Source organism: Pecten maximus, chromosome 3 (assembly GCF_902652985.1).
Source record: "Pecten maximus chromosome 3, xPecMax1.1, whole genome shotgun sequence".
NCBI lineage: Eukaryota > Metazoa > Mollusca > Bivalvia > Pectinida > Pectinidae > Pecten > Pecten maximus.
In genome coordinates, this window is record NC_047017.1 from 22,566,739 (window position 1) to 22,638,827 (window position 72,089).

The 72,089-nt window shown below is 34.2% G+C and overlaps 3 protein-coding genes across 3 annotated transcripts in view; all 3 read right to left on the minus strand.

Moving 5' to 3' along the window:
- Window positions 1-6,441: 6,441 nt before the first annotated feature.
- On the minus strand, window positions 6,442-28,684 carry LOC117323582 (early endosome antigen 1-like). The gene is made up of 8 exons (XM_033878889.1): window positions 28,288-28,684; window positions 22,774-22,912; window positions 21,448-21,612; window positions 19,995-20,216; window positions 11,287-11,613; window positions 10,915-10,989; window positions 10,302-10,526; window positions 6,442-9,801 (listed from the first exon to the last, which is right to left on the minus strand). Exons 3-8 carry the CDS (start codon window positions 21,593-21,595, stop codon window positions 9,590-9,592), a joined length of 1,209 nt encoding a protein of 402 aa, XP_033734780.1. The 5' UTR covers window positions 21,596-21,612; window positions 22,774-22,912; window positions 28,288-28,684; the 3' UTR covers window positions 6,442-9,589.
- A 6,681-nt stretch (window positions 28,685-35,365) lies between these two features.
- Window positions 35,366-47,945, minus strand: LOC117323584. The gene is made up of 6 exons (XM_033878891.1): window positions 47,613-47,945; window positions 41,976-42,170; window positions 40,066-40,245; window positions 39,650-39,724; window positions 37,648-37,875; window positions 35,366-37,475 (listed from the first exon to the last, which is right to left on the minus strand). Exons 1-6 carry the CDS (start codon window positions 47,932-47,934, stop codon window positions 37,255-37,257), a joined length of 1,221 nt encoding a protein of 406 aa, XP_033734782.1. The 5' UTR covers window positions 47,935-47,945; the 3' UTR covers window positions 35,366-37,254.
- Window positions 47,946-55,763: 7,818 nt separating this feature from the next.
- Window positions 55,764-72,089, minus strand: part of LOC117323583 (myosin-2 heavy chain, non muscle-like) — a 19,249-nt gene continuing 2,923 nt past the window's right edge. Inside the window, exons 2-15 of the mRNA XM_033878890.1 lie at window positions 72,052-72,089; window positions 71,464-71,827; window positions 69,971-70,120; window positions 69,187-69,309; window positions 68,564-68,725; window positions 66,453-66,527; window positions 65,083-65,271; window positions 64,351-64,539; window positions 62,976-63,143; window positions 61,817-61,996; window positions 60,306-60,485; window positions 59,825-59,899; window positions 58,094-58,321; window positions 55,764-57,921 (exon numbers count right to left, since the gene is read on the minus strand). The exon at window positions 72,052-72,089 is cut by the window's right edge and continues 12 nt beyond it. Coding sequence (XP_033734781.1) covers window positions 57,701-57,921; window positions 58,094-58,321; window positions 59,825-59,899; window positions 60,306-60,485; window positions 61,817-61,996; window positions 62,976-63,143; window positions 64,351-64,539; window positions 65,083-65,271; window positions 66,453-66,527; window positions 68,564-68,725; window positions 69,187-69,309; window positions 69,971-70,120; window positions 71,464-71,827; window positions 72,052-72,089 — 2,342 coding nt within the window. The 3' untranslated portion in view covers window positions 55,764-57,700. The remainder of the gene's footprint in view (window positions 57,922-58,093; window positions 58,322-59,824; window positions 59,900-60,305; window positions 60,486-61,816; window positions 61,997-62,975; window positions 63,144-64,350; window positions 64,540-65,082; window positions 65,272-66,452; window positions 66,528-68,563; window positions 68,726-69,186; window positions 69,310-69,970; window positions 70,121-71,463; window positions 71,828-72,051) is intronic.

A 72,089-nucleotide genomic window follows, 5' to 3' on the forward strand; every position in this document is an offset into this window, starting at 1 on the left:
AATTTACATCAACCTCATCGTTCAGTTCAATGTTAAATTCGGTCGCTGCGATATCGAAACTGGAAACAGTTGGATTTCTTGTTTCCTACTTTCGTTTCGTTAGTTCGTGTATACACATACACACACTTACCTACACAAATACCGTGTATACATTCTATGTATGGTATATACATACATGTATATGCCAAAATTGAAACAAACCACACATTAATGTTTGAATAAGTCGACATTTAAGCAAAGAGACAATAACGACAACATGACTTACTACATTGTATGCACTTCATGTGCGGTCTTAGTCGAGGGGAGGTAACTCGTGTAATCTCTGATGATAACAATGACGCGCTTATTTTTTTCTCCTAGCTGTGACATCGAGTTTGAAAGATTTATTTACTTTACAAACCAATTACATATAACACGCTTCAAATTGATAAGACATTTGACCGAAAAAAGCAATTTGTTTTTGCGACAAGGAGTTGAATTTAAACAGTTGAAACAACGTGACACATTTACTTGCAAGATTTTTTTTCACGGAGTTAATTAGAAACAGTGTGACACATGTAGTTAACTATATATTTGTGTCAGACTGCTATTTATCTGTATGACGCTTCTTGGTGTGGTAAAGTGGTGGTAAGGTAGAGTTGTTATATTCGTTAACATTCAACATTTAAGTTATGGCGTGGTATTGTTATATTTATAATAGTGTTTCGAATCAAACTAATAGACACAATATGTGTTGACATGTGCGATAAAACTGTTCCTCGGTATGACGGTACATGTACCTTTGTAATTGATATTATATCAGCGCCACGTACGTGCGACAATGTATGTACGTGTATGACTACGTTTTGACGAACAGATGACTTCAGCACAATCAGGAACCTTGTAAACGACATTGAAAAATGAGACATATAAGCACCTATATCATCTCTCATTAAAATAACAAGTAATCAAGTCCATTTTGAGACGGGCGTGGTCTTTTTTTAAGTATAACTGGTGCATACCCCTCTAAATATTTTACGAGATGTATATGCATGTTATCCTGAACAATTCGTTTAAGTATATTATATATGTATCTTCACTAAGGACATCACCACTATACAAATACAATACAAAGTAGGCATGATGTTTTCAGATTCGACTGATAAAGTTAAACGCATCGATAACGACTGCATACCGTGTTCACATATATTCTGAAGCGTTTTCTGACCGATTTCCATAAAATTAGCATGCATATGGCGAGCCAAGTTGTCATTTATTCACTCAGCAATGTTGTTCCAGTGTTTAACCTAATTTTATAAGATATATCTTATCAACCATAAAAGATATCTGACAAAGTGTATTAGATACCTTATCTTATATGATTTACAAGATATCCTATAAAAGATATACATCTTTTTAACATTTTTCATAAAATATATTGTTTTTTGTATAAGGTATCTTACGAGGGCTGATTGATAAGTTGTGAGCCTCATATTGAAGGATTTGAATTTTGCCGGTCATACTGTAATATTTTTCAACATAGCCCCCTTCAGTATCAATGCCACTTCTAGAGAACTCCATTTCTTGGCTGTTCAGAAAAACATCCACTGCATGTATGACATCATCATCGGACTGAAAGTGCCTGAAATAGCTATTTTCAGTTTTGAAAATAGATGAAAGTCTGATGGAGCGAGATCATGTGAATAAAGCGGATTAAAGCCAAAATCGTGAATGGTGGAGATAATCTATCAGCAGAATACCATCTGCGTCCCAGAAAATCGAGTCCATAACCTTCCCAGCTGATGGAACAGTCTTTGCCTTCTTTGGCGGGGGAGAACCATTGTTTCGGTTGTTGTTGTTGCTGAGGGAAAGATGCCTCTTCATATGGTACAGTGAGAAGGTGGATGGCAGAATTTAAGCGCGGCCGTCAGGGATATAAGGGATATGAGGTCGCGGCCGTAAGGGATATAAGGGATATGAGGTCGCGGCCGTAAGGGATATAAGGGATATGAGGTCGCGGCCGTCAGGGATATAAGGGATATGAGGTTGAGGACAAGCTATAACACGTAAAAACAAGTAATTAAAGATGTACCTTTTCGTAAACAAGCATGGATTGTGTTAGTTAAATGAGCATATACCTCTTCACAGAAAGCTTCTGATGTGTATCTTCTGCGTGCGCATGATATATTAACTCGTGCGCACGACATCATTAACTCGTGGGAACGAGATAATAACTCTTGTCACGAGATAGCTAACCCGTGCCAGCGAAATCATTCACTCGTGGACAGGAGATATTAACTCGTGCGCGTGTGATGAAAAATATCAGCATATACTCCTGTAAGATCCTTTGTTTTATCTTATACTTTGAAATTTACATGTAAATACATGTAATACATTACTTCAGTCACACTTTACCTTCATGATCAATATTGAATAGGTGATACAGGCCCATGAAACCAGAGGGTGACTACATATTCTACAATCAATGGTAATAAAGGAGATAAAGGAGAGGTTTTTGCCAGCTGTGGGTGTTACAGTGCAGAAAAGAATGGCACAGTGGATCTAGAGAACAAACCTGCCTCATCTGGCATACATGTATATACAGGTAGGCATGATGTTATTGTAGGAATGAATGTATATTGATAGGACTCAAAATTACATCTTCCTAATAACCAAGAAATCCAGGGAGTTGATATTTAGTCAGTAGCATGGCGAGGTAAAGGCCACATTTGTTTAAATGAATAATCATGGCCTACATTTAAGGTCAGAAAGGTCCAATATGCTAAAATCGTTCAATGATTCAGTAAAAAAAAAGGCCTTCTGATGGTATTAGGACTGTAGCATGTTGGGATGAAGTGCAACTTAGAATACTCAAATGAATGATCATGACTAACATTTAAGGCCGCATGGGCCAAATGTGCTATTATTTAATCCATTGCTTGTCAATTACCAAGATGCCAAGGGAGCTGATATAGTGCATGTAACATGCTGGAAAGAAGGGCTACCAATTGTGTTCAAATAAATGGCCTTAACTTATATTCAAGGTTACAGGGGTCAAATAGGGTAACATGTTTAAACAACGTATTTTCAATAAATGACCTTGATCAACTTCAAAGTCAAGAAGTGGGTGAGCGATACAGGCCCATTGTCATGTATATGTGTTTGCACAATTGCAACATGATCTTTCCTTCTCCTATTCTTTTCTGCGTTGTACATATATGGATTGAATAGATTTTTTTTTAATTTTCATTGCGGCTATGAATACCAGTAGCTAGCTACATATCCCGTGGCGCGCGGTAGCGCGCCTCGGAGGATATTGGTATTCATAGCCGCAATGAAATTTAAAAAAAATCTATTCAATTCATATATTTACATAACCTTGATTTAAAAAATTTATATCGAGAAAACGAGAAATTTTATTAAAAAGAAAAATTTGTCATGTACATATATGTATACGACGAAACGCCAAATTATTAGAACAGCCGGGAGATCCCGCCTATGCACCACGCAATTGTTTTAATGTCGTTCCGCATTTTCCGGTCTTTTTTGTTTAATTTTGTATAAAACAAAAAGAAAGAAGTATTAAAGTAAAAATAATATTAAATACAATCATTCAATTCAAATCATATTTATTTTCGTACCAACGTTATCGATCCAAGGGAAGCTACTCTTCCTGTCTTACTGTCGATGGCGTATTAATATGACCCGATTAATCAGGTGATTTGCACGAGAGACAATGTTTTCATACGGTTTTCTTAGTGTATTCATGGTCATATGTTTGTTGTTTTCACTTGGTATGTTCATATCAGGAAACCACATTAGGAATGTAAATATACATACATACATATATACAAAGGGGAGGCATACATTTCCGCAACACTTTCATGCGATTGGTTTATGTGTCTTTACATGTGCAGACGGTATGGGGTTTATTTGGAGCATATCTGCCACTTCAGGTCAGAAGTTTGGACTACGACTGTTGCAATCTGATGTCACCAAACCTCAGAGATCATGACTGCCTGCAATGGTCACCTCTCGCAGATATACTTTATTAAAAAAAACACCAAACGTTGCTGACGTGCTAAGCCGTTGGTAAAACAAGTCAGCAGAATATTTGTGATGTAAGGAAGACTTCGAGGGAAACTGTTTCTATCTAATGGTATCTAAAAGTAGTTTACAGTAAAGTTCAAAATGCAAGAATATTTCCATATATATAATATCATACATGTAGCTCAATATACAAGAATATGTCCGACCCTACACCATCAGTACATTATTGCCTCCCATAATCATAAATGTGTGAAGTGTAGCAGGTTTGGTGAGAGGAAGAGAGAGTTGTATGAAATAGAAAGCAGTTTTATGCATATTATTGTAAGCCCACCATCGGATAGTTTGCTATCTAAATCACCCCGCTTCCGAGGTCCGATTGTCCGTAAACAATGCTTGTTGTCGCTACTTCTTGCAGAGATATTCCTTTAACTCGAGATGTAGGTCCCCCTTGGCCCCTAGTTGTGCCAAATTAAATTAAGCTATCTTTCGGTCAACGTATAGCATTTTGTACCACCATAAGTGTCATTTCTACGACAGCTTGTTGGGATGATTTCAGTGGAGGAAAATGATAGTTTGTTTGCCTTGTAACGGAAAACTAACGCGTTATCATTCGAAACTATATATCACAAAACTAACGCGTTATCACTCAAAACGATATATAACAAAACTCACACGTTATTTTGCGAAATTATAGCGTTGTATCGCGAAAATAACTAATTATAACGCGAAACTGACACGCTATATCGCGACACTAATGTATTTAATCATTTAAGTTTCTATATGTGTAGGTAATATTTCAAGATGAGTAATACAAAATTGTTGAATATGTTGTTCAAGGAGAACCGTAAATGTCTATATGTGGATTGCAGCTTTAAATAAATTTATCTTAAATGCAATTAGACCCAGGCAGAACCAATACCTGGCTTGTCATGGAGAGTCATAAGTACATCTAACAAGTCAATAACACTAAAAAAATCAAATTTTCTTTCGTTTATTGGCGGAACATTAGAGTAGCCGCGCTGATTTATTTAGATTTATGAAAATTTCCACCATTTTGGGTTTCGATCTAAAGTCACATAGACACACTCGTTGTACTTTTTACGACACAAGCTTTACATAGTATCTAATAACCTAGACAGTATATGGAAATCGTGGCATAATATAAGATGTCACTGAGCCAATTCTTAACAATGATTACGTAATACATCATAGAGATAATAGTTGCCCGTGATGGTAAGTTCACCTTGTACAACGTGTATGTGGCATGTTGCAGCGTTCATCTATTAAACAAGTGTGAATGACAAAATAAAACATGTAATACCCAGGTAAGTGAATTGGTAGTATTATTGTTATTGTTTCTCTTATAAATGACTTAATTAGTCGTACATACATTGAAGGTCACACGGGTAAAGTATGTTATAAAAACTTTTACATCATATAACGAGCAATGACGTCTAGATAATAATTGGGTATTTCCATGTCTTGGAGATTTTAGCGAATCACAATAAGTCATTTTTTATACGATATAAGTAATACGATAAGTTGTTGCACACTCAGATAATATTGAATTAAGTTTATCAAATTATTTAAATTGACATTCTGTATCTTGATATTTTAGTTTGATGACTACTTTTATCACAAGTTGTGCTATCACATACACAACATAAATGATGTTATAATGGCTACGAGCTAGTTTAGTTAGATGTTTTCAATAATGACATAGACTATGTCATCTAACTGATATATATCACAACAAGTAGAGGTCCATTTACGTAAACTGAAAGTCATCACAAGTTGAGGTATAATGATGTATCCGTAATATAGTTACAATCTGAAAACCGGAAACAGTTTCATTGTCTTATGTACATTTAACTAGTTACGCGATTCAACACGTTAGTTTTGCATAAAAATGCGTTTAAATTTTCACGAAAACATCTCTTCTACGAAAATGATCCCAATCGGCTTTTGTACATTTCGTATAGCTTTATTTTTTGTGCCATGCTCTCGGTCGACATAGAAGAAAAGTTCGAAATAAATCTCTTGCATCAACTGAAAGAAAAAATATCTATTTCTTTTTCTTAAAAGCTTTCCTCCTTTCCTGTCGGAACTATATGATACACTTAAATAAAACACATGTTTTTTTTTTATCTTGTCGCCATGTTCATTCACTACTGTATTGTGTTTCTAGTTTCAAAATTACAATATGTGACATTTCCATATTTAGTTACCCTACGTATGGTCTATTGAGATATTGAACTTGATAACAGACATCAAGGATTGTACAAAAGACACACATGGTATCATCAGTTGTCGATTGAACTTTTACCTCCTTGGTCGAATGTTCAAGATTTATCGAATTGTTTGCATCCAATCTAGAATTGATTGTGCGATAGTAAAAACAAAGTGAGTCCATTTTCTTTCCGTAAATTGTATATTTCAGCAAACTCATCTACAGAACATATAATGTACAACAAATATGCAATCAAGTAGAGAGCAGCAGTAGGAACCATGGTAAAAAAACCACAAGAGAAATCAATTTTCAGCTCTTTTTTTGTATGTGGTTATACAAGAAAAACGTCTATTTGTGAATATATCAGTTCAGTTTTGATATAATGTGGTGGATTTATGTATCGGAACGTGATTAGTCACATAACACAAACTGTAGTGTGATTGTAATTGTTTGAAATTGAAATTGAAATTTTTTTTCAATATATTATGTATTCTCCTCTGGTTCAGACAATCATATATGATTCACTCTCGAAACGGTTGAAAAGCAGGAGGTATTGCTTTATTGGGGAGAATCTTTTAAAACGTAAGGAATGACAATAAAGATGGGAAAAATGTTAAATAACAAATTTAAAAACTGATTATAAATCTAAAAATTTTAAAATTAAAAACAGAAAAAAACTATGAAATAAAAACATAAACAAAACAACAACAAAGAAATATAAGTGTTCTGAGAAAATTATTTTGTGAATAAAAAACTAATGTTCCTACTGAACGTTATTTAAGTTGATAAAGCGTAGCCAAAACTCAACAATACACTGTACATATTAACCTGGTGTCATTCAGTAGAAGGAGAATAAGACCTGGTGTTCCAGAAGGGAAGTGTGTCATCTGCTTCATTGATGACAAAACATATACAGTGTATACGCACAATCCGAGGAAGTCATTTTATTAATCAATTTATTTATAAGTCGCGTCTGCAAAAATCGTATTGTATTTACAAGCGAGGCCACTCTTCTATACTTCTATATTGAAGTATCACTTGATTAACTGGAATTGTTGTCATTGCAACCATCGCTTATTAGATGGATGTGGTTTGCCTTTTGGTCACAGGTCGTATTGCATTGGGCATATCACTGATAAAATTATGAAATAAAATAAAACAGGTACAAAAATGTAAAGATATAATGATATCTTAAATAATGAAATTTAAACAATTGTGAATGATAATGAAAGTTCAGCAGGGAAAACACTAACAGAGAAAACTGTTAAAAATTCAACACCACAAACAAACTAGCACAAATTGTAATGTGCAAGCAAAATCACCAAAAACTAGAGAGCTAAAATCACAAATGCACTGGAAAGAAGCAGCAACAATCACAAATAACCTGTATATTGGAGCTATCCAAATAAAATTACAATTACAGCAAAAACACACGTAATCACAAAGCAGTAGTGTAGTGAATAATAAGTAAAAAAAAATGATATAACTGAATACTTCATACTGTACATAAATACAATCACATTCGAATAACTAAAGCACAATATCAAAATGTGCGTTCAACGGTGTTTTATTGCGTTTACGGTGGTATGAAGGCAATGGGATGCTGACATATTCTATATAGCGCGTTAGCGCTACGCGTATTTATTGAATATATGTCTCTATCCCATTGTGTAAATGACATCAATATTGCTCACAAAGGAGCAGATGGATTAAAGGCCATTTTTCCCCACATTAGATCTTTTCAATTTCTATACTGTTCATACATGGGTATATAAGATTTATACAAATTGCAATTTTAAAGAATTTCCCCATCACGTTGCCTAGCAACAGACCTGGAAACCCACCTTGTATATACAGTATATACAGTCTATTCACACATTTAAGTGATGTTGAATTTTGTAATATAACATTTTATATTAGCTTTTTGTTCGAAATGCTTTATACATTCTAATGAATACTGTTTAGTTTAAAAAAAATATCTTTGAACATATGTGTACTTTCATGTGATCAAACAAGTTTTTGATTTTTCCTATCAACGCGTTTACAGCGAAAGTTTCTCCATATAAAAATGGACACATAAAGTGATTCAAGATGCTTCAAGATTAATGATAAAAGCAGAGTAAATATAAAGATAGCAGAGACACGATATTTCGGTGAAATCATTCCTTGTCTTAGCAACCAAATAAAGATACAAACACCAATATCAAACAAAGGATGGAAGAAAATATTGATTCTTTTGGATAGGATAAAGAACAATTAAGATTCAGTTTCAATGTTACAATTTAAACAATATTCCCGTAATCAATAACCCTTATGATCCAGGTAAATCGTAAAGGATATAAACAAAACATCAAAATGTTCATGTGATAAAAACAGTATTTAAGAAACAACGAATAACAGAAGGAATCGTCACCTGAGATATAATGCATCCTTCTTTACTTCTTCTGTTAGACTGTGTTACCAGCTACCGTTACGCATTCTTGGTAGTTATTGTAAGTGAACGGGATAACTAGTGCATCGAGAAGTGATTCAAAACTTTGCAAAAAGAACTGAACTTTTTCACATTCCCAAAAAATATCAATTATTCTTTCAGGGTGCAATTTACAAAAAGTACACAAAAAGCGTACACTTTATATGATTAAGGCGTAACGTTATTGAACCCAAAGTTGTCACTTGGAACTTAATACCTAATTACTTATATACTGTGTTTGTCATTTATGAGATAATATGCAAATACAAAATTACAGGACAAAGCAAAATGTCAACCACATCAATATATGTCTCTTAAACATACACAACAATAATATAACAACTAAATATATCTAAACACTAACATAGTATAAAATGGACCTACGAAATCAAATTTTATTATAGTTTCTATCCGATAATTGAACTTTGAATGGAAGCAGTATCACTTATTTTCAAAGCGAATATAAACTATGCTAAATACAAACATGTAAATCAATCCACTTAAAATCCCCGGATCTAAACAAAATGTAGTTTGGTTTTTCATATTTCCCTTATAAAGATTTCCATCGAAATGTTATTATATGTTTTGTATGAAACGAGCAGCATAAAATTGCATTAATCTTGTATTGGCTGGGAGCGTATTTGCCTGTACTGATTTAATAGAATGTTTTTTTTTATGAAATACAAAAATGCATCACCAGTAATGTTGTAAATCAATATGATATAATATATACAACCAATTTATCGACTTGACTTGAGTAACAACATGTCTAATACTAGTCGGACCTTGCTTGTTCACTTAATACTTGAAGGCAAAAGTTACCTCATTTATCGCATTTTTCTCCCCCCGAGAAACGCGTTTCAAAATTTCGTGAGGACTGCTGCCATCTTGGCTATGGCTGCGGTGTTTAGATCACATTCATACAATCCGCTCTCACTACTGAACGCCATGTCGACGATAGCACCAAGCTTTCTAAATTCCTTGCCAGTGACACGAAGACTCGTGGGTGTCAATGATGAGAGATTTTCCTTATTGGTATGGTGGAGCACCAGCACTGTTACATCACTGCCGACTGAGGAATAGAACCGATCGTAATAGTAAAAAACAAATGAAATACAAATACAGTAATATTGACTTAACCAACAAGTAAGTACTTTAAATGAATGCCATAGTTCGTATCGACTACGCTAGATGGGAAGAACTTCAACTTGGATTGAGTGTTGGTTTAGGGGTCCTGCGTTCGTTTTCTGTTGAAGGCATGAACGCTAATAACGACTTCTATTATATGAACTTAAGACGAAAATAGATTTTTAGATGTTATGATATTCGTACGATTGCTTAGGGTGAATATAAGACTATGAACAATTTATGAATTTTGAAAAAGTCCGTACTCGTCGTACTACAATGGTTCTTCAACTTCAATGTCTCTGTGATTCCAATGCCACGAAACCAGTTTTAAAAGTATTTAAACAATATTTTTTCTTAATAATTATTTTGAGAATGCCATTTTTATTGCTGTTACATCATTATGATTAACTTATTTTACATGTTCGTAATTACGTATTCATTTACCTTCGATTCCCACTAATGTGTCTTGTATGTTTGTCCCAACACTTGATATGCCTAAACATACCAGGACCAAAGGACCTTGCGGAGTGTCGGATCCCTTATGAAATAGATTGACAGCCAGGCTGAACTTTGTCATGTCAATCATCAGCTCTAAACGTTTGGACAGTTCCTTTGTCACCATTTCAATCATCGTCTTTCCAATAGAATTGCCGTACCGTACTCCTAAAACTGTGACATAATGTTTATATTGGACAGGTACACTTGTGTGTAAGACGAAAGAAGACTTTAACATAAAGTTATGTCCGAATATAAAACATTGTAAATAGGAATATGTAACTATGATACTCAGAAGTATTAAATATTTAAGAAACAATTCATATTCAATAGTTAACCAAAGAAGGAAATTAATGTTATATATAAAACATGTAATTCTATCAAAGCGCAGACAAATTTGTGATAGTTTGAAGGCTTTATCGTTAATTAAACATTTTGTAAGAGATTAAATGTACTATTTTTGCAAAGATGTCGTCCACTCGTATAAAACATCGGAGACAAGGACAATGCATAGGAGTTGTCCATGTATTAAAATATTATAGGTTATATGTCATTACCATACCTATATCTGTTTTTGCTGGTTTCCGTAATTCATTGATCTCTTCATTCATATGTTGGATTTCCTCTACTTTTTCACCTAAGGAAAACAGACACGGGTACATACAGCGATAATCAGATACTGTTTCATGGACTTATTTCAAAATAGAATCAAACTACAGAGGTGCAATTGTTCATGTAAGGGAGTGTTCCTTCACGGGCGTAAAATGCTTTATGGACTCTTCTGTTATCATATAAATTATATTACAGTATTGTTATCAATAAATTGATATCGCCGAGCAAAACATTATGTAAATAGTTCTTTAAAATTCATAAATCTGTTACATCAAAGAAAAAACAGCGTTGAGCATGACTCATCAATAACATTTTAGCTTACAAATCTTGTGCTTCAACTCTTCAATGTTGCATGACAGAGAATTGAGTTCTCTTCTGGATTCAGTTTGCAGTCGTTCTAAATCATCTTGCAATGTTTCATTCTCTCCTTCAATTGCTTTAACCCTCATCGTCAAACGTTCCTTTTCTGTCTCATGTTTCTTCAGATCTGACATCAGATTTGTTTTTTCTCTATGAAGAGTCTCAAAATTTCTTGTCAAGCCTTTATTTTCTTCATCGTGTTTGTCCAGGTCGGATGTCAGGTTATTTTTCTCTTTTTTCAATGTTTTTGTTTCCTTCTCCAGGGTTTCTATTTGTCTATTTTTCATATCTGCAAAGCAAACATTATGCCCATCTAGAAAACATATACGTAACAGGAATCATACATAGTACACAAGCCCACCTTAATGATCAGATGTCTTTCTACAACACCCTCCTTTTATTGATTAAGGTGAAAATCCCAAGAACGTTGTATTGTTAAGAAATAAGCTCTGCTTCTGTGCTGATACTAGGGGTATTTACAATAAGAGGTTACGTATACGGATACGTATATGCATTTGGAGGGGAGCAATCATCATTCATAAAATATAATGATTTTTTTTTAAAACGTATAAAAATAGTACGTTACTACCGTGATTTCTATGATAGACTGTGAAAAAAATTAAGTGACTGAATCAATTCAATATCTCGACGCCTATCTGCATGGGTGACTTAAAACGCACAGTCATTACGCGGCTAAAAGTGTACCTGGGTAAACGAGGGGGGTCATTTGTGTTTCACGAGCCGAACCCGATCTCAATTGTGGAGCCCGGTTTTTGGTTCTTTTCTTTTTTTCCTGAATGATTGAATTAATTGATGTACTTTTTCGATCACAATTCAAGTTGTTTTTCGTCTTACCATGCCGAAAAAATTGTCTGTTTTTTTTGTTTTGTTTTGTTTTTTGCTTTAAAAATCGACAATATTCAGTTTTTAAGAGATAAGCTTCAGCAGCTCGTTTTCGTACTCACACTTTTGTTTTGGAAAATGACTCCTGATACATGTATTACATGTCAGACTTTGATATATAAGCTTTTACAGGTACATATAATAGCCGCGTGATGATCGTGCGATTTACATCAAGATGGTGTAGGCATCGAGACACTTTAATATACTGTAGTGACACTAAAATCTTCAAAATCAACAATACAAATCACAGTAGTATTTCGAAAATTAATACTTTTTTATCAATAATTATTGTTCCCGTCCTAATACGTATGCGTATACGTAAAACCTCTACTTGAAAATACCTCTTATATAATTTTTTTCACCAGTTCGGTTGACTTATTGGGCCGATTGATTAGGCTTTGAGCCAAGTCATTTTGTAATCAGCTTAATAATCGAGAAATCAACTTAATAAAAATGTTTTATAGACTGACATCGGATTTTTACAAAAAAACAAACCTTTATTGAGACGCAATGTATTATCAATTTTTGGTAAAGAAATTATATCATCATGCATCGCAAAAATCTTTTTAATTTTCCGTTTCCGATTTTTAACAGTCTGATCAATCTTCCTGAGATATACACCTTAGTACATTAGAGTTATAGTAACGATCGCTGCTATCATGTGGTAGAGAATATAAAAATGTGTATAATATAAAATGAATTCACAATTTGGAATGTTCTTCTCCTTACACAGAATTTTATCATAATTTCTTTTTAAAATTAATATCTAAAATAAATAACAATACATTGTGTAAAATATCACATATCTTACCAAGAGTCCAAATTTAATGAGTTTCAATCCACCATCGGATGTGACATTTTATGCCAAGAATGCAAAGATGATGAACTTCTCACTGAATGATTTAATAGCTGCAGATGTGGGCGTAAATTTGAACAAAGGAGTAGGTGCATTTAGGGTCATTTTTGGCCCCATCTTTGATTTAATTGAATTACATACCAGACTAACAATGACATATGAAATTTATAAAATATGGAGTTTCAAACAATTCTGACATAAGGTTGCCTAGCAACAGGCCTGGTAACGCACCTATTACATTTGCTCATTTTAAAGGTGAAATTTTAGTTTTTCTTTAATTTTATATCTTAAAGTTTGTCAATCAATGATTAAACTTGAAAATATGGTTATATTTTATTCTATTGTAAACTTTAATGTAATAATGTCTAGGTTACCTACATGTAGATCTAGTTTTTACCCTTGTAATACATAGCAACCAATTTTTCTCCATAGCAACAGCAAGACAATTTCAATGAAATGGGGAGATAAATGATTGAATGTTACAAGAATCTTAATTTGACTAATATCTCTTTGTTAATACCGTTGATATCCTTATCCATAATTACATCTTAATTAAAAGTATTGCCCCTACCAGAGAAACCTGGGAGACTAGTTTTTCCGTCTGCCCATCTTGTACAGACATGCATATATGTATTCAACTGTGTTACTGTATATCATAATGCCAAAGTCAGTCAGCACTCAAGTGACTTCACTCCTTTAGGGATTTTGATCAAACTCAACTCAGTGATATTGGACCATAATATATCACCCAGTTTTCAATTTCAGAGCTTTTGTATCAAGGTCACTGTTACTGTTTTTAGAAGAGCCTATAGGGGACATATGTTGCTTAAGCAATACGCAGTGTGCTTATTTTAGGATAACTGTGGATTTATCATTATTTTAGAACTGACTGGCAGATATTTTACCGCCAAATACAGAAATCAGGTTCAATTTATGACCCATGTTTGGAATATCAATTGTTGAAATTAACTCTCTTTTCTTTAATTCTGCTACTAGTTTATCTGTGACTGCAGAAATACATGTACTGTTTCAATACATAACCAGATCAGTTCCATGTTAATTAAAATGCAAAGTTTGTTCAACCTGCTGAACACCAACAATGTTGGATGAATAATATATTTATGTATACATTTAATTTTACTGTATTTTACCATTACCAGTTGCATGCACAACTGAGCTTGAATGAACCTTGCATTATGAAAGAGAAACGAAATATTACAAACAAGTTATACAACATTACACAAACATTTTAATTTGAGACCATAACTGTCTATTTCATTCTATCCAATACCACAGAAACATCACTTTAATAAATTGGGATCACATTCACTCATACTATAACAATAGAGTCCTTCACATTCACCCATACTATAACAATAGAGTAATTCACATTCACCCATACTATAATAATAGAGTCCTTCACATTCATCCATACTATAATAATAGTCATTCACATTCACTCATACTATAATATTTCGATTTCTACTCAAGTTGGACTCGATGAAACTACCACACTTAATCTGTTTCATTTGCTCATGAATTTGACCAGATTAACACTGATCAGTGCGTATGAATACATGGTTAAAATCCTTCCGCGGAACTATTTCACTTTTTCTACATTGTTGTTATAAACATGGATTAATTATTAAAATTATCAAATTGATAATGTATTCTTGTATTTTATGAAATACCAGATATGCTAGATACTTTTTTTTGACAAAATAATGCTGTTTTTAATCCTAAAATTGCGGACTATTTTACTCGACCGACAAGACATACACAATCCGGAACTCCTCGGGCTTTTCCGCATTTAGACTTGCACAAGCTACAAGATATTTAAAATATCTAGACCGACTTTTTTATTCGAAAAAAAAAAAGCAATTGAAATATAAGGATTGAATCTAGATTTGGTCGATTTCATGGGGTCATGAATTGAGTTGCTCTTGAGACAAATTCAACATGAACTGCTTCGCAGTTCATTAAATTTGTCTCAAGAGCAACTCAATTCATGACCCCATGAAATCGACCAAATCAAGATTCAATCCTTAAATAATAGAGTCGTTCACATTCTCTCATACTATAATAATAGAGTCATTCATATTCACCCATACTATAATAATAGACTCCTTCACAAATACTTTGATATGTAGTGACAGTATCAAGCTTTAGTGTTATGATAAAAAGATATCAGAATTCCTGTCATCTTTACGGTACTCATTCTCAATTGTTAGACTCTCAAATTACTACTTACACATCTGGCTTGTATACAAAGTTAAAACCAGTTTTACATAGTGTTTGTAGTCTTAATTAAACAAATACACTGTATCGAATTGATTTACTCTTGTGCACCAAGCACTAACATATATGAACACACACACACTGCTCCATAATCTTGTGTTTAAACCATATTTAAACTATCTGGTACATGCATTTTAAGCTAACATTAGCAATATCATGACAAGGAAACCTGTGGAAATTACATTATTTAATACATAATGTCTAATTTAACTATTTCTCATATCACTTGCACATAGTGTACATCATTATCTGTATACAGCTGTACTTCCTATTTGAAGAAACAGGTTGCCGATCCCCAAGCTTGGTCCTTTTATTGCACAAAATGCAAGGGTAACTCTTGGGACCAGCCCCAGGCATTTCTGAAATAAACAAGTTTGTAATTTAGTTTACTCAACTTCATCAAATATTTGTACAATTATATGTAAATGATATAGATACTGTTATACATATATACATAAGTCTGTCTTTTCTTTTCAGTCCAACACCAGATGATAAGATACATGTATCTGTATCTTAATTAAAGATATGTTTATTTGAAATAACATATCAATATGATTTGAAGAGGTATCAGTATTTAGAAGAAAACAGAGAAATCTTTATCTTCATTAGAATAGAGATTTCAGTAGTTTGATTAGTTATCAGCATTTGAATACAAAATGAATTGCAGATATCTGTGTTTGCAAACAAAGATATTTATAGTTGTTGGGGAAATAAAGATATCTATATATGAAATGCAGAAACATCTACTTAAATAGATAATTTTGATACATTTATTTGGATAGAGATATCTCTGGTATTTTCCATTCACATATTTAATGCATATTTTATTATATTTAATATCTGAATACAAATCTACGCATCAATTAAGTAGAAATTACAACAAAATTCTTGTCATTAACATACTTGATGAGTATTTTGACATACAAGTGATTACCTGTTTTTTTGTTTTTTTTTACATCATGTCTGCTTGTCAAAATGTCTAATATCTGGTGTTGGGGGTCAAAGAAAACATAGACCATGTTATGACAATTGCTCACATGATTAATACAGTGATGAAAAAGTAATCAAACTATAAGAGACTAAAATTGAACGTGTTATCTTGTTTCATGGATATTCTAATAAGGTCAAATGACAAATTGTAGGAAATGATCCCTCTAATTACATGTATACCAGGTTGTATGAAACATTTACCTAAATAATGCAATAGAAACCTGTACCTTAATTATTGTCTGAATTTCAGTAATAAAGGTAAAGGTTTTATCACAATGTGAATGATACACTGTTTTATCAGAATGTGTACTGTACTGTAGTGCACTTTATTTGATGTTTGTTCAACAAATGTGTTTTTCTTGTGTATGTAAACTTGATTATCTACGTTTTTTTTTAATTTTGCATGAGAGAATAATTGAAAATTTTAATCAAAAAATTGAAAAGATAAAAAAAAAAAAAAAAATACATCCAACCGGCATCGAACTTCAGACCTTTGCTATAGCGAGCCGACTGTGCTACACACTAACTAACTTGTACGAAACGTTTTATTTTGGACGGTTTCCTTTTTCACAAATGGTAAGATTCTACCTAGTAAATAATTAGAAAATATGCTGTGTGTTATTTCATAGTAAAGGGTATGGGAATAAATATATTTCAGTAACTTGGAGATGTTTTACAAAGTCGGGATCGAGGGATAAGTTTGCCGTTCGGTAGTGATTGAAATTATCTGACCGCGGGCAGACGACATTTTCGTTAACTTATCAAACATGTTGGCCTGAGAAAATAACGCAATTTACAGTCAAATGTATTTATAAGTATTATTTCTTTACGGCATATTGTTCGTTTGTATATGTGATAATAGGATATATAAGCTACTACGATCATAAAAAATCTGAACAGGCCGGCCCCTGGGTGAGCCTTCCCCGTTCAGTCGTACAGAACGTGACTTCGTACAAAATCTGTAACTGGTTAATTACATACAAACACAACATAAAACATACCTGAACCCTGCTTCACATCTGCTAAATCAGCTCATTTTTCATTGTTGGTATATATACAAAAAACGTGGAGAATATCGTAGACAGACAGGTGAAAGCACACGTCAAAACTTCTTCGTCAATTCATGTAAACAAACGACAAGTTCTGTCTAATAATTTGAAGCTGGAATGATTTCAGAATATCCGGACTGGCAACGGAATTTATACAATTCATTTAATTAACTACATGCGTTATATAGTTTATTTGTGCGTGCAAATTGGTAGGTATGATTGTGAAAACAACATTTTAAATATTTTTTATGTCTGATATGTAGCCAAATAATTATATATTATTTTCTGTTTTACAGTCCGGATTTCTAGTAAACCGATCATGGTATTATAATTACCCCGAGTACCGATCGCATCGTATTTTTGACACAAAAAGTGAAAAAAAAAATGTGGCCGCAGGCGTGCCCTTCTACCAAACTGATACCATAAATTAATTACAGCATGATAATTTTTTTCTCAAAGTTTGATAAAAGGGCACACCTGCGGCCAACAACAAAACAGCAGTTAAAGGTCTGCAAAACAGCAGATTTTCAGAAAAACGCTGGTTCCTATAGGAAACTAAGGACGCGAAAATTCCTCTTTCGGCGAATAATAATCACAAAAGAATTAATTACGAAAAATATTACGTACTTTAGAAGGTAAAATCAACAACACATGGTTAAGATACTAGATTTTATTTTTTATCAGATCTGGGGCCGATTTAACCCCAAAACGGACTTAATTTATCCTTTAGGAATAGACTTCTATCACTGATTTTAATGGGTGATATCAGAGGGTCAATCGATGTGAACCCACACACAAAGTTAGATGAACACATGTTTCATGTAAGATGTTCCAGTTACCAGTAATGCAAGCGATCAGGCCCAAACAATTTTTTTTATGAAGGTGGAAAGAAAATATGAGTCAGAGTGGCCTACTTTTGATACATCGAACACCTATTCTAGGTGGGCATGTGTCCCAGATGTAAAGCTCCAGTGACAGTTATAATGAAGGAGATACACCCCGAAAGATATTTTCTTTGATGGAGAACATCGGTGAAAATGGATGTCAGATTGACCTAGGTTTATGCTATGACACTCCGCCTCACCAATCCAAACCAAGCCCTAAATAAGACGTTCCAGAGACCAGTAGTGTAGGAGATAGGGCACACATAAGATAAAACGCGGACGGAGAACACGGCGCAAAACTATAGCCCTGTCCTCCCGGTTGTCGGTGGAAGACTAATAACATTCATATTATAAATACGTTGCGTACAAATATCACATATCTTTACCAAGGACATCACGCAAATCCCTGTTTTCCAAGGACCAATCATATCAACAGTTCAAACATACTTTTTATAATGGTTTGATATGGAAACAAAACAAGAGACCCACGAGCTTAAAAGTTTTAATCATGTTACAATCTATGTATTTAAAGGGTGATTATAACAAGTCCCTATATAAATAATAATAAAGTTAATTCCCTCCCAACAATCCAATACTGAAACAAATTATGCTAAAAATGTGATTTCCTATTTAAAGTATTGCAAAGTTCACTCCCTCCCCAGAGGGAAACATGAAGCTCAGCAACCATGAAATTTACAATCTGAATAAAGCACATAAATATCCTTTCATGCATGAAAAATATTTAATTTTACAATATCTTGGTCGTGGGAAAATGATATTTGAAATTTCAGTTCATTTGATCCCTTTTTGTCTCAACCCTTAGGCCCGGTGTTTGGACCATATCATTTACAATTTTGGTTGACCTTTTGAATTTTTTTTATAAAATCTCATCTAAAATAGTTCAAGAGTTTTTGAAAAGTCGAAAATATAAAAAAAAAAAAAAGGTAACTAACGACGTCAAACGTCGGACTGGAATAGGTCATTGAGCTTCGCTTATGTGACCTCAAATATTAATGTGAATGCAAAGTGTGACTAACTGTGAAAAACTATTAAGATATTCATCGCGCCCGGTTTCGTCAAGAGAAAAAAGCTTTCCATGAAGGAACTCAATGGTTGGATTTAGTTCTTTTCTCCGGAGATTAAAAATATACATGTACTTTTAATTTACAAAATGATAGCCACTTTGTATGAAAAATAAACAAAACCTGTATGCGTCACACCTTCGCCGATCAGTACTCAATGTCGTACTTAAAGGTAGCCGACTTATTATAATCATTACCCCGTTTCACGTTTAAGACAGCTGTAAATACAGATATCACCACTATATTTTCTATATTTTTTTCTGTGCCCGGAATTAAATAGAGGACAGCTAAATCTACTGTCGCGTAATATCAGAGCAAACATCTTCAACGAAGAACGGCTCCCCCGACCGAACAGCAAGTGAAGACAGCCATGGACGCTTATAAAACTAGAAAAACCATCTTCGACCAATATTTCATTTCATGGATCATCTACAGGAATAAACAACGTTACCATTGTTTTCTTTCAAAACAACATGAACCCCTTCCCACTACTGAGCCATACTTCACCAGAATCACCTGTCCTTTAAATCACTCACATTCGCAGATAGCGATAGTATAAGAGACTTTCCCAATCCGACCGCTTTTATAGGCAAAGTATTTGTACTTACCTACTTCGCCCTGTAAAACTGAATTTGTCGATGTTAATGTGGTGATATGACTTCGCAAATCTTTTCGTTGCTGTTCATGGTCCTTTTGTTTTCTTTCGCTGTCTTGTTCAAGGTTTTGTAAACTTTTTTGGAGCTGTTCATACTTCTCTTGAAGTAGTTTGATTTCACTCGTTATATTTTCCTTTTCGATCTTCAGTAGGCGTAGTTGATCGTCACCAGTGTCTGTATGATATGGACATGTCATAGTTTAATTGGCTCTCATCACATATACATGTATATCATAGACATATTTGTTGGGCAATCAAGTGTGACCGTTTACTCTGTAATCCTGATCAAAGACGACAAAAGATAAGCTGCGTTTGATTAATATGTTGTAGGGTTCATAATATGTCTTATACATATGATTTTAATGTTTCAAAATAATCAAAAGATGTATATACACATGTACGCTAAAATCATATTTAAGATGTTTAACTGGATTTAAGGATGTTAAAGCCTGACCTTTTCTCCTGAAATATTTCCCGATGACCACCATAATCTGGTATGGTTTTACTAATGATCAGAATCTAAGAAATGTCAGCCATTTTGTCCACATGAGAGAATTGATATTGCTCGTAGAGTTAAACACGTAACTCAATTTACCACTTACCTGGCATGTTCCATTATGTAAATAAGGCTACGTCATAAATATCATAAAACACTATTGCGACATCACTGGTGATCTATGACATCAAAATTTATCAATGTCATCGCATGATTGTAGAAAATTTGCCTGACCAATATAAAAATTCATTCGACGGCTTTTAGACACATTATCATATACAATGTATATGAAAACGCTCGTGGCTATGTCAACTGGTAATATTGAACAAGTTTGATACATTTTCATAGATAAAGTGATTGTGAGATCATTTGTATGTACTAAATTAAAACAAAATCAGACAGCAAGTAAAGTTTAAGTGCTGTCAAATACGGCCATCTTTGAAGGTGAAATCGAAACAAACGGCATAATGTTGTATTGAGATGGCCATACACCTAACTTAAAAACTTAAATTTTCAGTTTAGCACTAGCATAAAAGTTGATTAATCAGATGCATAGCCGCTATTTTATGATATATGAAGTGTTATCAATCCTATGATGATAATCATCTCATATAAAAAAATTGTAAACTTTACAAACTCCTTATAAACAATACTTTATCGCTGAAACATGCATAGCCGCCATCTTGTTAGATAGAAAAGTAATTGTTTAGTTCATATTGTCTGAATTCACGTGATTACCTAATACGACAGCCAACAAAAAAAATATTTTAATTACAATAAAAACAAATCTGCGTTTAACGTCTTCAGAATTATTATGGTTTTCTATGTAATGTTTTTGTATTGTATAACATGGTCATATATTTCCTAATGTTTATATAAAAAAAACATGTTTGAAATATAAAATACCTACCCTGTGATCTATTTCTGTCCGATCGTTTGTTGTTCTCGTCTTTAGTTTTTTGTCCATTAAGGTCTAGCTGCAGGCAACTTTCCCCCTTCTGGATTGAATCTAATTGCTCTGTTGTCTGACCCGCTTTTACAAAGGACATGCGTTCCATCTGCTCCTTTGTAATACCTTAAAAGGATTTATATTGAGCTGGTCTTATATTGTTGTGATTACCTTGTGAAAATGTCATGTCTACATTTGAGAATAATTGATACCTTGATACAGCTATTTCCAAATAATATTAGCCAATTATGTAAGCAAGAGGCCAAAACGGTCATCTGACGTTAACAGACCCTAGTGCTATCTTAGTATACACCCTCAGTAGAAGTATATGGTAGATAAGAAGCTTGGATTTCAGACCGTAACCAACAAAATAGCAACAATTGATAAGGGCCATCTCAGGAAAGCTAATGCTGAAGGGTATTTGAGAAGACGTTTAAGATGTATGTTGTTCAGGAAAACCATGATTGTGCAATCATGTTACAAAAAGGCCGCCATTGATGTCGTGTCAACATTTTTACGAGGACGATAAATAACAACACCTTGTATATTGTCATATTACCAATTTTAAGGTCGATGGCACCAATGGAACTGGAGAAGAAGTCGAAAATTAGTTTTTCAACATGGCGGTCATGGTTGCCAGCTTGGATATCGGACTGACCAAAAAGATAACAACACTTGGTCAATGCTATCTCAGGATCATTTCAGGAAAGTTAGAGCTTGATTACGGAAGGCGAACAAAGCACGATGGCTATAAGTGGACCTGACTTTAGGGTCATATGGAAATTTGCTGTCATATTTTGTGCTTATTTACAGCTCCCTAATATAAAGAAATATATATTCAAGTTAATCCTCAATGAAACTGTGCACCAAACACTCAAAGGTCCCCTGCCATGTTTCCGAGCATTGTCAAACTGAATTCAAATGCACGTATGCTGGACAAAAAGAACATAAATGTATCTAGGAAAGCATACTTAAAATTTTATTATGTTATGTAGATAACAATTGTTTCCTGGCTTCAAGCGAACATTTGTTAGGATGTAAAATTACCATAGAATTTAACAAATTTTCTATTATATTGAAATGTCCAATAGAAACATCCATTAAAATAGTAAGAATTAATTACATATGGCTCATTTTTCAATACATATACATATATCAATACCGATCAGTATAGGAGGGCCCGACATACGTGATAATCCTGTGCTTTATCCAAACTGAATAATTAGAAAGTAAATAATCTGTGCTTGGCAATATCATCCAATATAATAGTAGAGTACTTTTACTTACGAAGGGCTCCATCTAAATGACGGTTTGTCTGGGATAGTGTCTTATTCGCCTCTTCAAGTTTCCGGATATCTTCTTCGTAACTGGTTTTCCTGTATCTGATGGTCTTGTTTCAGTTGTTGTATCATGCGATCTCTTTCACCTTTAGAAATAAATTACTTTCACCTGATCGTTATGTTATATTGAATCTATGGTGGCGTATTTCTTCCATTGGGTTAATTTAAGTCATGTTATCGTAATACCACTTTTGGAGATAATTATGGCTACAGATACATGTACTATTGTTTTACTTTACTGCCGCAAATTTCAACAAAATTCATGACGTCATATCGCAACATTCTGTAAGGACCGTATATGACATGATATTCCATGTTTTCTTATAGTAGCACCGCACATTGCAGTGTATCACTTTGTAAAAGTTGGGACATTTCTGAGACAATCTCTGGAAACGAAGTCGTTTGTCTGAAAGACAACGTGTGCAGTCAAGTCCACAAGTCAATTAGAAATTAAAAGTTCGAATATGTTTCAATTCATTCCGTGACTAAAAAAACAAATGTACATGAACAAAGTATACTGGAGCATTTGGTCTCCTTTAGGTGCCGTAAGATATTTCGACTGAATGTTGGACAGACGACGGATGTACGGATTTGTGATTAGTATAGACAATAAAATACGGATCCGAATAGTCCCAGGGCCGTTAAACTAGCCATCTCCCATTTTGCCCCGACATGGACCACCGACACAGACACTAGCACGTATACAACTAGAACCTGCATTCGATAGATTGTACAAGAAACATACGATACCTTGTACGGGATACATGATGAATGGTGTGTGATAAATGCGATTCATGGTACTGGATACACGATACTCGATACGGGATAAACGATGCATGGTACAAATGTACGTTTTACCCGAGCCACATGGTACATGATGCACATAATACATTGCACGGGGTATATGCTACTTGGTAAGGGGTATATCGTACGGGAAACACGATAATGCTTCGGGCTAATAGAATACTTATGACCTTTTCAGAATGTTTTTTCGTGCAAGTTTGACATTGATAATTGCTTTTAAATTCCTTCGTAATATAATCTCTGTATGTGTGTGTTGTTGTGTGTGAGCTTTGTGTATAATGTGTAATTATGTTACTTAAGGTATTTTGGTTTTGTTTTTAGAAAAAATGCTAATTAGATTATTTTCATTAATATTTTGTAAAACTGCAAAAAAAAAAAAAAAAAAAAAATCAGAACATCGAAATAAATGAAACTTATATTGGAAATGCTGAACACTGAACTCCAGCTCCACTGTTGACGATTACACAAGTTTTTACTGTTATCGTGAGTCGTACAGAGTGTTGTGGGCTCCCGACGATGGGTTCTTACCTGATCATGCGGACATTTACGCGAATTTCGCGTGCTGCCCTTCGATACATGTAAATCAGCATAGGCAATGAATTCATTAAAAAGTGTGTACTGTCATGATAGGATAAATTTATAATCTATATAAATGTATGTAGCGTTTGTAAGCAAATATATATCAAAAAGTTACTTCAGTAGACCGTCTTCTGAAATTGTCCTGAAACACTTGTATACACGGAGTAGGACATGCATAACATGCACTTGTTTACATGGATGTGAAAATTTTTTTGGATGAATATGATACGTAACAAAGGTTAATGATCATATCAAAATCATATGTTTGACTACAAGAGAGCATAACGATTTCCATAGTGATAAGGACATACACATCTGACCCTCTATCACACACAAAATTAACCATATTTACCTTAAATGTATAAACCAATAATGTTTTATGATATATATATATAATCGTATATATTACCCTCTCCCTAACGTCAAATTGTATGTAGGTAGTGATAATACTATGTTTTTGAGTATAGCCATATCCATCTCATGTATAAGGAGAGATTCCGAACCCAAAGTCCATATATATCATATGTATCGCACACGCACGCATACACGTCCGCATATATTGATTACGAATTTGTGTCAAGTCCTTCTGCTACCATGCGTGTACATCATGCTTGCGAACATCAAACCTGTATATTAATATAATTTAAGATTTATTAAGTTTTTCTCTCGAGACATCCCTCAAATGTCAAAGTACGTGCCGGTGTCCTCATCAGGCAAAATGGGAGTATTAGTAGGAACATTAAAAGAAAAATGTATTTAAAGCAACAATAAAAGCAGCGATTGTAACGAATGCGATTGTATTTAAGAACACTAATGAAATAGAAAATATTTCCATTCTAAGTAAAATGCAGATGAGGTGTACTCCTCCATAACACAACGGACTTACATTCTCAGAAGTATCCGAGATTCCTCATGTATACAAAAACTTGTGAAACAGTGAACGCGTCAATATCATAATCAAAACGTTAGACAGGTGATGTATGGTGTATTGTTGTACATAACAAAATTAACAGTGTTACACCAAAATAAAGAATAAACTTTTGTGTGCTTATATCTTTTATCAATAAACTAGGGTATTCAGTGTATATTTAGTATATTTATTAAGAATTTAGATATTATTTGTTATTATTTTCGTTGACCTAAATATGGACATATTGTCTGCAATCTGTTCCCTTGATCAAAGTTTATCCACCATATTAATTTTTTTCTCTATGTATATTACAATTATAACATCACAGCACACCATACTCTTCGTAAGCTTAATTTCACAACTTGTGAACTAGAGAATAAAACGTAGCAATTAGCGTAACCGCAGTGGTGTCAAGGAAACTAGCTAAAATATGAAACATTTTTCTCACATATGATGTTGCTATTCAGTCTAAAGTCTAATAGAACAGATTTTGCTGTTAGTATTATTTGATGGAAGTCTGACCGTCTTTGTATATGCATGGTTATCGTTCGTTCTTAAGGGCACTAAGGAGGACAGATAATACTATTGTCCATTAGACTTGGTCATTATCTGATTTTGTTTTCTTATTCATTGTCTGATTACTACATTGTATGTCTTAATATATATGTTATATTGAATTGTCACTTATATATATATATACTTTTTGCCGCTTTATTACAGACGTATTTGCGTGAATACCATTCAGACAAGAGTACCCTACGCCGTTTCCTGATCAAAATCAGTAGCGTGTGCTCCCACTCCTTGCATCAGTCGTTGCTCTTTATCTCCTTAACATTGACTACATCAAGTCGTTATATTGCCCTTTGATGGATATTATTCCACTCCTGAATAAGTGCCTGCGCGAGTTGAGCGACGTTACATTGGACGTAACACGCTTTCTAACCCTCCTGTCTAGCTCGTCCCACACAAGCTCGACAGGGGACATATCTGGATTGTATGGTGGCCAATCAAAAAATGGATTTGTTTTTAGCCAGAAAGTCACGACAAACCCTAGCAACACTGGGGTCTCGCGTTGTCCTGCTGTAACGTAAGGTTACGTCGATAGATAAAAACAAGAACGTATGGTCTTAAGACCCGATCCCGATGTCACACTGCTGTTTGAATACCATGGATAACCACGAGAAGTGTTGAGATGTCCCTGTCTATATCATAACAGACCATCCCCCGAATCTGTTGCTTTCCGTTATGCCAGCGTCAGAGTATCACTCACCATGACGTCGATAGACACGTTATCGTTCATCTTACCTGTAAAGCGTAACGCGATGCTCGTCAAAAAACAACACGCGTCTTGCATGGGCCAAACGGAACCGATTAAGTGCATGTTCAAGCAGCAACTGCATTCGACGTTAAGTTCACTTAAGTGGCGGGCCAACATAGGGACGTCGTGTCTTAATGAAACTCCCGCAACCGATGCTTAACTGTTCTTAGACACAATGGCAGACCGTGAGTACTGGCAACTTGACGTGCCGTCGCCGTCTGGAATCAGTAAGGGAGGTACGAGAGACCTATGCCTTTATCTTGACGTCGCGACGTAATGCTTGGGCATCCACCCCAGGAATTATCACCCAATATCCCTGTGGCTCTGAGACGGTCACCAAATATCCCTGTGGCTCTGAGACGCCCAGCTAGACGTGATACTGTTGTCTCATGTACACCATATTGCTGGGCTACATGACGTTGCGAATGTCCCTGCATTATCACAGCAATGGCCCAACCCACATCACCCCATCGCGGCATTTCGCTGTACAATCGTTTTGAAAAGAAATTTTGTGTAACTGATCTGTACTGTTCCAATGTTTGTTGGGTTACGGTCGACTGGATTTTAACTAAATAACATTCAAACAGTGCACGGATGGAGCTCAGTGTGAAATGTAATTGAATTCAGACCACGTTTAAAAAAGTAATATTAGAAAAACCGAATGTCCGTTTCTTATTTCCGCTATCAATTATGAATATTGATATGTTCATATCAATATCCAGTGGACCATGAATCACTTCAATTCATCCACTTCGTCGTCTGTATTTTTTTTTTGTAATAAACAATAACGTTACGAGCTAATCTTAGGCGTCATCTTATTAATGTTCTGTACTGTGGTTATGGAATGATTGTCAACGCCTTAACATAGAAGATATTGATTTACGAAGTTCTTAACATTGGAGAAGCACATGCATTTCTTTTTAGGTAGAATAAATGATAAATTATTTTACCAAAATGATAACTACTTGTAAAATGTACAGAAATTACAAGACTCTTTCATATGTTTGTATGTAGGATAGAAATATTCAACCCGTGGGATTATACAATAAGGTGAAACCTGAGGATTGCCAATGGTTGTACCATATTCTGATCCTTAGGGTGAAAAACATCACTATCCTATTTCTGCTAAACATGCCCCTCAATCTGTTTTCTATTCGGAGTAGCAGTATGTGTGATATTACTTCAGGTGATTTTTGCAGCATCATATGTAAATCACCGGACAAGGACTCGACCTGATTATTTGATCTTTTCTGTGATATGATAATATTATACGTTTTTTTACGGTTGGAATGACAAAGGTATGTTCGTCGATAACGTGATTCATTCGTAGGATGGATGCAGTCCTATTTTAATCTACACAAATATTTTCTTTAATGAACATCCAACGCAGACAGATGTGAACACAGGCAGACGTTGTTAGAATGTTCTCCCTTTAGTGTAGATTACACCACGCGGTTTGCTACGTGTCATCACCAAAGCAAGTGATATAATTATGTTTATATGAAAATAAATATACGCTTAGGTATACAATATATAGAGTTAAGTAGATTGTGTAACTTGTGTAATTGTCCCTTTTTGAAAAAAAGAGAGATGTCTGAATAGAAACGAAACTGGTGGCTTTCTATAAATATATTGGAAGGCAAACAAATACATAACTGTTATTTTACTAATGTAATTTAATTTTAAAAACGTTTTTCCGTCAGAACCTCGCATTTTGTGTCCAGTCATGATCCGCACATTCGTTGTATGTCATTTTACTTATAGAAATATATTAATTTCCGCACCTGCAACTTTTAGACTGAAGAGAAAAAGGTCAATAAATCTAACAGTATATAACCTGATATACATACCGCTTTCAACAGACTGTTTCAGCTCGTTACACTGCTGAGTTGATGAATCGGCTGTAAAGTGTGCGTGTAATGTTCGGCCAGTACCCTGTCTCTCACAACCAGTTGACTGATATGTTGTCAAGCACCACTGCTTAAGATCTGATGCGGATTCTTCAGGTACACACAGACGAAAAGTCATATGTCCGTTTAAACCATCCGGAAGGGACTTTGTTAAAGGATTTTCGTTGTTTTCTGTTTGACATTCTACGTCTAGATACTGTGTAATGTTATATTTGTTTACCTTCTCTTTACATCTCGGACAAACATCATACCACGTTTGTTTACCCTTTTTTTCTAAACTGAAATGGACTTCATCGATCTTCCTTGCAGTTGCAGACAGACCATCAATTTGCATTTTGAAGTCTTTAGAGATTGCCTGCAACAGAAATATGTAACCTGACTTTTAACACTCAATAAACCTTGTTTAAGTGTACATTTACAATAAGTAATTTTAATGCTGCTTATGTCCTAATCAACTAACTTTACATTGACTTTTTCTCAAATAATGTACTTACTCTTAGGTGCTTTAGGCGACGAGATATACTGTATGCATAACATTATGACACAGGTGACGACGGAAGACAATTTCATGACTCGTGCCCTGATCAAGCACGATTTAGGTGCACTTAATCGCCCAGCCAGAAGTAGCAGCAGCTTATACATATGCCACCACATTCACGTTCTTAAAAACATACATGAAATCGAACATACCCCCTACCTACTCTTGTCTTGGAATCGCGGAAAAAAAAAACAAACCTAAAACGGAGATACACATTGAACGAAAAAGAGGACAAATAAAGGAAATGAAATCAAATCTTTGGAGAATAGCATGCACGGTAAGTGCAGCGAGGAACAAATAAGCAAGATAATTTGACAAGATTTTAAGAAAAATGTAGAAGAAAGTAGACAGCATCAACAAACAAAATAAATAAATACACATGTACCGCTACCCAGCAGAATGTTATCATGGAAATCAATAAAAGTAAAACAGAAAACATGCGAGGCCAACATTATTGTATATGGAATAAAGGATCAATCCAGTAAAGACGAAGCCGCAGAAAGAAGCTGATGAGAAGGAAATGAAGGAGGTGATCTGAACAAAGTGAAGTATGAGGACAATGAAGCCGGGAATGTAGAGGAAACCACTTTAAGAAATGAGGCAAAGTTGAATCGGTGTTCTTTATACACAGGGTACGTGGGCCACCGTGGAACAGTAAGCCCGTCCGATTGACAACCACGAAGGAACAATGCCTGCCGACAAATTCCGATGTATGTTTACAAATGCGGCAATACTCACAAACAAACCGAGGAACTTATATATCTATAAACAAACAGGAAAAATTAGATATCATCGCACTAGTTTAGTTTTTTTTTCTTAACATTTCAGGTACCGAATGAACGAATCCAACAAGGACTTTACGGGAGCAATGAAAAAAAAAGGATTGTGAGGAATCGAAATATACACGGCACACAAACTAGGAGCCACAGAAATATAAATTAACGAAGCATATAATGAAGAATTCTGTACAGAAATTTCACTGATAAATGAAATACCTTAACATTACCATGCCTCTACAGGCGTCCAAACAGCGAAGATGAAAATTATATGTATTTTTGTTCGTTAATCACCAGTATAGTTGCAATGAAAAAGTCACACTATATGTTTGGGACATAAAGTCAAGAGACAACTCCATGTACCAAACACACTGATAACATACAACTTCATGTACTAAACACACTGATAACACACAATTCCATGTACTATACACGCTGATAACACACAACTTAATGTACTATACACACTGATAACACACAATTCCATGTACTATACACGCTGATAACACACAACTTAATGTACTATACACACTGATAACACACAACTTAATGTACTATACACACTGAAAACACACAATTCCATGTACTATACACACTGATAACACACAACTTAATGTACTATACACGCTGATAACACATAACATCATGTACCATACACACTGATAACACATAACATCATGTACCATACACACTGATAACACATAACATCATGTACCATACACACTGATAACACATAACATCATATACCATACACACTGATAACACACAATTCGAAGTACTAAACACACTGATAACACACAACTCAATGTACCATACACACTGATAACACATAACATCATGTACCATACACACTGATAACACATACCATCATGTACCATACACACTGATAACACATAACATCATGTACCATACACACTGATAACACACAATTCCATGTACTAAACACACTGATAACACATAACTTAATGTACTATACACACTGATAACACATAACATCATGTACCATACACACTGATAACACATAACATCATGTACCATATACACTGATAACACATAACATCATGTACCATACACACTGATAACACACAATTCCATGTACTAAACACACTGATAACACATAACATCATGTACCATACACACTGATAACACATAACATCATGTACCATACACACTGATAACACAACTCCATGTACCATACACACTGATAACACACAGCTCCATGTACCATACACACTGATAACACATAACATCATGTACCATACACACTGATAACACACAACTCCATGTACCATACACACTGATAACACACAACTCCATGTACCATACACACTGATAACACACAACTCCATGTACCATACACACTGATAACACATAACATCATGTACCACACACACTGATAACACACAACTTCATGTACCATACACACTGATAACACACAACTCCATGGACCATACACACTGATAACACATAACATCATGTACCATACACACTGATTACACATAACATCATGTACCATACACACTGATAACACACAACTCCATGTACCATACACACTGATTACACATAACATCATGTACCATACACACTGATTACCCATAACATCATGTGCCATACACACTGATAACACATAACATCATGTACCATACACACTGATAACACACAACTTCATGGACCATACACACTGATAACACATAACATTATGGACCATACACACTGATAACACATAACATCATGTACCATACACACTGATAACACATCACATCATGTACCATACACACTGATTATACATAACATCATGTACCATACACACTGATAACACACAGCTCCATGTACCATACACACCGATAACATACCTTCATAACTGCCCGAGGCGAAGCTGTGTACACCGGTATGAATTGGGTGAGGGACCGTTGGTAGGCTGCCATGACTGTTGTATACAGTGATATGTGTAGTCTTCTTCAACGCAAAAAATGTAATATTTAAACCTGAACGCAGGTTCTATGTTCAATCCATACACTGCGATATCGAAACTGGAAAACACTTGGGTTTATATTTTTCTACTTTCGTTTTCTTCACTTTGTGTACACACAAAACCACACACACCTTTACGCATACCTGAATGTGTGTATGACTAAAGGAAGTGAATCGAAACCAAATATAGGAATATACTGAAACGAAAAAGAAACGCAACTTCAAATTGTAGGTTTAATAAAATAATACTTGTGAGCATTATGTTTAAATTTCATATGTAATAGTTAATATTGAATATTGATGTAACATCCTTTAAATGTTTAGAGATTTTTAAGAACAGGTCACTTTGCTAGAAGGTCATGATTGGTAGTACCCTACGTGAATCCAAGTTGAAATGGCAGCAGTTTTGAAACCGTGCCCTAATATCGTGTGTGTCCTCCTCGAACAGTTATCACATCTCTAATTCTTTGTTGCATTGAGTTCATCAGGGCATTGACTTTCCGTATTGGAATGTTATTCCTTTCTTGGACGAGTGCATTTGCTAACTGAGGGAGGGTATTTGGGGGGTTACGGCGATTTCGAATTCTTCTGTCTAATTCATCCCACAAATGCTCGATTGGGGACAGGTCGGGGCTATATGGAGGCCAATCTATAGGAACAATGTTCTGTGTCGCAAGAAAGTCTCTACAGACTCTTGCAACGTGTGGTCTCGCGTTATCTTGCTGAAAGGTTAGATGATGCTGCCTAACAAACGGCACAACATGGGGCCTAAGGATCTCATCCCGATAGCGTACGGCCGTTAAATTCCCATTGACTATCACCAAAGGCGTCTTCAAACCATGGGAGATTCCCGCCCAAACCATAACTGATCCACCCCCAAATCGGTCGTGTTCCAAAACACAGGCGTCAGCAAAACGTTCGCCTCGACGCCGGTACACACGTTGACGGCCATCTGCTCGAAATAACGTGAATCGAGATTCATCGGTGAAGAGCATAGACCTCCAACGTCTCATAGGAAAACGTCTGGGCATATGTGCCGTTGCCCATTGCATACGACGTGCTCGACGTTGCGGTGTTAGTGGTAAACCAACGTACTGTCGCCTTGCACGCAAATTAGCCTCACGCAGTCTGTTGATCACTGTTTGGGGATGAATTCGACGGTTATGATTACCAATCGTATTCCTTGCCGTTTCAGCGGCCGTTAATCTCCTGTTACGCAGGTGTGCCAACCTAAGAACCCGGTCTTGACGTCGCGACGTTACGCGTGGACGTCCTGATCTCGGCTGGTCATCGACTCTTCCTGTTGCGTTAAGACGTGAAACTAATCGACTAATAGTCGATTTGTGAACTCTGAATTGTCGAGCGACGTGAAGTTGCGTGTTCCCTGCCAGAAGCATCGCTATAGCACGTCCTCTATCAACCTTTGATAACCGTGGCATAATTGTAAAAGGAATTATTGTTTGCAAAAGTATTGGCGATGATGTGGCTCAATGTTAGTGATGAATTGATACTGGTTTGAATGAAAAAAGAACGCATATGTTTGTACAGGCACGGTTTTTGATGTTTTTACCGCGCCGGAAGTGCATAGGTCTCTAGTCACACTTGGGTGATTTTGAAGATTGGTATGGGTGTTAGGCAGGGTGCATGTTTATTTCCGCGATTTTTATACAGATATGTATATTTAATACAAAATTAATCACAATTTTCCATGTTGCGTTTCTTTTTCGTTTCAGTATATTTTAACAAGTGTAAATAAAAGAAGCAAAAGTGCCGGTATAATGGATTATACGTGATTCTTCTGAATCTAATCGTTTGTTTTCCAAACTTCAATTAGTTATTTTTTCATACCTGTACTAACGTGTATTGGCGGGTTAAGACGACAGGAACTTAAACTTTCAAACTATCTAGGAACGGATGATATGGATGTAATGCATTTGATAGTATAATACATTTTCCCCCCAATAGTCTCATGCTATAAAAGTTTATTGTCTCATGGTATAAATGTTTATCGTCCTATCGACAATTATGGTAAATTTGAGGCGGATGTTTAATTCTGTATTGCAACTGGTAGATGTTATTTCGAACACCATACGGAATACATCTGGATGTCAGAAAGTTCAATTATCACCACGGTAAGGATTTATTCTACAGTTACACTAATTTTAATGCTGGGCTAACTGTCATCAAGTGAGTATCTTATAAAAAATAACTATATATGTATAGAAGTGCAACAAATAAACCTGTGTTCTACACCTGTCAAGGCGCATCATTTGAATTTGAACCGAAAAGTCGACAGATCCTAATGCATTTCTTATCATCATAAGAAGTCATGTTATATATGTAGGTATAGTGATGATTTTTGAAGGATAAAGTTAAAGATGACGATCGCGGACTAAGGCAGTAATGATACGTGCCAAAATTTACTACTATTCTCTTCTAAATAAGATGTTATTAGTAGAATAATGCAATTACACTTATATAGTACCACCGTACTGTAGCTTGAGCTGCAAAAAAAAAAAAAAAAAAAAAAGTTCAAAGAAGTCGGCTTATCAAAAGACTCGAAGATGAGCTTTCAAATATATTTATGTTGGATAATTTTCCCCCATTATATTGCCCTTGAAAGAAGCAGCGGAGTTGATTTGTGGGATATCTGAGTAGAGCAGAAGGCCGAAATTTGACCTTAAATGTTTTCAAAAAATATGGTCTTAAAGCTGAAAAAAATGCATTGTTATTAGATATCAGCTTACGTCTAAGTAGCCTTGCTACACAATAATTATTTCGAACTACATTGGGTTTAATCGCATTTATAATTAAGCAGAAAGATGAAATTTCATTGTATGACCTGAATTTGAACCAGTCTGGTTGGGACACTTTACGATTTACGACTGTGAACGGTTGGAAATGAAAACAAAGCTGCTACAAATGCATTGTTGGGACATTCGTTTGTAATAGTCTCTTGTACGATTGGTTTATTTAAGATTATCATATCTTAAAATGTATTTAACGTTTAAAAAACAACATCTTGATTAGCCGCCATCTTCAAACGGTCCCGACGGTGGATACAGATCAGTTATAACAATGAAGAAAATATTAATCCTAAATCAGTATACATCATAATTAACACAAAGGAAATATAGCAATTCATTCACGTATAGTTTTCAATGGAATGTTGTACATAATTATAAATTATAAATCAAATGGCCTTTCACATACGGTACAGATAGTATGAACTCTTTTGTGAATGTTATGCATACATAACTATTTAAATTGTTTTGACCTTAAACTTTAAATTGGAACAATATTTTCGTTTAATGTCACATTTCCCCCCGTAAATGGATGGTGTGATGGAATCACTTTCTTCCATGGATCAACTATGACTTGGTCAACATTTCTCATACTAGATGGCAGGATGGTATTAAAAGTTTGCTTGGATTATTCATATAGTCGAGTCAGTTATTTTACAAGGACAACTTTTATGTATCTAAAATTGATATAATTAATTTGCAATAACCTGTGTCTAATCCTTTTGTCAACCGTTTTACAATATAATATGTTAAAAGTAAATATATTTAAATTTCTCCCGTCGTTTGTGGATTGCTTTGCGGCAGCATCAATCTTCATGGATCAGCTGCCTTGTGTACTTGCTTGTTTGTTTTTATCGTTTTTGGTCAACGGTATAAGTCCTACCAGGTAACTAAACGGAAATAAAACAAAATAAAAATAACACCTTGTAAACACTTTTGCTATGATATTTATTAACAATCGCTAAAACATTTGGCGGTCCTAGAATAACTAAAAACAGAGCACTTCATTTTCATATAAGAATTGAAACTGTCTTAATATATCAAATATATAAAGGAAAGTCTTTTTGATAACTACAGTGTTCATCTGTAAACAACATTAATCCCTCACACGCAAATGAGTCTTTTTAATGCGTTAGACTTTTGTGTCACTGAAGTTTTCTTAGTTTAAGCCTGATTCTAAAATAAAAATCGAAATAAAGGTTCAGAACATCCCAGTAGACTGAGCTTGATACAAGCATTTTCTACTTCAAACACGTCCAAAGATATGACACAGGCCACGCATTCTATATGTTCGGCTCGTAATTGTTACATTTTACTTTTCAATATTGTCTAATGAGTAAACAAATATACTTGCATGTTACATATACATGTATCTTGATTTATATGCTAATCTACATAAAAGAAATTATAGCACTTTCGAATTAGAAGATCGCTAAGGTCTTGTTTCGATACTAAAGGGGTTGTTTTTAGTCTCTAAACATATTAAGAGATCAATTGATTGAAACCAAGACGAATGTATATCATCAAATAATAACAGAGATCATCCTTTTTTTCTCACCCATATGTACATTTAAAACTGGAATGTATATTATTATCAAAATGATTTCATTCCGGGATATTTACGGATTAACCAATCATTTAATCGAAAAAAAAATAACAACAACAAAAACAAACAAAAACAATACTGATTTTGCCGTAAGATAATCGATTGTCCCCTTTCCTTTTGTATTATATGTTGATCTTAACGATATTAGGATCAGTTAGATATATTTGTTCGTAGCGATTATTGTTTGATGGGTTTTGGAAGTGCCATACCTTAGATAAATCATTAGGTATTTATTCAAAATCTAATTTGATATATCCACTCCTTTTTACTGCCATTAACAATAAACACGTGATATCCTCACTTTACACTTGCTTTTGTTATTCCTCATTTCGTGTAAGGTGGCAGGGATACGAATGCATTACACATTACCCGGAAAAATATTTCACTGATATCAATTAAATAATTAAAGTGCAAATAACTTCAAATTTCTAATAATATGCATCTCTGTTTTAAATAAGAAAACAATTGTTGTAGTCATATAAAATCATAAGCAATACAAATTACATCTTTTCAAGAGTTGATTTACAGCGTAATTTTCATCATTGACTAGTACAATAAAAACACAACTTAAGACAAATTCAACTATACAAAAGTGCTGCAACCATTTCGTTGGAAACCATAGATTTAAAAAGATATTTTGAGGTTAAATATATCGGATTATCATAAGGACACCGTTAGGCATAAGTTCTGCATAATAAGCAAAGCGAAAGCAAGGCTACATCATTGGTCGAAGTGAAAGTGTGCACACCGGTCCTGGAAAAGATTACAGTTCCCAGCCTGTACATTTACAACACGTCATTTAAACAACGGCTTAATAAAAGATCGAATGCTTATTAAGTGTTTTATACAAAGCTTGATTTTCATTATTATACGTCATCCTATTTTAAAAAATGAAAGCCAAAGCTTGAGATCACTAATTGCCTAGATCGATTTACGTATCCATTGTATTCAATGAAACCACAGCAGTCTCATGAATGGAATCACATCATCGCAATCATAAAATTATAAGCAAGAAGTTACTGTTTCTTTTGACGAGGATATTGACGATATATATATATATATCTATTTCTGTTTATATGACACCTCATCCACACGTCCATGTTCTTTACAATGGAATGTTCTGAGTTCTAATATACGCTCCACACTATTTTGACATACGTCCATGTCCATACTAACATATTTTTTTGGTGTTTATGTTTTGGGTTGCGATATTTAAAATATCAAACATTTTCTGAGGATAGAAGCAATTTTTTCCACAGCAACGTTGTTAAGATCACATTCGTACAGCCCACCATCACTGCTGAACGCCATGTCGAGAATTCCGCCTAACTGTCGCACTTCATTTCCGGTCACGCGGTGACTTGTAGGAGTAAGAGCTGAAAGATTTTCCTTGTTGGTGTGATGAAGCACCATGACAAACACGTCTCTATCAACTATAATATAAATAATCAACGGCGCTGTTAATGTTAGTTTTGAAAAAAATAATAATGGTTACAATTATCAATCACTGTTAAGCTTATAAAATGTCAGTTTGTTTCTATTTGATAATTAACAAAAAATACATCTGTATGTGTAATATCATGTATCCTTAGAAAATCCAATTACCTTTCATTCCCTTTAGACTGTCCGCGATATTGGTACCAACCCTGGACATGTTCAGACAAATGACTATTTGGAAACCATTAGTGACATCGGATGGATTTTGAGAAAATGAAACCATCAAATTTAAGTTGCTCATGTCCAGCCTCTCTTGTAGGCGCTTCGTCAGTCCCTTCGTTACCATATCAACCAGAGATTTTCCCAATCCGCTTTTCTCACTACGTAGGCCAAGTACTGTATAAACACAACATGAACCTTGACACAATGATTACGGAATACAGCGCACACACTAAAATTATTTCTCGTCTAATGAAATCAATTTAAATCTACCATGATAACTTAACCATAAAGAAGTCTACAAATCAAGTATTTTTTTCCGGAAAAGTTTAACACCATATAACCAACTGTTATAGTATCATTACAGATAATTTACTACATTTTACATGTATTATGTACATGTACATGCTTGTCAACAATTTACTATCAAAGTGTACATTGAAAGGCCAAAAGGAATACATTTGTACATTGTATGTGCATATGCTTATTCGGGGATTTGGTTTGTTTGTTTTTGTTTAACGTCCTATTAACAGCCAGGGTCATTTAAGGACGTGCCAGGATTTCGAGGAGGAGGAAGGCCGGAGTACCCGGAGAAAAACCACCGGCCTACGGTCAGTACCTGGCAACTGCCCCACGTAGGTTTCGAAATTGCAACCCAGTGGTACAGGGCTAGTGATAAAGTTTCGGTACACCTTAACCACTCGGCCACCACAGCCCCGAAATACAGCGTTAAGTAATCCAATGAATGTCTAATGTATATGTATATCCAAATTTTGAATGTTGAATTTCGTATTTCCAGCTGTACAACATTAAAACTTTGAGTGTTGATTATCGAACGTGAGGTATCGAGCTACGCCACATTACAATCCTTAATGTTGAACCTGGTATGTCGGATTATCTATATCAAGATGATACTTCATACAGCTATACATATACCATCGTGTGATATGACCATAAGGTAGAGTTGACTAGAGACATTCTATCGGGAAAAAATATTCCTCCTGTTTTCATTCCCGCTTATCATCAGCTAGTGGGAAAAAAAATTGATACTGCATACAGCTATTTGTGTAAGCCTGTATCATGTTCAGAGACTGAAGTTTGTTTGTTGCAAAAAGATGACTCGCAAATTAAAGACAACAAAAATTATATTGTTGTTAAAAGGTCATTTATTGAATGACTGATGAACTCTTGCGAGTCCACAATATATCACTATTCAACATGAATAATGTTTGATGTTATGGAAAAAACAGAGTGTATTTATTGAATATAATGATGTAATAACACAGATGGTGTACAAATGATGGCAGGTCTGGCTATAGAATAAACATAAAGGGTGGGATAAAAAAAGGGGTGGGTTTTACAAACACAAATGTCCACAGCATGTGAATAGCTGAAAAAACACGTGGAGACGCACGGAAATCTTTGACTAATGTAAGATGGCGATACATGGCCACTATATATCTGCAGTCGTGTGATATGACCTAAATGTGGAACACACACACCCAAAGATAGAGGTAACTAAAACATGCTGCCGGGTAAAAATATTCCTAATATTTCTCGCTTAACATCAGCTAGTGGGAATAAATCGGCATGTGTACACCTCATATGATGCACACAGTGTATATCCATAGCATTACACGTGTACATCTTGTGTTTAACACACAGTGTATATCCATAGCATTACACGTGTACATCTTGTGTTTAACACACAGTGTATATCCATAGCATTACACGTGTATATCTTGTGTTTAACACACAGTGTATACTAATAACATTACACATGTACACATTATGTTATACACACAGTGTATATCAATAGCATTACACATGTACATATCATGTTTTACACACATTTTATATTCATAACATTACACGTGTACCCCTCATGTTATACACACAGTGTTGATCCATAACATTACAAACACAATATTCAATCCGATTATCGACCTACCGACACGTTTTTTCTGTGGCTTCTTCAATTCCTCGAGTTGTTGTTTGAACTTCCTCAGTTCTTCTTTTTGCTTATCTGAATGGAATATTAGCACAATTTGTGAATTAATGGAACCTACTATCGGGCTTTTACAAACATTAATACATGTATTCTTCACAGAAATCTATAGTCATTTAGTGATATCATCAAACTTGATTTAAATTGTCATCTTTTAGAAATGCAAAAACATTATCATAAAATAATAATAATGATAATAAAAAGACCATGCAAAATAAATAAAAGCTGAAGCAAATTAATCCGCAAATGTTTCTGAACTTATGATTCTGAAGACTAAATGAATTGTTTTACATACAGACATGTGGTAATGATATATAATCAGAAATCATGAATACTTTCAAAGTTAAATACGACCTTACCACACTCAGCTTTCAAACACATGTATTCATCCTGTGCTTTCTTCTTTTTCTGTGTCAAACTCTTAATCTTCTCTTCCAGAGTCTGTTTGATTTGATCGTGTTCTTGTTGTGAAGTTTTCGTCTCTGATTTTAATTCGTCATGTCGTTTTTGTAAAGTTCGAAGTCTTTCTTCGCTGGTACCTGCCATTCAAATATTTAGCAGAAAAGTAATTACATATTTTATTATCGATATGAAAATCTAAGCCATTAATAGACTTCAATGTGTTTCTGACTTTCTATCGGTATCTTTGACTGTCCCCATATGTATACATAAGTTATTTACAATCTACTAGTAGATGAATATAATTTATTACATTCTGAAAGGAAAAAAAGAAATGTAATAACAATTATTTCTTTTAACAACCCTTAAACGCGAGCTCGTCCAAGATATTATAGTCCTTTATATTTGTGTAACGGAAAGAAGTCGCTGGAGTGCTGACCGGAGGGCGCTACGTGGGAACAGATACAACTGTATGTACGTAGGTACAAGACGGACGGAGAGGAAAATCTTAGTAACCTCGATCTCACCGACCGAGGACTAGTAATGGTGAGATTAAAATATAGGGAACCACTTTGTCGTCCGCAAACAACTCGTCCATTAAGGTTGATCTGACTATTACCCCGATAGATCATTTATCTTTATATACAATATTACATTATTTCGAAAGACTTTGTATTTTGAATAAACAGATATGCTAATATTTAACATTGTTCGGAAATTCCATATTTTCTCCATGTGTACATGTAAATGTAAACAGCCGATAGGCGTGGGAGAAAACTATGTAAAAAATGTTTGCATACAATTAAGATAAGGTTTTGCAATACATGATTAACAATACCTTTTGTAAATTCGACAAATAAGTGTATTTGTGGCCAATATTGCACTTATATTGACAATGAATTGTAAGAAGCTTTTGGTTACCAAATCACGAGCAGACGTCATGCATTATGTGTATAGGTATATTATAGGTATTCATGTGGGAAAATTAAAACACTTTCTCTTTAAAGACAACTTTAATATGCAATTCAGGATTCTCAAATAATACTAATTTGTGTACACTGTGTACATCCAACGTCATGCAGAAAATATAAACAAAGCAATGGTAACACAGTTAAATACAAACGAAGTTCCCCAATGTTTTTACGCATCATAATCGCCTTTCAAACAAGATCTAATGTTTTTCTTGAAACTTATTTGGGGGTGTCAGCTTATCTTTTCATCCACAGTCTTTTCGAATATTTAATTTCAAAATTTTCAAATTGAGGCATTTATGTTTTTGTAATGTTCGGAATCGTAACTTGTCTTTATTTTTTTTAACTCAATTTCTACATTATTCTCTTCGGAAGAATGGCTTATATATCACATCAGTAATGACAAATATTATATATTATGTATATATTTTATCATATAGCAGGCCTTATAAGATTACTGTAGAAATGTAGAACGAACGACAGTAAGACTAGTAAGTACCTGTACAATGCTAATGCTGCAACTTAAATGTAAATTCTTTTATTCACTGTAAATATAAAATATGGTTCAAGCTTTATTCGTTTTTTATGAGATGAAGAATTTATGTTGCGGCGGAATCAAGCGGGAAGGAGCTGATGCATCAGCATAAAGATATGTAACAGTGTACATGGATGTGTTCAAGGAAAATGATTATTATCATAATGTACTTTCTCTACCCTTAAACTTTGCAGTGACTTTTCACTAGATAAATAGACGATACAGCCACCAATACAGCAAAGTTTACCTACAATAAGCAACTCTAATGTCGAATGGCCGGATTTTAGTCGAGCTGAACAAGAGGGCGAACATTTCTTAGAATAAAGTAGAACATTCCTTCGGGATGTCAAATACAATGACTTACTTTGATAGGCTATGAGATGTTTGTTCTCTTCCTGTGTCCTCGTCAATTCTGATTCTGTTTCAACTTTATTGATATGAAGTTTATCCAGTTCGTTTTGGAGCTTTTGAATCTCATCTTGAATACGCTTTCTTTGTGATTCACTACTTGTTTTCTTCAATTTCAGTGATTTCACCTCATCCCCATGATCCCGATTTCCTGTAAAGTATATACAATTCATAACATCACCACCAATCAATAAGCAATGGCTTTTGTTGAAGGGGTCTATTTATTCTTATTTTCCAATGATTTATCGTCCAGATGAAGTAGATCTATGTTTTCCACAAACATAAAGAAGTAGCGAATGCGAAAACGCAATAAAGGTACCGTTCAATCCCCATATATACATATAACAAAAAGATACAGAATTTCTCTCATATCGCGCCATGTTGGATAGAGTTTGCCCATGTAAGATAGGTATGTAAGATAAATCTATCTTACATAGCATTTCACGCGCGCAGAGTAATCTACGTTCAAGGGGGACAACTCTTACAACGTCGTGTGCTTGTATTTACATTTGACAGTCCTTAGATTTATTATATCGTCGGTGTCGGTTGAAACGTTGGATTTAACTATAAAAATACACACATTCTGAGATAAATATATATATCATATCAGCTATAAACTAATAGGGCTACACGGTTAAACGATTAGACATTTCATCTGAGCGAAAATATAACTTCGTTACAGTACAGTACTGTATAACATAGTAGACTAGGCCTACAGACCTGTTGTTACAGTTACAGTACAGACTTGCCTACCCTACAGGTTTGTCATTTGCCATTAAAAACATGCAAACACACACAATCACCTGGCAATGATAGGAAGTTGAATAAAAGCCATAAATAAACAAAAGTTTATAAAAAAGAAAATGTCAAACATCATAACCTATGAAATGGTTCCGTTTCCGTCAGCACAGGGGCCTGGATTGTTCACTCTACTGTCAGTAGGCCTACTGAACTCAGTAATATAACCCGTGTATTTGGAACATTCGGTACAAATGACACCCCTCGATATTCATATAAAGAAATATTTATTATATCTTTAACACAGAGTCTAGGACCTACTGTATATTTGTGTAGAGTAACCAGGAAAACTTACTGTTATCCTAGCCTTTCATCGTTATCGATGGACCTATCTTCGTTATTCTATCAAGAAAACTGGTTAAACACATATAATCCTATGTCACAGAAAGGATCGAATACTCGTATCGAGTCACTGTTCGCTGGTTCACACATGAAGTTGCCAAAATCACAGTGAATTTAAAATTACCACCCGAGAAACATCGCCGCGTCATGGCGATCGAGATCAACATCACTCTCAATAGCCTTGAACTACATTTGTATGAATGGGATTCCAATGACAGTCGTGACGTGACGTCACGTAGTAACGTAGTATTTTATAAAAAAAAAATGTGGCTTGGCAATACAAAGTACAATGTGTTCCGTGAAATGATCAAATATGTCGAGGGGCAAATCAAATCATAAGTAAAATTGTAAAAAATCATTTCAGCATTGGATTTTTCAAAGTATTGTTGATAGAACTTCTTTTTCTCGGATGTTGACAATTTGATCACTGCCACGTCAAAAGTCGGTCAAGTTACGGCAATTTTTATCGGCGAATTGTTCATTCGTTTTTTCACTTAAGCACAGAAGGAATGAAATTTGTGTGCAAACATAGTTTGCCAAAATCGGGTATGATCTTTCAGAATATCAAAAGTATTTTTAGTAAAAACGTCAAATTAAAAAAAATAAAAAAATGAAGAAAATGGATGGCTGAGGGACCCTTTCTCCAGAAATTTGGTAGTGGTATGAGAGAAAAAGACTCTTTCATTATGTGTGTATGTAGGATAGGGATATTCCACCCTCGGGATCACAAAATGTGGTAAAACCCTCGGCAAGCCTCGGGTTTCAACACATTTAGTGACCCCTCGGGTGGAATATCCCTATCCTACATACACACATATGAAAGAGTATTATAATCCACCTGGGTAAGCATTTAAAGCGCGAACATTGTGAATATCTGAATAAACGACAACACAATAAACTGTATTGCATGTGGTGTTTTTATTTATTCCCTGATCCCTGACGGCTGTATCTCTATTCCTCACTTTTTATATCAGTATACTTAATTGAATGTTATTAGAAGGATTATATATCATTTTAGAGGAATTAACAGACCACACACTCCAAAACAAGAATCAGGGTTCGAATATGTTAGAAAAAATCAGTAAGTGGAAATTTGTATGATCTATTTGTGTATATTTGTATTTTGCGACAACGTGCGCACGATGTCTGCACGGTGTGTAACCAATGCATGCATCATAAATGATCATTGGGTTTGTTGCGTTGTGCGATCCAACAATTGTATTGGCGGGCCATTAGATGTCTGATCGTTTTGTTTACAAGGGAGATTCAGCCAGTTTAGATATGTGATTTGTGGTGTTCGTTAATCGGTCATACATTAAAACAACATTAGAATGTAAAAATATATTTAAGCATTAAACCTGTATTTTTATTGTTCAGCTTGACACAGAGGTGAAAAGATAAGTGTATGTGTGTAACAGTTTAATGTGAAATGTATTCTTAGAATCAAAATACAGCCCCACGAGCATCCCCATCTCCATCCCTACCACAACCCCCTCATCCATCAACGATCAAACTTAACGCAATCTTCTTAAAAAGCTTTCTATTCCGAATCCGATTGTTGCTTGCCCTTTCTAGTATTCAAAATATTCCCTTTGCTTTCTCTGCACACAAAAGCAAAATATCTACAACCTGCCAACATTGTGGACAATTTACGTTTGTTTACGTACGGATAAAAAGGTTAGAATAAAACAAACACAGTTATTAGCATTTAACATATAATCTCCATGGACTTCTTCGGTTAACACTGTAATTTATAAGCGGTATATAGGATTTCAAGACATCATTATGAGTAAAGCATATGTATTTTTTACGTCTCTGTCGACAATATTGAATAAAATTCGTAATTTATTGATTGTATCAATGACATGCAGAAATGATATAGGATTTCAAGACATCATTATGAGTAAAGCATATGTATTTTTTACGTCTCTGTCGACAATATTGAATAAAATTCGTAATTTATTGATTGTATCAATGACATGCAGAAATGACCTCGTTCAAATGTTCATCTTAATAATGCCAATTGTTTTCCTCATCATTGCTGTAAGATAGCACATTCCCATTTCACCAATCTTAGTATTTTGATGAACAATATCAATATTGTTATAAAATCGATTTTTAAAATGTTGAAATGTGCTTATTCCAGCAATGTTAATTTCCTAAAGGGGCAAGCCTACAGAAGTTTTTATTCTTTAAAACCACTCACCGATACATTGCTTTGTGCCGTCAAAGTTGGTTCCCTTGGCTATACAATTAACTCATAATTTATTGATTATTCACTTGCATAATTAACTAATTACTTAACTTAATTACTAAACTAACGCATAATGTTACAAAACAGATCAAAAATGAATTATTCATTTTAACGAAATAGGAAAGTCTGAACCATTAACTCAGTATCAACATACTTAAACAGTTAGGGAACGGAGACAGTATTTATTGTTGAAGCATTTTGTAAAAAAATAAATAAATAAAAACGCGTCATTTTTTGGTGAGCAAATAACATTTTGAATGCCTTCAATATGTCAAAAGATCAAAGTTTTACTATTTTTTCAATGTATTGTTTATTGCTTTGATGTATGTGTAACCCGAATTGTTTTTGCCATTACCTTTTAGATTTCTTTCGTAATAAAAAAAATAGCTTCCATGTCCATGATTTGAAATGTAATGAAGCGCTTCTATCCTATTTAAAAAAACGCGTTTAACGAAGTCTTTAAACACCTAATAAAGTACCATTCTCACACTGTTAAATAGTTATGTAGGTGCGGGTGGTAAAGTTGTCTTTAGGAGAAACATTATAACAAAGAGATCTGCTAGAAACATAACACCGACCAAGTACATTTAGTTACTTGATATTCTACAAGCAGATGGCAATGACTTTGCTGATGATCAAGAGATTGGTATATGTGCGAAGTGTTTCTAGAATGATTAGAAACGAAAGCTGCAACCTGAAGATCAAAACGTTGATGTTGATGATGAAACACTGCAGAACATCGCACGATTAGAGGTTTTGTTTTATGGTCAGTCTTCCCACGCCAAATGCACATAATGCATGAGGAGTTTCAATCAAAAGTTATTGGGAACGACCTTAACTCTGACGTTGAAATTTGCACAGAATATAATTGCAGAGAAATGTTGACTTTCCAGCTAACTTCAAGATCAAAGGAAATCATCAATGATCTTTTGGAGATATCACATATGCTATCAAAGCAGGAGTCTTTTTCTTCACATTATTCGTCCTCTATTGCACTGGTTCGAGTATGTATACATTCGTAACCACGAGGATGGACTACTGTTGTTCTGGGTAAACATGAAGACGGACATACCACTTTATCATGCTAGTTAACATTCGTTAACATTTCAATTTCCAGTATATATTGTAATCATTTCATTCCATGGTTAAAGCATTAGACGTAACTAGTGTTCAATAGTTTCTTGAGCGTGAACATCTTCCAAGAGAAAATGCTCTTGAGCACAACACAGTGTTCTCCGAAGGATTGTTTTCTTTGTAGCCTGAAGAAGTGGAATTATTTGAAGTTTACGAGCGTAGACCTGTCTGATGCTTAAATTCTTGACAAAGTAGGACCTTTTTCTTGAAACGATTATGATGCAAAAATTACAAAGCCATCATGTATAGTCTCTCCTGGCTGGGCATGATTTTTTAAAATTGTGAAAAACGAGCAAAATCTTACTAGAAGGGTTAAGTCACTATTTGTCAAACTAGATGCAAATGTGGATAATCGTAAGTTTTCAAAGTTAGACATGGAATACCTTCGGACAATCTCCTGTGACACATACCAAATGTCACTTGCACATGGCTATATCAGTGAACATCTCAGCAATGAGTGTAACTATGAGGTCTTGATTTACTGGCATTCATTAGACATTGCACGATGTAAGATACATTCAAGGCATACGGCAAGTTTAAAGTACAATGTTTTGATCAAGCATAATAGCTCCAACACCATTAATCTCATAAAGCATTATCATTACCCATGTCATACTGTGCAGAGAACAAGGGCATATGTGCTAAAGTAGTATAGATTGTTAGAATTTTTAACTTAGTGCAGATTATACCACGCTCATTGCCAAATGCCATCACCAACACATGTGACACAATTATATTTATATAGAAAATGCATAGGTATCCAGAGTAAAGTAGATTGTGTAACTTGTGTAATTGTCCCTTTTTGAAAAAAAAGAGATGTCTATATAAAAACGAAATCTATAAATCTATAGACAAGCAAACAAATACATATATGCTATTTACTAATGCAATTTAATTCAAAACAAGTGTTTCCGGCAGTATATCACATTTTGTGTAAAGTCATGATCCGCTCATTCATTCGAAAGTTGTTATAGAAATGTAATCATTTTCTCACCTACAACTTTTAGACTGAAGAGAAAAAAGACCTTCAAATCTAAAAACATGCTTATAATCATATATACATACCGTTTTCAACAGCCGGTTTCAGTTCGTTACTTTGCTGTGTTGATGACTCGTATGCAAAGTATGTATGTGAATTTCGGCCAGTACCCTGTCTCTCACAATCAGTTGACGGATATGGTGTCAAGTACAGTAGAGACTTTGTAAAAGGATTTTCCCTGTTTTCTGTTTGACATTCTACGCCTAGATACTGTGTAATGCTATAATTGTTTACCTTCTCTTTACATCTCGGACAAACATCATACCACGTTTCTTTACTCTCTTTTTCTAAACTGAAATGGACTTCGTCGAACTTCTTTGCAGGTGCAGACAGACTATCAATTTGCATTTTGAAGTCTTTAGAGATTGCCTGCAATTGGAATATGTAAGCCAACTTATAACACTCCTCAAAACCTTTTTCAAATGTTCATTTACAATAAGTCATTTTAATGCTGTTTATGCCCTTAACTTAATTTACAGCAACTATTTCTTAAATAATGTACTTAATCTTAGGTGCTTTAAACGACGAGACATATGTATAACATAATGACACAACTGACGACGGAAAACAATTTCATGACTCGTGCCCCGATCAGGCATGATCTAGGTGCACCTAGTCGCCTAGCCAGAAATACCCGCAGCTTATACCACTGCCGCCACAACCACGTTCTTAAAAAGATATATGAAAATACACATGCACCCTTACCACTCCTGTCTTGAAGTTGCGAAGAAAAAAACTAGAACGGAAATTCAGATTTAACGAAAAAGTGGCCAAATAATGGAAATGAAATGAAATCATTGAAGAAAACATTCAAAGTAAGTGCAGCGAGGAACCAATAAACAAGATAATTTGACAAGATTTTAAGAAAAATGTAGAAGAAAGTGGAAAGCATCAACAAAGAAAATACAAGAGATACCGTTACGCAGTAGAATGTTATCACGGAAATCAATGAAAGAAAAACAGAATCATGCGAGGCCAACAGTATTGTAAATGGAATAAAGGATCAATCCAGTGAAGACAAGGCCGCAAGAAAAGAAGCTGATGGGAAGGAAATGAAGGAGGTGTTCGGAACAAAGTGAAGAATAGGGACAATGATGCCGGGAATGTAGAGGAAACCACTGTAAGAAATGAGACAAAGTTAATAAAAATGTAAGAATCGGTGGACTTCATACCCAAGGTACGTAGACCACCGTAGAACAGTGAATTCGTCCGTTTGACAGCCAGGAAGGAAAAAATTCCTTCGATATATGTTTACAAATGCGTCAATAATCACAAACAAACTGAGTAATTTAGGTTTTTTTTCTAAACATTTAAGATACCGAATAAACGAATCCAACTGGGAATTCGTTGGATTTGAAGTATTTACCGGAGAATTTGGTAAAAATATATTGAAAGGAATCGTCATATACACGGCACACAAACTAGGAACCACATATATATCAATGAACAAAGCATATACATGTATTGAGAAGTTATGGATAAAAAAGCATTGATACAGGAAATACTTTAACATTCGCATGCCTCTACAGGCGTCTAAACAACAAAGATGAAAATTATATGTATTGATTTTCGCTAATTACCAGTATATTTGGAATGAAAAAATTACACTTACCATTACCTTGGGATATGAAGTCGAGGGACAACTCCATGTACCATACACATTGATTAACACAACTACATGTACCATACGCACTGATAACATTTTTTTTCAGACTAACACAGAGACTACAAAGCATTTTTAGGGTAAGTTTCAGGTATGTACATCTTCATTTTTGAGATATTCAATTTTGTAAGTACCATTTTTTTCGCCAAGTGTCACAATGTTGTCGTCGTTGACTGTATAAGCTTGCCATAGTCTTTAAATCGTAAATTAACCATTTCTTCGAATTGAAATAAGTTCTTGGATACCAATACTTTCTAAAATTATTCAATACCTAATGCAAAATTCTTTACAAGTTGAAACAGAATTTTACATTTTATAATCATTTTATTATAGTATCCGTACATGATTCAAATCCGACTTGAATGCATTGAAATGGTTTAGTTTTGTTTATTTTGTTAAACGTACTACGAACAGTTAGGGCCATTTAAGGACCTGTCAGGTTTTGGAGGTGGTAGACGGTCAGTACCAGGCAAATGCCCCTCGCGGTTTTCAAACTCTCACCCCAAAGGTGGAAGTCTAGTGATAAAGTGTCGGACACCTTAACCCGTTTACATATAAACAGGAGCAAAACATGCGATCCTTCAATATATCATCATGCTAATGCTATACATTCACTTACATGCGCTAATTAATAATTATTTCACATAGAGATACATAATAACTATCATATTCACACCTATGCCCACATAATTAGGCCATCATCATCATCATCATCATCATCATCACCCACAATCGATATATCACCATTTTCATGATATGGATTCAGATTGGCCTACATGCACTTAATAATAATCTCACATCTCTATCATCATCACACATATGCATACATAATTATTTCATCATCATCAATAATTAGGTAGAGAGAAGGATTCGAATGAAAGAGAAAGTAAGAAAGATAGACTTAGCTAGAAATGAGACTGATAAAACGAACATGTCAAATGAAACAGTAAAAATAACTACCATGGATACTTATCTTAATAGCTGTATCGGTATAATCTAGGGTCTCTACGGAAAGTAAGTAGAGAAACATAAAAAAGAGACGAAGAATAGGAATAATCCACTGGACAGCATAACAATTCAGAAAAAAAACTGTCAGCCAATTCTAATAATTTTCCCCATTTACTCTATTCTTTGTCAAAGTTCTGCTGTACCTGATCGCCTTGGCTATTAGCAATATATTTTTGAAAAATATAGAAATCTTTAATATAATTAATTTGTTTGTTTTTGTTTAACGTCCTATTAACAGCCAGGGTCATTTAAGGACGTGCCAGGTTTTGGAGGTGGATGAAAGCCGGAGTACCCGGAGATTAATATAATTAATTAGAGCATGTGTACTTAATATTTTAAATAAGGACCTTGTCTTGTATATATAAAACTTAATCATAATAAAAAAAATCATTATCCAATCTATTTGTCGTAATATTCCTAATTAGTTTTTTTACAAAAGCACCAAAAATGAAACTTTTTTTGTTAAATTGGAGTGGAATAAAGAGTGCATCAAGGAGTGATTCTACACTTTGCAAAAACTCTTTGTGTTTCTCGGCATTCCCACAAAATATGAATGATTGTTTCTCGCTCTAAATTATAAAGAGTACATATTGAACTATTCACCAAGCTTATTTTAAACAAGACAGCATTTGATGTTAATATATGTTTAACTATTCTGTATTGAAACCATTGTAATTTTGTGTTTTTTGTAACCCTAAAAGGAGTTCTATGAATGTCCAACCAGTTCAATTCACCATCTTCAAAAATTCCCCCGATTTTCTCCTACCTCTATAAATAATACTATTTTTTAACATCAGATTATCTGAATCCTTAGACCCTTTCACACTTTCCATGAGTAGTATTATATTATATGGAATGATTGGGTAGACTATAAACTGTTTTTCATAGTTCATCTTAGCTAAGTATGTTTTAACAGCAGCAATCACACCCTGACTTTGAAGAAAGCTTGTGCTTATTTGGTAGATCTCAGTAAATTCTTGGAATTAATAGAAAGTGCTCGTACTTTATTTTTTTTACCTGATTATTAACTTTGTTACTCCTCTATTGGAACAAACTTTGTAAAAAATAGTTTTTTCCCCAATAACTAAATTTCTATTATACCATAATGGCATGGTCAGTGTGAGGCTTTCCTGTTTTACCGTATCCATGCTTTAAACACATCCTTCTAAAATTATTTTTTTTACATTTATTCTGACGTTCCTGGATATAACCACTGCCACAATTAGAGAGCTTATGCAAGTCTGAGTGTGTCTTAAAAAAAGCTTGCCACTTGCATGTTTTCTTATATAACCTTCTCACCCAACCTAATTTCAACTAGTATATAAACAATCTTACATTAACCTTTTTAAGACCCCCTTCATAATAATTCTGGGTTGTGACATCTCTCATTATTTTGTCAGCACTACTGTTCCATTAAAATGTCTATGTTTACCAATACAGCTTATTGATGTTTATAGACAGTATACTGCCCCCTTACTTGTTCATTTCCTTCCTGCTTTTTGTTTAGGTACTCCCCCCAATCACTGCCAGAAAATCAAAATATCATGGTTTTGATTTACATGTAGCTCCTTTTATTTCATACTCAAAAGGTATTGCATGTATTTAATGAGAGCCATTTTGAAACCAGTGACTGTAATCCATATACTAATTTATAAATAAAAATTAAATTAGAAATATTCTGCCGAAATAATGCACATTTGTAATCAATGAAAATCAATACGTGATTGTACAAATTGTACGTACTTTTCATTCATACCAACACAAATGAAATCAATAACATACCTGCATAACTGCCGGAGGCGAAGCTGTGTACACCGGTATGAATTGGGAGAGTAGGTGGTAGGCTGCCATGGCTAGTAGCAGGAACAGTTGTATACAGTGATATGTGTAGTCTTACTTCAACACCAAAAATTGATATTTAAACCTGAACGCAGGTTCTATGTTCAATCCATACATTGCGATAACGAAACTGGAAAACACCTGGGTTTATGTTTTTCTACTTTCGTTTTCTTCACCATGTGTACACACAAAACCACATACACACCTTTACGTTGACCTGAATTTGTATATGACTACAGGGAATGAATCGAGACCAAATACAGAAATATTTTAACAAGTGTGAATCAAAGAGGCAACTTCGGCAGTGGCGGTAATATGGATTATCCGTGATTCTTCTAATTAGAATCGTTTGTTTTCCAAACTTCAATTAGTTATTTTCATACCTGTACGGTGTGTTTTGTTTTTCCGTGATAGAAGGGAGGTAACTGCCATAAAGTCTCAGACCAATGGCGTATGATGGGAGCTGTTAGAGTTATCTTGGTTTTAAGTCGCGTGCTCAATGCTACCAAGATGGAATTGTATTACGTGTATATAAAACTTGTAATAGGCGAGGCTCCTATGTATTTAGTATATACTTAAAATCATGAAAGGATAGATTGCTATATTAATGTATCATTATGTTGCAAATCAAACTAACATGTTTTGGCCTGGCGGTTTAAGACGGCAGGAACATAAATTTTCAAAACTATCTAAGAACGTATATTGATGTAATGCTTTTGATAGTGTGATACAGATTTTTTTTTTCAAAGTCGATAGTCTCGTGGTATAAAAGTTTATCGTATCAAGGTATAAATGTTTATTTAAGCAATGAAATGTTACCAAATGGTAGTATACAGTCTATATGAATACAATTCGGGTGACAGATAAATAGAATGTCGCCCGTTACCCGTTAGGGCGACATGCAATATATATCTGTTACCCAAATTGTATTCATATCGACTGTATACTACCATGTGGTAACAGTTCAATGCTTATATTTACTTTCAGATTTTTTATTTACTGTAGCTTAAGACGCGTTTAAATTTGCCGCTTCCCCTATCACTGACGTCATCAAGTTCAAATACCGGAACAGCCGAAATTACCAGAAGGAATGATATCGTCCCTCATATCGTTATTATTAGCAATCACATAAAATGGTTTTCACACAAATTTGGTTTTATATTATATACATTTGTAGATATCGTCACATTTTTTACCAATACATATTTTTTGATTGTTTAAAAATAAAGCCGTTTTTCGGCGCTAGGATATACGGTTAACATTTAGAAGTGATGAGGCGTTGAACGGGTATTGCACAGGACAGACTCGATTCCTCCGAAACACTTATGTTTCTATCGACTGGATTTACGTTATTTTCAGAGGAATGTCAGCTCTTAAATTCTAAATGAAAGTCGTTTTGACAGTAGGTGAAAACGATTCCAATGATATTTCTTTTGAAACCAATCCCAGTCTTATCCGTCACATCAGTGTCGCTAGCTTAGCAGACGATGTTCAACTTCATAGGGGCTCGATTTTGGAAAGGTAGGCCTTTGACATCAGTGAATAACCACACAACTATAATTCAGTGTGCATACACAACCGGAAACCATGTCGATACTGCAAATTTTTCGCAAGATTTTTTTTCATAAATGCTAGACTTTTAATGTTGTCGTGTCTGCCATTTCTGATAATTCGGCAACGAGCCCCTGTGTGTGTGTGTGTGTGTGTGTGTGTGTGTGTGTGTGTGTGTGTATGACAACATTGACAATTTGATTATATTTCGTATAGACCAGAAACAGAGCTTATAAGAATTTTGTCGACTCCTTTTTTTATTATAAGATTTTACTCTCATAACTTGCGTTGCTTTATTTTTTGTGATGTTTTATGTAGATATATGCTAGCATTCGAAAGCTCTCTAGGCCGAATGTAACTTGGGGCCATTGGTTTAACCTACAACACCCGAAGTTGTATTCCTACACTGACCGAATCACTATAAATTGTAGCATACAGTCTCATGAATACAATTTAGTTTACTAACGACATATAGGCAAATGCAATACAGGATGTAAATATTGTCTGATGGACAATTAGAATAAATGAGTCGGATTTTTAATTCTGTATTGCAACTGGTAGATGTTATTTCGCACACCATACGGAATAATATGGTTGTCAGAACGTTCAATTATCTCCACGGTAAAGTATTTTATACTAGAGCTACACTAATTTTAATGCTGGGGTAACTGTTGTCAAGTGAGTATTTTATATAAAATAACTATAATTGTGTAGAAGTGCAACAAATTAACATGTATTCTATACCAGTCATGACGCATCATTTGAATTTGAACCGAAAAGTCGACAGATTCCATTGCGTTTCTTATCATCATAAGAAGACATGCTTTATATGTATAGTGATGCTTTTTTAAGGATAAAGTTAAAGGTGACGATCGCGGACTACTGCAGTCATGATACGTGACAAAATATAACTAGTATCTCTTCTGAAGAAGATGTTACAGAGATATAGCACCACTTCACTGAAGCTTGTAGAAATGTTCAAAGAAGTCGGCTGATCAAATGGCTCGAAGGTGAGCCCTCAAATATATTTATGTTGGGTTATTTTCTTTGGCATTATATTGCCCTTAAAAGAAGCAGTGAGTTCATTTGTAAGATATCAGAGTGTTGCAGAATGCCTGATTTTGACCATAATTGTGTGATGTTTTTACAAAATATGGTCTTAAAGCTGAAAAAGATGTATTGTGATTAGATACAAGTTTACATATAAGTAGCGATATAAAAATGATAATTTCGAACTTCGTTGGCGTTAATATATGTTATAATTAAGCAGAAATATGAAATTTCAGAGCATTACCTGAATTTGAACCTGTCTGGTTGGGACACTTTACAATTTACAATTGTAAACATATGGGAATGAAAACAAAGCTGCTACAAATGCATTGTTGGAACATTCGTTTGTAATAGTCTCTTGTACGATTGGTATATTTAAGATTATCATATCTTAAAATGTATTTAACGTTTAAAAAAAAACATCTTGATTAGCCGCCAACGATTCCGACGGTTGATACTGATCAGTTATGACAATGAAGAAAATATAAGGTCTGAATCAGTATAGTTTTCAAAGGAATGTTGTGTATTATTATAAATCAAATGTCCTTTCACATAGGGTACAGATAGTGTGAACTCTTTTGTCAAAGTTATGCATACACAATAATTTAAATTATTTTGACCTTAAACTTTAAATGGGAACGATATTTCAGGTTAATGTCACATTTCCCCCGTATATGGATGGTACGATGAAATCAATTTCTCCCAAGGATCAACTATGCATTGGCGTCAATATTTCCCATACAGGATGGAATGGTGGTATTAATATTTTGTTTGGATTATTTATAAAGTAGGGTCAGTTATTTTGCAATGACAACATTTATATATTTAAAATTGATATAATTAAGCTGCAATAACTTGTGTCTTATCCTTTCGTCAAACGTTTTGCAATAAAACATGTAACTAGATATATTTAAATGTCTCCCGTCGCTTGTGGATCGCTTTGCGGCAGCATCACTCTTCATGGATCAGCTGCCTTGTGTACTTGTTTATTTGTTTTTATCGTTTTTGGTCAATGATATAAACGGAAATAAAACGAAATAATAAAGAAGAAAAAACGCCTTGTAAACACTTTTTTGATATTTATTAAAAAGCGCTAAAACATTTGGCGGTCCTAACGTAACTGAAAAAACACTTACTTAATTTCCTGGTAAGAATTAAAAATGTCTTATTATATCAAATACATATGAAAGAAAGTCTTTTTGATAACTACAGTGTGCATCTGTAAACAACATTAATGCTGTAGACTTTTGCGTTACTGAAGTTTTCTTAGTATAGGCCTGATTCTAAAATAAAAATCGAAATAAAGTTTCAGAACATCCCAATAGAGTGAGCTTGATACAAGCATTTTATACTTCAAACACGTCCAAAGATATAACACAGGCCACGCATTCTTGATGTTCGGCTTGTAATTTTTACATTTTACTTCTCAATATTGTCTAATGAGTAATCAAATATACTTGTATGTTACATATAAATGCTTCTTGATCTATATGCTAATCTACATAAAAGAAATTATAGCGCTATCGAATCAGAGGATCGCTAAGGTCTTTTTCGATACTAAAGGGGTTGTTTTTACTCTTTGCAGAGATAGAAAGACAAAAACTGCTAAAAGGGCACAACGCCGTACTCAGGGTTTGTTTTTCTTCGCGATCATATTCTATTTTTTTTTTATTTTTTATTTACTCTCAATCATCACTTAATTAAACATATTAAGAGATCAATTGATTGAAACCAAGACGAATGTATTTTATCAAATAATAACAGAGATCATTCTTTCTCTCTCACCTATATGTACATTTAATATTGGAATGTATATTATTATCAAAATGATTTCATTCGGGATATTTATTAAAACAACAACAAAAACAAACAACAACAATACTGATTTTGACGTAAGATAATCGATTGTCCCCTTTCCTTTTGTATTACTTATTGATCTTAACGATGTTAGGATCAGGTAGATATATTTGTTTGTAGCGATTATTGTTTGATGGGTTTTGGATGTGGCATACCTTAAATAAAACATTCGGTATTTATTCAAAATCTAATTTGATATATCCACTCCTTTTTACTGCCATTAATAATAAACACGTGATATCCTCACTTTACACTTGCTTTTGTTATTCTTCACTTCGTGTAAGGTGGCAGCGATACGAATGCATTACACATTACCCGGAAAAAATCTTTTACTGATATCAATTCAATAATTAAAGTGCAAATAGCTTCATATTTCTAATGATATGCATCTCTGTTTTAAATAAGAAAACAATTGTTGTAGTCATATAAAATCATAAGCAATACAAATTACATCTTTTCAAGAGTTGATTTACAGCGTAATTTTCATAATTGAGTAGTACAATAAAAACACAACTTAAGAAAAATTCAACTATACAAAAGTGCTGCAACCATTGATTTCCAAAAATATTTTGAGGGTAGATATATCGGATTATCATAAGGACACCGTTAGGCATAACTCCTGCATAATAAGCAAAGCGAAAGCAAGGCAACATCATTGGTCTAAGTGAAAGTGTGCACGCTGGTCCCGGGAAAGATGTCAGTTCCCAGTCTGTGGTTTTATAACATTTTATTTAAACAACGGCTTAATCAAAGATCGAATGTTTATTTAGTGTTCGATACAAAGCTTGATTCTCATTAATGTATATCACCCTATTAAACAAATGAAAGCCAAAGCTTGAGATCACTAATTGCCTTGATCGATTTACGTATCCATTGTATTCAATGAAACCACAGCAGTCTCATGAATGGAATCACATCATTACAATCATAAAATTATAACCATAGAGTTGCTGTTTCTTTCGACAAATATATTTACGCTATACGATATATATAAATTTATAACTGTTTATATGACACCTCATCCACACGTCCATATTCTTTACAATGGAATGTTCTGAGTTCCAATACACACTCCACATCATTTTGACCTACTCCATGCATGTTCATATTAGCATTTTTGGGGGTTTATTTTTTGCGTTGTAATATTTAAAATATCAAACATTTTTTGAGGATTAAAGCAATTTTTTCCACAGCAACGTTGTTGAGATCACATTCGTACAGCCCACCGTCACTGCTGAACGCCATGTCGAGAATTCCGCCTAACTGTCGTACTTCATTTCCGGTCACGCGGTGACTTGTGGGAGTAAGAGCTGAGAGATTTTCCTTGTTGGTGTGATGAAGCACCATGACAAACACGTCTCTATCAACTATAATATAAATAATCAACGGCGCTGTAAATGTTAGTTTTGAAAAAAATAATAATGGTTACAATTATCAATCACTGTTAAGCTTATAAAATGTCAGTTTGTTTCTATTTGATAATTAACAAAAAATACATTTGTATGTGTAATATCATGTATCCTTAGAAAATCCAATTACCTTTCATTCCCTTTAGACTGTCCGCGATATTGGTACCAACCCTGGACATGTTCAGACAAAGGACTATTTGGAAACCATTAGTGACATCGGATGGATTTTGGGAAAATGAAACAATCAAATTTAAGTTGCTCATATCCAGCCTCTCTTGTAGGCGCTTCGTCAGTCCCTTCGTTACCATATCAACCAGAGATTTGCCCAATCCGCTTTTCTCACTACGTAGGCCAAGTACTGTATAAACACAACATGAACCTTGACACAATGATTACGGAATACAGCGCACACACTAAAAATGATTTCTTGTCTAATGAAATCAATTTAAATCTGCTATGATAACTTAATCATAAAGAAGTCTACAAATCAAGTACTGTTTTCCGGAAAAGTTTAACACCATAGAACCAACCGATATAGTATCATTACAGGTAATTTACGACATTGTACATGTATTATGTACATGTACATGCTTGTCTACCATTTACTATCAAAGTGTACATTAGAAGGCCAAAAGGAATATATTTGTATATTGTATTTTGAAACAGTTCCCAGACTTCAATTGATTTAAGTATTGCCCAATACAAAGATTATTGTATATGTTTATTCGGGAAATACAGTTATCTAATAAATGTATAATGTATAGAGGATATCTAGCAGTGTCTTCAGTAATACCAAATATATTTCACTCGTGTGGCTAATATTTTGATATTTTTCACTCGTGCTGCGCACTCGTGAAAAATATCAAAATATTAGCCCCACTCGTGAAATATATTTGGTATTACTGAAGACACTTTTAGATATTCTGTTTATTACATTTTTTATCAACGAAAAACCTACCCCGTATGCTAACTAGGCCTACAGGGATAATTTGTAAACAAAACAAGTAGTTCCCCCTGTCCAGGTGCTGACATATATGTCGGGCTTTCTGATAGGTCAATTATTTTGGTATTTTCTAATCTTTAATTTGATTGGTCAAATCAGCAAAAGTGATATTTTTCATTAGTGAAAAATATCACTTTTATAGAATGAATAATTTTTGATATTTCACTGGTAAAAATGTAATAGATATGTATATCCAAATTCTGAATGTTGAATTTCGTATGTCGAACTGTACAACATTCAAACTTGGAGTGTTGATTATCGAACGTTAGGTATAGAGCTACGCCACATTACAATCCTTAATGTTGAACCTGGTAGGTTGGATTATCTATATCAAGATGATACTTCATACAGCTATATATATACCATCGTGTGATATGACCTAAATGTGGCACACACACAAAAAGATAGAGCTAACTTAAACATTATATTGGGTAAAAATATCTCTCATGTTTCCCGCTTAACATCAGCTAGAGGGAATGAAATTGCATGTGAACACCTCATGTTATACAAACAGTGTACATGTATATCTATAACATTACACGTGTAAACACAGTGCATATCAATACCATTACACGTGTACACCTTGTATTTAACACACAGTGTATATCTATAAAATTACACGTGTAAACCTTATGTTATACACACAGTATATATCCATAACATTACACGTGTAAACAGAGTGTATATCAATAACATTTCACGTGTAAACACAGTGTTTATCCATAACTTTACACGTGTACACCTTGTGTTTAACACACAGTGTTTATCCATAACTTAACACGTGTACACCTTGTGTTTAACACACAGTGTTGATCCATAACATTACAAACACAATATTCAATCCGATTATCGACATACCGACATGTTTTCTCTGTGGCTTCTTCAATACCTCGAGTTGTTGTTTGAACTTCCTCAGTTCTTCATTTTGCTTATCTGAATAGAACATTAGCACAATTCGTGATTTGGAACCTACTATGGTGTTTTTACACAAAAAAATGCATGCATTCTTTACAAAAATATATAGTCATATAGTGAAATCATTAAACTTCATTTAACTTGTCTCTTTCAGAAATACGACAACATTATCATAATATAATAAAACAATCAAACAAAAAATTAAACAAATAAAATACCAGACAAAATAAATAAAAACTCAGGTAAAAAAATACAAATTAATCCCCGAATGTTTATAACTTTATAAATTTATTATTCTGAAGACTAAATGTTCTCGATCTACTAACGATATACTTATATTGGTATACATACAGATATATGGGAATATTACATAATCATAAAATAGAACATCACAGCTTTCTAGATAAGTTCAATACGATCTTACTACATTCAGCTTTCAAACACATGCATTCATCCTGTGCTTTCTTCTTTTCATGCGTCAAACTCATAAGCTTCTCTTCCAGGGTTTGTTTGATTTGATCGTTTTCTTGTTGTAAAGTTTTCGTTTCTGATTTCAATCTGTCATGCTGTGTTTGTAAAGTTCGAAGTCTTTCTTGGCTGGTGCCTGTCATAAAATTGTATTGCTGAGAGATAATTACATGTATTCTTATATGAAAATTGAAGCCATTTGTAGAAGTCATACATTGCGTTGAAACAAGTTTATTATTATCAGTATCTTTTTGTAGGTATAAATTATCTTAACACACGATCTATCCGAAGAAAAAAGAAACAGAATTAGACATTACCCGATTCACTCATGAAATGAAAAGATGTTATATAATATAACAAAGAATACTGAGTATTGCTTAAACAATACATGATATCCCTTACCGCCCAACCAATAAAACAATAAAACTTGTCCTAGATATGATGTTTCTTTCTATGTGTGTGAAGTTTGATCAAAATCCCTCATGGAAGGAAGCCACTAAAGTGATGACAAAGAATACTCTAATAATAGTAATCGTGACATACGTCTGACCACCATGAAACTCGCACTTGTCTCAGTTATAACGGCATTTGTATTTGTAAGAGGTGTGATCAAAATCCCTCAAGGAATGAAGCTGCTAGAGCGTTAACAGGGGTTTTCCGAAAAAAAAAAAAAAAAAAGTAAGAAGAAAAAAGTACCCATCCCATGACTTTAATATTAACTCGACAACCCTGAACGTCGAATCTGTCCAGGATATTGGAGTCCTTTGTATTTGTTTTGAGTTTGATCGAAAACTCCCGAGGAAAGAAGCTGCTAGATAGCTGATAATGGTTTTCTAAATATAGTAATAGTTATCTTGAACTCAACCCGACGATACTGAAACTTGAAAATGTTCAGGTTCAAAGATATAATGGTCATTAGTATTTGTGTTGTGTTTGGTCAAAATCCCTCCAGCAATGAAGCCGCGAGAGTGCTGAAAAGTGGCATCACGTACGTATGGAGAGGAAAGCTATAATCACTCAAGTCTCATCGGTAGTGGATTCAGATTATTGTATCAATGGTGTGCTCGAAAGATAGATAATCGCTCTGTCGTTTGTAAAAAAAATCAACCTTGTACGTTTAGAAACCTTATCAAATTTTAGGTTAAACTGACCTCTCCCCAATAGAACATTTAGGGGACGATTTGGACAAAAGACTTTGACCGAAACCTTCAATCAACGTTTAAAATGGCGCTGGATAAGGAATGAGACTGTATGCGAATAAGGAGGGTCGATACAGAATAAGATAAAAGTACTAATATAAATAATCTACAAATGGTCATATTTTTTAAACTTATGATTCTGAAGACTAAATGTTATCGATCTACTAATGATGCATTGATGTTGGTTTACATACAGACATATGGAAATATTACAAAATTAGAGACTAGAAAATCACTGGTTTCTATATCAAGTACAATATGATCTTACCACATTCAGCTTTCAAACACATGTTCTCGTCCTGTGATTTCTTCTTTTCCTGCGTCAAACTCTTAACCTTCTCTTCCAGGGTCTGTTCGACTTTATGTCTTTCTTGTTGTAAAGTTTTCGTCTCTGATTTTAATTGGTCATGTCGTTTTTGCAAAGTTCGAAGTCTTTCCTCACTGGCACCTGTCATTAAGATATTTAGCAGAAAAGAAATTACATATTATCATCTCGATATGAAAATCTAAGCCTTTAGTAGACGTCAAGTTCCTTGCTATCTTTCAGTATCTTTGACTTTCCCCATATGTATACATAAGTTATATTTACAATCTGCTAGTATATGAATATTTGATTACATTCTGAAAGGAAATAGAAACGCAAAAAGATTTTTTTTCTTCTAACAACCCTAAAACTCGAACTCGTCCAAGATATTATAGTCCTTTGTATTTGTGTAAAGGAAAGAAGTTGCCGAAGCGCTGACCCTTGGCCTTACGTGCGAACAGATACAACTGTATGTACGTAGGTACAAGACGGACGGAGAGGAAATCTTAGTAACCTCGATTTAACCGAAAGGGAACTAGTAATGGTGAGATTGAAAGATAGGAAACCACTTTGTCGTCCGCAAAAATTTCGTCCGTGTAGGTTGATCTGACCTCTTCCCGATAGAACATTATTCGGACGAGTTAGACAAAAGGATCAGACGTATACCGAGCCCTCCAATCAACGTCGCTCAGTTAACAATGGCGCTGGATGAGAAATAGAACCGTGTACCAATCAGGAGGGCCAATACCCTGATCAATGTACAAAATAGTGCGTGCATCCACTGCAACCCATTGGGGCATACACGATATTGATCGGCCTAGAAAATTTGATTTTGAGCGTGGTACCCTTGTACCGAGCTGAAATTTGTCGAGGGTAATTAACACACAGACTAAAGAGTAGTTCCCTATTCTTTCAATTGCACTATCATTACATTATATAGCATCTTTTTATTTCAAGTAGTAAATCGGGCAATTTCTAATTGCTTTCGTTGTTCCTTTCAAAATGTTTAAATTGGCGAATCCTTACTGATGTTACAAGTAATCTATACAATTCAGTCTTTTGGCTTAGGTTAGAAGTTATATGTATTACTATTCTGATATCAATAGAAAGGCATTACACATACCAAGAGCGTCAGTCACTTTTCGGTTTTCATTCTGTGCCTTTATTAACGCTGATTCTGTTTGATTCATCTTGTCTTGATTCTGATTTTTCTCTTGTTGAATACGCACTATTTGTGCGTGAAGTTTGTCTTTTTCAGTGTTTATGGAACGCAACTCGTTAGCACGTGCAGCTGTAAATGTAAAAAATATAAGAACTATTACGACGAGGGTGTCAATAGGTCGTAACGAATTTAATCCAACATCATACAGAAAATATAAACAAAGCAATTACAATACAATTAAATGCAGCTGAATTTCCTTAATGTTTTTACGCATCATAATCGCCTTTCCAATAAGATCTAGTGTTTTCTCTAGAAACTTATTTGGATCTGTCAGTTTCCTAATATATATTTTCAAATTTTTCAAATTTATGAATTCATGTTTTACTGTAATGTTCGGAATTTCCTTTGTCTTTATTCTTTTTTGAACTCACTTTTCACATTTTTCTCTTCGATTAATATTTCCTTAGGTTTCGACAAAAGACTGGCATATCTATTTTACACCTTGATCTCAGACGTATAAAAAATATATAATGTTAAGTCAGGAGTAGACTCTGTGTTTTAAGGGAAACAGATATGGTCCTATATAATGCTACTGGTGACCTTGGTATTTGGACTTAAGTATTTTCGTTTTAAATATGATAGACAATAAGATCTGTGATAAGGCGAGTTAAATAAAATGCTGATCAGACAATTTAGATTAGTATTTCTTGTTACTCGAACTACTCTGTAGAAAAGGACATTCAAGGGTTATTTATAATGTATATACCTGTATTGATGCAAAATGATGTTATACTCGGTTGGTCTTTATCCACACAAGTTTGTACTTCAATATTTGAGATTATTAATGTATGGATACTTGAATTATAAATACATCATTTGAACACTAGTATAAAATGTAGAATGAACGACAGTAAGACTAGTAAGTACCTGTATAATGTAAATGTTGTAACTTCAAACGTAAATTTGAACTATTTTATAAATATAAGAAATGGGTCCAGGTTTATATTTTTTATGAAGAATTTATGTTGCGGAATCAAGCCAGAACAAGTTGATACATCTGCATAAAAATATGAAATAGTGTACATATATGTGTTGAATGAAAATGATTTTCATCATAATATACTATCTCTACCCTAAAATGCATTAGATTTTGTAGTGACTTTTCAATAGATAAGTAGATGAAGTTTCCAATATAGCAAAACGTACCTACTATAAACAACTATCATGTACTCCGGCCGGAATTTAGACGAGCTGAACAAGTGTCTTTTATCAGAGGGCGAACATTTTCCGGAATACAGTAGAATATTCTTTCGGGATGCCAAATACAAAGACTTACTTTGACAGGCAATCAGTTGTCTGTTCTCTTTCTGTGTCTTCGTCAATTCTGATTCTATTTTAACTATCGTTGTATGGAGTTTATCCAGTTCATTTTGGAGATTTTTCTTCTCCTCCTGCACACGCTTCATTTGAGAATCAGTGTTTGTTTTTTCATATTTCATTGATTTTAGCTCCTCATCATTATTTCCTGTAAATTATATACAATTTATATCATCACCTTAGTTGTATGGGTCAATTCATTCTCATTTTATAATGATTTTTCATCTATGTAAATTATGTTTTCCAAGTCAAAGTCAAAGAAATGGAAACTGATATAATCATGTTATGTAAAGTACTAGCATAAAGATGTAGCAAACGTGGAATCCAAAACAAAAGATCATACTGCAGTCTAATTGCCAGTGTGTCTTGTTTTCCTGTAGCTGTACTAATTCCATCCTCTGATTTGCAATCTCCAGTTGGAAGTTCTTTCGTTCTGAATCTAGTCTGTTATTTTCGTCAGGAAATAAATAAATACAAATAAACTGATACAAAAGATTTTAAAAAATCACATTATATTGTTTGTGTTACAACTCGTAATAAAATAATTAAATGGAGTGAAAATGAATTAGAGGTAATAAGTTACTCATCGTAGGTTGCCAGCACAAACTGTAACGTATATAAATGTATTTAATTTGTTAAATATAACATATAAACTTATCTGTATCACCATATTTAAATCAATAAATCTTACTTTGGTTGCTGACAAGGTTTTGGTTTTCTTTTTTTGTCTTTTTCACTTCTGATTCCAAATCTTCATACCTTGTTTGAAGTTTGTCTTGACTTTGTTCCAGGTTTTGCTTTTCCTGCTTCAGCCGTTCAATGTGTAAGGCTTGTTTTTCTTTTTCGCCTCTTAAGGATTGTATAACAGACTCGCGTGTATCTTCAAATGTATAATACATATATATTTCATAACTTATACCGAAATGGTTGTGTTCTCTGTACATTCCCCATTTTAGAACAAAACTGGCGTAACACATATGTAACCAGTAAATAAAAAGGATTGTACATGTCTATTAAGAGAGGTTTAAGAGCCGATATCCTTTACACAGCCTTTCATAAAAATGTATAAAATTGCACCCACGTTCTGCATGATGTTTGAAGGATATATGTGTGATTAAATCATACATATGAATATGAGCACGATGGGCTTTTGCAACGAAATTTGTGTGATAGCCATCGTGATGTAAAGTTATTTGGATTAACTTGATAAATAACATTATCAGCTGATTTAGCTATGTATAATCGCTCTCCATCGAAACTTGATATAATGGGTGTCACACAACAAAACCCTACCGAATATCTACCTGGGTTTTCCATTCCAAGCGCAAACATCGTAAATGCCAGAACACACTAAAACTTTATGTACCATAATGCTTGTAGTTTTGACAATATTGAAACTGTCATCAACACTATCAGCCAGACTATTTATTCCTGACCCTTGACGGCTGTATCTTTTTTTCACACTTTTTATATGAATATAAGAAGTTAAATGCTGTAAGAAGGATTATCTTATTTAAGATGAATGGTACTTTACAGTATTTATTTAAATATTTTCTTTTTTTTCAAACAGAGAATAATATATATATATTCGATTTTCATGACTTCATTTGTATAAGAATGACCAATGTAACAAGTGACTCAGGTTAACAAACACACACTCCAAAACGTTGACTGGGGTTAGAATATATTCACGAAAAGAAATGATATTTGGAATCATGCATTATCTGTCGGTTATATATTTTGCAGATAATTAAAAAATGATTTTCGACTTCATGTAATCGCTGAATTGTGCGACAATGCGCGCACGATGTCTACGTTGTTAACAAAGAATGTATTTAACCAGTTAAGATATTTGACAGTCAGTGTGTTAGAAAAATTGGTTACAGATTAAAACAAAATCAGAACTAGATAAATAAAACTCCTGACAATAAAACGGCATTATTGTTGTTTAACTTGAAGCAGTTGTGAGGAGATAGTTGCAACTGTGTATTAGTTTCAGATGAAATTTATTATAAGCAACAAAATATACCCCCCTTCCTCCCCCACAACAATAAAACTTACCGATATTTTCTTGTAAATATTTCTTTTTTGAATCCATTTGTTCCTTTTCCCGTTCAAGTTTTTCCTTCGTTTCCCCTGCACGCAATAGAAAAACATATGTACAAACTGCAAGCATTGTGAACATTTTTAGTTTGTTCAGGCAAAAAAAAGGTTAGAAATAAAATACACATAATTCTTGGGTTAACACTTTTGTTTGTATGTTGTAGCGTGCATACTCCGAAAGCAAAACAAGTAAATTTTAAATGTTTTGAACGTCTCTGAGGAAAATATTGATTATAAATTCGTGATATATTGATTGTATCAATGATATGGAGCAATTACCTTGTTCAAATTTCGAAATTTGCTATCAATGACCAATTGTTTATCATTTATTTGCTGTCAGATTGCAAATGTTTATTTCTCTAATGTTATTATTATGGAGCTCACTATCAACGTTGTTATATGATTCATATTAATGGTTGAAATTGTTATTAATGACATTAACGACACATATTAGTCTCCATTATTATTCTTGTGAATTAGATGGAGTCCCTTGGCCCGGTTTCTTGACATACAAAATGTAAGTGATATCACGCTGATGTGCACTGAATACGTAAATATTTGCTCTGCAAAACCCTTAAACATGTTTACTCACACGTTTTACGGAGCAGAAGGCATTTATTGCAACAAAATAGTGTGCTATGAATTTGGCAGACATTTTCCTGAGAATATAAAGCGGTTTTCATAATCATATGTACATTTTCATTTCACTGTTTTACTCTCGCTGATTAGCATTCAAACGATCATTGTCTTCATGTAGTTGACCAATCGTTTCGTTTAATTGCTTCAGCATCGTTTCCATTTCCCTGATTCTCTGCTTCATCGTAACATTTTCTTCCTGCAAAGTGTTCCTCTCCGAATGGAATTGTTCCTTCTCTAGTTCTAACATGCGAACTCGTTCTTCTGTTCCCCCTGTTCGTAAAACATGCTACAAATGATCATATCTAATCTACCGGAAATTTCAAAAAAAAAAAAAAAAAAAATCACTTCATATATTATTATGAAATTATCCATATGCATGGTTTTATTCGTAGAGATGTAAGAAAAGAAAGGACAGAAAATGTACTTATATCATTTGACCTGGATCGACTATAAAATGGCTCATTGGTATGCACGCTAGTTGTCATCATCCTTATTCACATTTTGAGCGGTGTGACTTAAGTCAGATTCGACATACATTTGCTTGTCGTCGGTGAAGCAGATGCTAGTTTTGTCTGCATGTAGATATTCTCTGTTTGTCTACCCTTACCTCCGAACAAGATGACCGAAACGCTATTATTTCAAACCATTATATAGGTATTGAAGTTCTGGATATCGTTTCAAGGTTTCGTCATTTTATGGACCTTTCTGAAAATGAGCAACAGAAGCTTGCTCACTACCAGACGGGTGAAATAGTAACCTTGGGTGTTCTCATTTTCTTCATAGAAGAGCTTTACATCTGATTCAGGTGCACATATAGACGACATGGAGCTTTTTCATTTACATTTTCCAAACATATTTGTTTGAAAGAGCACTATCTCAGACGCATAAACACTCCTAAAAGCACTAAAACGACAACGACGAAATGAATTTGCAATATAAATAAGGTATATAACAAGCTAAAAGGTGCAGGAACTCTCTATGAAACACAATGTGATACTATACAGCTACTTCCAAAAACAAAAGTAAGCGTTTTTATGTCTACAATTACACGGTGACTTTCTAGCTAAGGAATACAATGTATCTCGGTTGTTTTCCAATTTATTTTGAAGCAATAAAAACACATTGTAAAAGAACGAATGATGCCGTTGAAGATTTAAGTTATAAAACTTAATACGCTGTACAACAGCACATAGTATATACTTATTTTTTTCATACTGAAAAGATCAATCTTATTTTTTTAAGTTGAATGCATCTCATTTTGTTGTAATATTTTTATTTGTTTTTATTTTCAATACATCAGTTATTTATAGCCTATTTAAATGATAAGTGCCAATATTTATGCATTTTTTTGTAATTATTTTAGACAGGAATAGACTGAAAAGTCTTATAGGAAGTAAACCTGGTGAACATTATCAATTATAGGTACACACCAACATCTAGTACCAACAGCTCGAAGTCACTCTCTCCTGCTGCATTCGCTTTTGTTTTTGAATCTTCCGTTTGTCCTTTCTCTGCATTTTGTCCGGCAACAGAAGACTTTCCAACGGGACTGACATTTTTGGAGGAAGTGTTCGTTGTGTCCCGTGCCATTCCTATAATTGCAAAATAACGTGTTACAATGATGTGTATTGTTTTTTATCAACCTACATATCAACTTTATTATTATCTCACAAAATGTATATAATGCTACTTCATGCGCATGGCAGTTGTTTCTGCTACTTTATAACTGTCATCTGTTTTATTGATAGGCTCACCCAAGACAATGTCTAATGAAATGAACAATAGCCTGTTATGTTTATGAGGTGGATTTGATAGTAATTGACATTTTTATCTAAGTGGATATATGGACAGTTAGAACGTGTCAGACGTTTACATTTGAAAGTGCATATGTGCTGTATACATTCGTATCGGGAAAACTCTAGTTGGATTAACAGTTAGTCAAACAACGAGAGTATTATAGCTAGACTGCATTTAGTAATATACTGATGCATCTATCAGTTCTCTTACAATCATGACTGTTTTTGATATAAATTGTGACCGTTGTATGTCCTACCTTTACAGAGAGATCCATCCACTGGGTTACGAAGGGTGTCGATTTCATCCTGCATGCTCTTTAGCTTTGTTTGATATGTGTCTCTCTCCTCTTGAACGTCACGCAAATCCTTCTTAATTATTTCTAAAATATCACAATAATGATAGAAATGACAATATAAAAGCATGGATTGAAAACTTACAAATTATGTGGTTACGGGAGGAAAATAATAGCTTTACTATAATGTGTTAATTGGGTAAACAGACTCATCATACTTAACGTCATCAAAATAGATTTTCTACATTAAAATATACAGTGACATTGCAAAAATTGATATATAATTTCTTCAAAAAACTTCCAGAGACGAAAGCCCTTAAAACAACCATTCACGACGTGTGGAAGGTAACAGGACTCTAAGAGGACAGACTTATTTGTACAGTGTTTAACGTTACACTTTGTAACATGTTAATACTAAGTACTGATCAATTGGTATACCGTAGTCTTTCTAGTGTTAACGTGTTCATGGTTAGCATACTGCTTATTTTGTAACTCGATAAATAGCAATTTTACATGTTATACACATCGTTAATGCCAGTATTGCAGCACCTTTCGAGTCTTAAATTAGCATCAAGTGTTTCAATCTCCATTTAATGTGGCACTCGTGCCCAACCTAAACACATATAGCTGTATATCATCAAGTATTTGCTGAAGATGCTAATGAAAACATTTTCATGGGATTTCATTTCGATTAAATAAAAGGGTTTGTAGAATAATATTTGCATTTCTATTTCCCCGGTATACTTACGACGATGGTCATTTAGACGTCTATTTTCTTCCTGTAGTTGATCCATAGTCTTGTTTGATTGGGTCAATTTCTTATTCATTTTCGCTATTTCCTGCTTCATTCTAGCATTTTCTTCTTGCAAAGTGGTCTTCCCTGAGTCCCTTTTTTCTTCTAACACATACAAAATTTACAAGATGAAAATCATATCTTTAGTGTATAATATCTGTAATATTATCATGTTATCCACAGTTGTCTAGTAAAAGACATGTTTTGCATAACAGGAAAAAAGATATGAAATATACATACAGTTACAGTTTTGACTATTTTTTTATTTTAATATAAACTGACTACACAATGTCAGTTTATTGATTCGTATAACTGTCAACGAAAGTGTGTTTAATTACTAATATACAGACAACAATATGCTGTGTGAAGCGCCTAAACATGTACATGTGCAGCTACGGTAGCTTTATTAAACAAACTTATCATCAGATTCAATGCAATGGAGTCAAAGGTGTTCGATACTCGTTGATTCGCACGATGATTATTCGGTTGAATGTCATTGACTGAAGCAGTACATATAAAGTAAGTAAACAAAAGATTTCAACGAATCTGAACTGTCTACGTGATTCATGTCAGGAAAATGAAATGAGTTACCTTGATGGTGAATACATATTTTGTTCGTTATTGTGTAGATAAACCTTAAGAAAACTCATGATAAGAGCAGACGTATCTGTACAGAGTACAGCGTTACGCTTCGTTATTACTTAGTTTACAGTAGTCGTCCATGCGGTGACGCCTACTCACTCATTTTGATATTGCACATGTGTTAGACTTTTGACCTGTTGCTGTACATATGAATTGCGCAGTTCTTTTTAAAGTTCAATAGTTAGCAATACGAGAAAAATACGAAGTTGAAAATTGTAAAGGTTAATTTGTGTTCAGTAGATTGTCTCATGATTTGATGATATGGTATGAAAACGACTGAATCCACGTCAATGCCACCTAGGATTGTTATGTTTGTACATGTACAAGAACTCTCCTCGTGAACTAACACGAAAACTAAATCCACGCGCTATCTATAAGTGTTTTACCATCGATATTGGCCAATGCTGTAGGTGGATAACACAATCAACTTCTTTCACATTCATTACCAGGTGAATTAATTACCTGACGAGGATCCTCACCTACGGATAACTAGTTCAATAAGGGGTTTACTATAACGCAACACATGTGACATCAATCGTAAATAATCATCAAGATAATAAATAACAATTACAAATACAGAACACCATGTCTATACTCTATCTAACTCTCAATTATTAATAACAACTAATTTCACCTGTATGTAAGCATTGGCCAACAGGGAGTATTCACATTCAATTCAACTTTCAAAAAACGCATTACAAACACAAACTAAACTACGTCCAGATATTAAATTAAATTGTATCAACCTGTCCTGAAAGTAACAGATCATCCCTGTGTACTTATAATATAAGTTTCTTGGTGCTTACTTGTTCTATTGGTGACATCCATTATCTCTCCATCCTGTGTCATGCTTTGTGTTTCTCTGTCTGGCTCAAACGTCTCGTTGTTTGATAATGAGTTTTCTTCTGCCGTATAAGAATCATCTTTCAAGTCAATTGTGACATTATTGGATGGTTGTTGTTCTGAAAACCGGCACTCTGTTTGACACCCAACGCCAGAAAATGTCTTAAATGGTGATTTGAATATATTATGTGACTTTTCTCTGCACTCTTGACACAGTGCTTCACGGAGGGCTCGCTTGGTTTGGTCTTGGCTTTTAGGAATATCTAAAAGCATTTTAATAATCTGTTCTAATTCCTTAATTTTTTTTGTTGAATTTCTCCTCAGGAACTGGAAAATATAATAAGAAATACTTTGTATTATGTTTATATAGTAGCAGTTGATCAACATCATATACTGATATTACGTTGTCAAATATTTGCATAATACAATCATATTGTCTTCTTAGTTGAAGACATCTGTTATTCATTAAGATATGAAAATGTTTGTTTTTGATCATAAAATGATAACTCATTGGTCTAACAAAACAATGTACTAATTAATTTTTGACTTACATGGGTTAGTTCCATTGCATCATTTGTTGTTGTGGGAT

What these genes read in the sequence shown, in the direction of transcription:
- LOC117323582 (XM_033878889.1), bottom strand. Translation starts at nt 21,595, where the DNA reads ATGGAACGCATGTCCTTTGTAAAAGCGGGTCAGACAACAGAGCAATTA. An exon ending in GGACAGAAATAGATCACAGG is followed by an intron (nt 20,217 to 21,447) that starts GTAGGTATTTTA and finishes CATATCATACAG; the next exon opens with ACACTGGTGACGATCAACTA. An exon ending in ACCAGCAAAAACAGATATAG is followed by an intron (nt 10,527 to 10,914) that starts GTATGGTAATGA and finishes ATTATGTCACAG; the next exon opens with TTTTAGGAGTACGGTACGGC.
- LOC117323584 (XM_033878891.1), bottom strand. Translation starts at nt 47,934, where the DNA reads ATGCAAATTGATAGTCTGTCTGCACCTGCAAAGAAGTTCGACGAAGTC. An exon ending in GAAACCGGCTGTTGAAAACG is followed by an intron (nt 42,171 to 47,612) that starts GTATGTATATAT and finishes TATACTTTACAG; the next exon opens with GAAATCGGGATCATGGGGAT. An exon ending in CAGTCTAAAGGGAATGAAAG is followed by an intron (nt 37,476 to 37,647) that starts GTAATTGGATTT and finishes TTTATATTATAG; the next exon opens with TTGATAGAGACGTGTTTGTC.